Source organism: Monodon monoceros, unplaced genomic scaffold, assembly GCF_005190385.1.
Source record: "Monodon monoceros isolate NGI ecotype Baffin Bay Population unplaced genomic scaffold, NGI_Narwhal_1 Contig2359_ctg1, whole genome shotgun sequence".
Taxonomy (NCBI): domain Eukaryota; kingdom Metazoa; phylum Chordata; class Mammalia; order Artiodactyla; family Monodontidae; genus Monodon; species Monodon monoceros.
The window spans coordinates 165,479-237,567 of NW_021698259.1; the positions used below are offsets into that span (position 1 = coordinate 165,479).

Here is a 72,089-nt window from a genome sequence, read left to right on the forward strand (position 1 = left end):
TATTGAGAATGGATCATGTGCCAGATACTACCCCATCTACACCTATTCATATATTTTGTCCTTACAACTGACCCTTTGATGTAGATACTATAAGATCCCAGCCATTGAGGAAACTATGAGGATAGTGGTAATTCTAATGGACAGAAACTGGGATGGGCATAGAGGAGTATGCCTATGGGACATTGATTACCCTCCAGTTAAAAACACTCAGACCTAATTAGCTGTATATATAAGCCAAGGACTCAGGTGGCCAGGTCTAGAGCCGAGGTGTAAATAAAGAAGTAGCGTGTATATCTGAAAGAGTATGATCATTTGGGTCAGGCAAATCTGGTTTTAAGTTTTCTTTTGAAGGCTAGGAATAAAACCAATGTGTAAAAGTGGCAAATATTAGAAGCAACTTGTAGAATTGTTGCAAGAATTAGGATACGTGCCATTACTAGTTGATGCTAATTATTAGCGGAATAAGAATTTTTTAAAGTTTCTAGGAATGAAGGTATAAGGGAACATGAGGCCAAGGACTCAGTTGTGTTATGGGGCTCTCCATGTGTGGAATAGTAGGAAGAAGAAGAGATGCCGATGGGGACAAAAGAGTAAAGAGGCAGAAAGAAAAGCAGAACAGGAATTTGTTCTGGGAATCTAATTCTTTGGTCAGGATTATCAAGATTGAGGAATATGCAAACCAAGGTCATTGTGAAGAATGAAGTCACCTCTGAGAGGGAGGACCATTCTGATATAATTGGGACCACAAATACAAACTCAGAAATATTATTCTGATTTTTCCACAGACCCAATAAAATAGAGACCAGGATTCCTAGGAACCAGGGCTCAGCAAAGTTAACTGAAATATGAAGTTACATAAGGAGTAAATGGCAAAGAGAGAGCTCGGGCCTAGGTTTGTCTGGATTCACGTCCATAAGAATGGGGACTTCCAAAGCAAAAACCCACTAGTGAGAGATGTGAAAATGATGATTTTTTTCCCCCTTTTCTTTAAAAGTCATGCCCAGCCATTGAGGTCAGCAGCTATTATGGAACTAACATTTTGGTAAACCCCTAGTTAGATTCTTCTGCATCTTTAAAAAGCCATAGATTAAACAAGGAAGAGATGCTATAGATCAGTAAATTTACACGTTTTATAATTCCTGGGTCCTGCTCAGCTGCAGTGTTCAGTGAATGCAAGTGCAGTAAATACTTGGTCACAGATCCCATTTACATAACTATAGCCTGATAATGCAGGGAGTAAGAAAGTATCATTTTCTGTATCCTTTAGAATTACATGGAAATCAACAACATCTTTGTTTCCTTTTTTTATAAATTTGTTTATATATTTATTTATTTATTTTATTTTTGGCTACATTGGGTCTTCATTGCTGTGTGTGGACTCTCTCTAGCTGCATTGAGCTGGGGCTTCTCTTGTTGCGGAGCACGGGCTGAAGGCACGTGGGCTTTGGTAGTTGTAGCACGTGGACTCAGTAGTTGTGGCTCGTGGGTTCTAGAGCACAGGCTCAGTAGTTGTGGCGCACAGGCTTAGTTGCTTCACGGCATGTGGGATCTTCCCAGATGAGGGCTTGAACCCGTGTCCCCTGCATTGGCAGGCAGACTCCTAACCACTGCACCACGAGTGAAGTCCCAGCAAGCTTTTCTTTTTTCCTCAACAGTGGTTATGTAAAACAAATATTTGTGATAATTTTAAAAAGCTTGTTTCAGTGCAAATATAAAGCAATTTATAAGACAAAGGAGACAAATAGCTAAATTAAGACAGTTGAATGATTATTACAATGTACACACACATGAGCTCAAAAAGTGTGGTTAAATTGCACACTGAAATCACAATAAAAGATAATTTTATTGCCAAATAATTAAATCTCTTTTTAAGTGGACTTTTTTTTTCTATACAAGCAAATTTAAAATCTTAGTAAATCTTTTTTTTTCCTCAGAAAAATATTTGCCAGATTGTCTTTATCCTCAGCATGCAGGGTTTTCATAATTGTTTGGCTATTTTTGTTTATAAAAATGTCCAGTAGAGGCCATGCCTGATTTTGCAGATCTATCATTTATATGCTGTGGGCAGACAGGTAAAAGAGTGAAGTCATGAACTTCTGCCGCTTACTGAATAAGAGTCATAGTTAACATTTACTGAGCATGTACTAAGTGTCAGGGACTCTGTGAATGCTTTAAGTGGATTGTCTACTTCAGTTAACTCAATGAATTAAATATGAGAGAACTGAAATGTAGAGAGACTAATCTAATTTCCCAGAATCAAATAATAAGGAAGTGGGTAGGCTGAGATTCAAAGCAGCTATAGAGTCTGTACTCCTAATCAAGGGGTTACAGTCTTCATTTTCTTATCAAATTGAAGACAAATTGTCAGTCCAGGCCTTCACACCCACTGGTTGCTTGACTAATGTAAACTTAACATTGAAAAAAATCTGGTAGCTCTTAAATTTACATCTATGACATTTCTCCCTGATATATTTGGTTTTTCTAACAGTGGAAGATATTTGTTAATGAACTTATATTGTCAGTAACTGACAGCTTTGTAACAAGATGGTTTATTATTATTAACCATCATGGCAACAACAACAACATTAAAGAACGAGGTAGTAATACCTAATATGTACTGAGCATTTACAGTATGCCAAGAGTGATATTTAAAGAACATCTGTGGTTTCTGCTTTTTCTTTGGGCATTTGCTACTCCAACCAGTCCATATTTAAAATGCCGGGAGGAGCTTCAAGTGGCAGAAGAGTAAGACACAGAGATCACGTGATCTTCCTCCCCACAAATACATCAGAAATACATCTACATGTGGAACAACTCCTACAGAACACCTACTGAACGCTGGCATAAGACCTCAGACTGTGACCAGTCTGGCATAGAACCTTCTTTTCTTCCTCCTCAACGTCTTCCATTCCATGTCCTCTAACCCACTGAACAAACGTGGAGCTCTGTGGCTCCTGATGTCACCTCTAGAGATGGTCAAACAATTCCATTTCGAAAAGTCATTTCCAGAAGACATTTCTTTTCTACGGTTTTTTTAAAGAAACAAATGGGCATTTACAAGACATGTGACTTTAACTATCATACGTCGGCAACCTCTTCACATCTAGAAGGCCTATATGTAGTGAAAAGTTTTCGAAAGGTTGGGGGGAAAGTTGAGAGCAGCCTTTTCATATTATATACACAGGCCTTCTATAAACGGCCAGTAAATCTTCCCAAAGGGTGGCGGGCACTTCCTATTGGCCACATGTGGTACGTTATTCTACCATTTCTATCTTCCAACATCTAGGTCTTGGTAGAACGAAGACCAACCGCCCGATGACCCGCTAACGTTCCACCCGTCGTCGACCGCGGCTCCGCTCACCTTCCGGGCCCGTTAAGGCCTTTGTCGTTGTCCGGACGAGGTGAGGTCTTGTCCAGCTGGGACAGAGAGGTCACCTCAGGTCCCAGATCGCGCGGGCTCCAAGGACTAAGGGTGGCTGAGCTGGCGTACATGTAGACCCTCCTTCCCGGGCCCTCGAGGCTCTAATGTCCTTCCACAGCGTTCCAGTGGCCGCCATTCTTCTCGCCCTGCCACGCCCGACGCCCAAAGGTGCCAGGTTCTCGGTGGCCTGCCGGAGGCTTCGCCTAACCCCTGCAGCGTGAGGTCAAGAGACCCGGCTGTAGGTGGGATCTGGGCTCCGAGGGGCCGCCGCCATTAGGTCGCGGAGGTGGGGGTGGGGGAGCAGTTCGTTGCTGCTTCCGGGCTCGGGCACTGCCAGTGGGCAGCTGCGGCGAGGGCTCTGGGGCTCAGCAAGACACAGCCTGAGCCTGTCACGGGGGCTCCCCAGTTCACCTGACGACCGGAGGCCGGAGGGCCTGGAGGGCCCCAGACTAGAAGGCCGCGATCCCCTTCTCACCGCGTTCTCTGCCAGAACTGTGGCACAACTTTTTTGAGGGCAATTAAAACTTTATATCTAAATAGTCTTCACCCCAACAATCCCATTTCTAGATAACTATTCTATAGAAATTAATGACCAGGCTCACAAAAATGCATGTACAAGGATACTCATTGCAGCAATGCAAGTAACAAGAAAACTGGACATAATCTAAACATCCTTCAATAGGGTCATTATTAAACTGTGATACATTCATACTATGGAATATTATGCAGGAGTTTAAATGAATGGGGTAACCCTCTATGTACTGGGAAGGAAAGAAATCTAAGACATATCATGAAATGAAGGGATCAAGTTGCAAGGATGTTACTTATGTAAAAAGAAGTTAGGAAAAAGCACACAAACCTATTTGGCTATCTGTAAATATGTATGTACTCAAACGTATGGAAAAGAATCTGGAAGGATTAATACTAAACTCAAAGTAGTGGGTGGGGGATTAGGGCACAAGGAGGGTTTTCACTATACCTGTAATTTCATTGTTATATATTGAGAATATAATCATGTATTACTTGTATAATAGAAAATAAGTTTAAATGTCTCTTACTGGTTTTAAAGAGGTCTTGCCAAACTTGATTTTTAAAATAAACACAGAATTTCAATCATTAGCTTGCTTTGGGATATGGAAAGGGAAATACCTTTTCTCACAGGTATTAACCTCAAAATTCTGAACCAAGAAGGATCTTATAATGCAGTTAGCTTTTTTTTTTTTAACATCTTTATTGGAGTATAATTGCTTTACAATGGCGTGTTAGTTTCTGCTTTATAACAAAGTGAATCAGTTATACATATACATATGTTCCCATATCTTTTCCCTCTTGCGTCTCCCTCCCTCCCACCTTCCCTATCCCACCCCTCTAGGTGGTCACAAACCACCGAGCTGATCTCCCTGTGCTACGTGGCTGCTTCCCACTAGCTATCTATTTTACGTTTGGTAGTGTATATATGTTCATGCCACTCTGTCACTTTGTCACAGCTTACCCTTCCCCCTCCCCATATCCTCAAGTCCATTCTCTAGTAGGTCTGTGCCTTTATTCCCATCTTACCCCTAGGTTCTTCATGACTTTTTTTTTTTCTTGGATTCCGTATATATGTGTTAGCATACAGTATTTCTTTTTCTCTTTCTGACTTACTTCACTCTGTATGACAGACTCTAGGTCCATCCACCTCACTACAAATAGCTCAATTTCGTTTCTTTTTATGGCTGAGTAATATTCCATTGTATATATTTGCCACACCTTCTTTAGCCGTTCATCTGTCAATGGACACTTAGATTGCTTCCATGTCCTGGCTATTGTAAATAGAGCTGCAATGAATATATTGGTACATGACTCTTTTTGAATTATGGTTTGCTCAGGTTATATGCCCAGTAGTGGGATTGCTGGGTTGTATCGTAGTTCTATTTGTAGTTTTTTATTTTTTGCGGTACGCGGCCCTCTCACTGTTGTGGCCTCTCCCGTTGCGGAGCACAGGCTCCGGAGGCACAGGCTCAGCGGGACATGAACCCGTGTCCCCTGCATCGGCAGGCAGACTCTCAACCACTGCGCCACCAGGGAAGCCCCCCTATCTGTAGTTTGTGAAGGAACCTCCATACTGTTCTCCATAGTGGCTGTATCAACTTACATTCCCACCAACAATGCAAGTGTTCCCTTTTCTCCACACCCTCTCCAGCATTTATTGTTTCTAGATTTTTTGATGATGGCCATTCTGACCGGTATGAGATGATATCTCATTGTAGTTTTGATTTGCATTTCTCTAATGATTAATGATGTTGAGCATTCTTTCATGTGTTTGTTGGCAATCTGTATATCTTCTTTGGAGAAGTGTCTCTTTAGGTCTTCTGCCCATTTTTGGATTGGATTGTTTGTTTTTTTGTTATTGAGCTGCATGAACTGCTTGTAAATTTTGGAGATTCATCCTTTGTCAGTTGCTCCATTTGCAAATATTTTCTCCCATTCTGAGGGTTGTCTTTTGGTCTTGTTTATGGTTTCTTTTGCTGTGCAAAAGCTTTGAAGTTTCATGAGGTCCCATTTGTTTATTTTTGTTTTTATTTCCATTTCTCTAGGAGGTGGGTCAAAAAGGATCTTGCTGTGATTTATGTCATAGAGTGTTCTGCCTACACATTGAAGTATAAAAACCATGTGATCATCTCAATAGATGCAGAGAAAGCTTTCAACAAAATTCAACACCCATTTATGATAAAAACCTGCAGAAAGTAGGCATAGAGGGAACTATCCTCAACATAATAAAGGCCATATATGACAAACCCACAGCCAACATTGTCCTCAATGGTGAAAAACTGAAACCATTTCCTCTAAGATAAGGAACAAGACAAGGTTGCCTACTCTCACCACTGTTACATGCTAGAGTTACAGGCCCAAGAATGAAACAGCCCAAGTATCCCAGTTCTCAGGGGAATTACAAATATACGGAAATAAGTATGTAAGTATAATAAATAGATAGATATAATTTCAAGCATTGCTAAGTACTTTGGAGAGAAAGAAAGCAGGGAAAGGAGAGTAAATCAGTCCCAGAAAGGCCTATTGTTTGCATTATATATATAGTTAAATCAATAAAACAAACAAACCCTGAGCCCTCTCAATTTCCTAGAAGTTACAGAGGTTGAGAGAAGGATAATTGTCAATAATACAGAATCAAGAATGAATGTGAAATTCAGAAGATTGCCTTAGACCAGAACCCTGGTCAGAAGTTAGACATGGATCATTCTTAAATGTTCATTCACGCCTGGTTTTGATATTTTCATGGTGTGAGAAAGTTTTAGATCTGGCTTTAACTCTGATTCCCCATATTTTTAAAATTTTTTCTTCAGTCAAAATGGATATTTGGAGTTCTACAGATTAATGTATTTTATTTCAGTTATTCAGTTATTGCTTATTTGAAGCTCCTTTTTGGGTAATTTTCTGGTGACTGACTCATTCTCAGTCTAAACTTTACTTCTAGGCTGAACTTACTGTTGTTATTTTTAACATTTCTACTATCCTGTCATCCAAACAACTTCACAGAAAGAAACCCTATTAATTTGAAATACATACTGTTTGGTTATGCCCTGTCCTACCATGATATTCAAACTCCAACCAGTCTGATATGGGCATCAGCTAATCAGAGAAGACAGTGCCATATAGAGTTGAGGATCAGCCCCATCTCTTTGCTGTACTTACTGAATCCTTGTCAACGTTCAAAGTTATAGTTAGTATATATGAGTTCCACTTTTGTGTAGCTTTTTTCATATACCATCATTTCCTGTGACGTTTGTATATCATGTATGGTGTATACATACAGTTTTACGCCATATGGGGAGGTAGAGTTTTTTCCTACCTTTGAAGGTATGGAAAGGGTTACCATAAATGTCGTTGGACATATTGATTTGTTTTTTTTCTTTTTGGATCATTTCCATGAAAATATGAAACCACTACTTAGAAGTGAGAAAACAATCAATCTTAGCACCATCTGTTGACCCTGCCCCCTAGCACGTATTCTGACAATTACTGCGATTCCTTCTAAAATGGTGAGTTTCAAATTGAGATCAGGGTCTTTGAAGCATGCTCAGGGCTCCAAGAGTTCTTTGTGGGAATTGAAGTCTTTTGTGTTTTTGTTTTAGTGATCTTATACAAATGTGTGTGACTATATTCTGTATAATATGAACCACCTTAATAACTGAGTTGCAGAGTTTCCAGGTAGTAATATTTTAATTCTCATAAGCTATGAGTAAAGAATTAATTTTTGAGCTGGAATTAAGCTATGAGATGGAATTAATATAAATGTGTGACCAAGAGACACTGTGAGTGAAAAGCAGAACGTTTTAAATGCAGAACTCAGTGGAAATAGCTTCACAAGGCAACATAGCTTGTGCTCAGATCCCCAAGGCTCCTGAAGGATGTACCACTGTTAGTATTACCTGCAAGGAAGGGGATTCTTCCAGGCAAGAGAAACCTACCTTTGACATCTTACAGAGTTTCTTCTGTACTGGCTCTCTCTACCACTCCCTCACTCCACTCTTGGGATACTGGTTATGTTCCTTCCTGCTTATCAGATATAAGAAACAGGTGCAAAACACCACGCCCTCCTCCCCGCAGCATGTTACTAGACTTTATTTTGAGACCAGCAGAAGCAAAGGGCTTAACATTCTTCATGCAGACCCAGGCGTCAGGCTTGACTGTGAATCCTTCCTGCTCCCTTCATTCTGCATTCTGGAGAAGTCATTGGCTGCATCTCTCAGTTTCCTAATTTATTCTTTAACTGTCACTTCTGCTGCTCATATACTGAGTTTTTTTTTATTATTGCTAACACTTTTCATTTGTATATTCTTGATTAATGGAGGCACTATCTGCTTACATCTGTCTGAGGGTAATAATTGTGCTATCCTAAGATCCTCTTGTGCTTTGTTAACTGATTCATTGGCTATAAGCTCTTATGTTTGTTTTTGTTTTCTGTCCTTAATGGAGTTGACTTTCTCACATTGTTTGGTCATTCCTGAGTGTAATTCATCTTTGTAGTTGAGATTCTACTGCGTTTCTTTCCTAGCTTAAGGGGAGAAGTGAAATGAGCTGTTGGGGCTTATTACACCCAATGGGTTCCCCTGGTAATAAGGTAGAGGTGGAAGGTGACTTCTTGTGGCTAGTCAGGGAGTGCATACCTTTCTTTCAGGGTTCTGGGACCTTGCCCACTTTCTAACACCAATTGCTCTGCCTAGAAGAAAACACCTTTTGCTGCCTTGATCAAGGAGGGAAGATGTGGGGTTGATGTGTGCTGTCGGCTGCTCCTACCGCACTATTCCAACTGATCACCCTGTAGGCAGCTCCGGGACGTTTCTGGTAGGGGAGGTGCTCCCACACATTGAGCTAAGGTTGTGATTTTTAAGTTATATCTTTTCTATCATTCTTAAGGATTTTGGTGGAAGTTGAAGGGGTGGAGACTTGACATGCTTCAATCTGCCAACTTGAAATAGCACAACTTCTTAGGAAACAATTTTGTATCCCTATTACATCCTAGACAAACTCAGGCAAATATGTATCAGGATACAAATACAAGAAGTTTCAAAGCAGTATTGTCTTTAATAAATAAAAACTAGAAAAAATCTCAGTATACACCAACAGTTGAATGAGTAAACTATGGTATAATCATACTTAGAAGTCATACACTTCATCAGAAATATAATGCAAGCCACATAAGTAATCTTAAGTTTTCTGATAGCCACTTAAAAATAAAAGTAAAATGAAACAGATGAAATATATGTTAATATTTTTTATTTAACCCTTATATCCAAAATATTATCATTTTAACATGTAATCATTATATACATTATTAATAAGATATTCTATGCTTTTTTCATACTAAGTATTTTAAAATATCCAAGGTATTATCATATCTACATGTAATCAATATAAAAACTAATGAGAGGATCTACATTTTTTGCCCATACTAACTCTTTGAAATCCCAATTTGGTTGCTAAATTTTATTACAAATATTTGATTGGTATTTAGATTTCGTAAGATTTACAGTCGAAAATGTATCACATATGAAAATTTTGCTAACATAAACATTTTCCAATAATTACATTATCAGTTTTAATTTTAAAATAATTGAAATTAATTAAATTAAAAATTCAACTCCTTAGTCACATTAGCCACTTTCAGATACTCAGAATCCTCATGTAGTTGGACATGCAACACTACATATTACAGGCAAAACTAAAATAATTTTACAAAATAATGTTGAATGAAAAGATCCATGTGGAAAATAATACATATAATATGATTCCACTCATATAAAGTTCAAGAAGAAGCAAGACTAAACTGTGTTGTTTATGGCTGATAGCGAAAAGGCAAAACCACATTTAAAAAGCAAGGAAATTATTACTAAAGTCAGGATAGTTGTTACCTCTAGGAAGTCAGAGAGAGCGTTGTGATTGGAAAAGGGCACACGGGGGGCTTCTGGGATGCTGGCAGGATTCTTTCTTGACATGAATGGTGTTACTTGGGCATATGTTTTGTAATTATTAAATAGTTGAACAGTTGTTCAATTGAATTATTGAACAGTTATGTATATTTTATGCAGATTGTAGTTTTCAAAAAGTTTGTAATGGGGGAAAAAATCAGATGGCTTCATTTGCCCTGATGCAGTTCTGTGTGGGACTTCCCAATAAGGTTTGGGGAAAGAGAGTAAGGAAGGGAATCACTGCAACTGCAGGGTTCTAACCGAGACTTCCTGATCTAGAGAGTAGGCATTAACTATATGATTTGGTGGGAAGAGTGCGTGGTGTGTGTGTGTGTGCATGTAAGCACATGCGTGATGGAGAGAGATGGACACAAAGGAGGACGTGAAAAGAAGGTTTAAATGGAAACAGAGCAGAAATCACCATCCCTAAATTAAAAAAGAATTATGTTGTTTAGGTGGCACCATTACCCAGCTTTCCTCCACATATAGGAGTTAGTCCTATGTAGTATATAGTTGTAGTTATTTTGCATTTTGATCCAGAAATAACCTTTTCATTTTTCAGAATTCTCAGTGAAAATTATTTGACTGAATTACATAAGAACTCATTTGAAGGCTTGCTACCCCTCCAATATTTGTAAGTTAATCATATTTATTTATGAGTTCTTATCTATAAAGTAGATTATATATACAGTAATTAAGGGGTTCAAGTGAGATAATGTCTTCAATTTCTTCTAGCAATTAAATTCTACAATTCTGTGAGTCTGTGTAGGCCCCCAGCCCATCACTAGCACTAAATATTTCCTATTCATTTTTAATTTTTTAACTATATAGACAAGGTATAGATAGAAAAATACCCTTTAGTTGTAGAGGAAAAGTGGTAATGAGGTCTCAGCCATTATAGACTCCCATATGAACCTTGTTATATAAGTGTTCATATAGTCTCCATCTGTATTTACATTTTGTTTATGACCTATGGATCAAATCTGGCCCACAGTCCATTTTTATACAGCCCATAACTTAAAAGTGATTTTTAAAGGGCTGTAAATGAGAAAAAAGAAAAAAGACAAAAAATATGTGACAGAGACTGTATGTGGCCTGCAAAGCCTAAAATATTTACTTATCTGGTCTTTACAGAAAAGGATTGAAAAAGTTGGTTTAGTGAAATGAGAGGAATTAAAGTTAACCTCAAATTGTCACCTGCAGGACAAGAAAATATAGCACACTTACATTAATATGAATGCCATTAACTCATAGCTTTGATAATTTAATCTAAATTAAATTAACATTTAAGTGTTAAATATTTAAGCAGATGAATCATATAAACAGTATTGTAAAGGGACTTCCCTCGTGGCCTACTGGTTAAGACTTTGCCTTCCAATGCAGGGGGTGTGGGTTCAGTCCCTCGTCAGGGAGCTGAGATCTCACATGCCTCATGTCCAAAAAACCAAAACATGAAAAAAAAAAGAAGCAATATTGTAACAAATTCAGTATAGACTTTAAAAATGGTCCACATCAAAAAAAAATCTTAAAAAAAAAATCAGTACTGTCAGGAACACATTAAGTTACCACAAGAACAAACTGTTGTTAAGGATTTCAGTGCATAAACTGTGATACTGATAATTAAGAATGTTTAAAATGATGGTTAAGTGGTATATTTAGAAATGTTCACACTAAATAAGCATATCAGAAATGCCCCTAACAAAAATCTCTCCAGCCTTTTGTTTTCTGGTTTTTTTGTTTGTTTGTTTGTTTTGTTTTTAGGGCCATGCCACACGACTTGCAGGATCTTAGTTCCCTGACCAGGGATTGAACCCAGGTCCCCAGCAGTGGAAGCGCCGAGTCCTAACCCCTGGATCGCCAGGGAATTCCCTCTCCAGCTTCTTTATCAAAGAGGAAATGCTTGCCTAGTATTTCTTTTTATTTGGGGATAAGGAGATAACTGTGTTTTTTGCTATAAAAGCTCAGTTTTTGTCCTTTGTCCATGGCATCCAAAGCTGTATATGTCATTATTCCTTATTAGGCCAATTAATGATCCTCTTTAGCAAATAGATTCTTCTTGCAAATATAAAAGGCTTAAGGGAAATGGGTATAAAGAGCCTCACATGACCCGAAAAATAGTTCTTTTAATTATCAAACCTTCCAAGCATTAAGGGACAATCACCTTTATATTAGTCTCTTCTCTGCCATCTGGGCTCCAAACCTTACAAACACAGTTTGCAGAAAAACAAATAAGATAACTGCTCAGTGGACTAGGCCCTTCATTACTTCTACTATGAAATACTTTATAATCTGATTATTTTATGTTAGCATAAGTATTCTCATTCTTTAAAAAAAATGCCAATCAATAAAAAAGCAAAAAAAGAATATGCTAATACGCACTATGCCTAGTGTTGTAAACATGAAGATGGGTAAGACAGGATTCCTTTTAGCAACTCATGATCTCATAGGTAAAATAAACATATAATAAGCTCAAACCATAATGACAAAGTGCTATGGAGGCACCATGAAGTAATAAATCTACACTTCTTTTAAAAAACAGTCATTTCCTCCTTCTGTTCACTCCCCAGCTATTTGCTGATTTTATAAATATTTGAGTTTGCTTCATGTCCACGCGTTGGCTTTAAACATGATAGATGATGCACATAAGCAGGATCTAGTCCATACTTTGAAGGAGTTTATGCTCAGAGGAAATGGGTTGCAAAAAGAGCTATATTTAAAGAAAGAAATGAATATGGGGAAGGAGAGCTGTAAGTTGGTATTAGAGCACAAAAGAGGGAAAAAAAAACTTCAAATTGGATCAGGGAAGATGTTATTAGAGCAATGCTGTTTAAATGGGAGCACGAAGGGCCATTGGGTATCAATGACAGACATCTTGGGAAGAATAAGGTTGCAAAAGGAAAGTGGGAGAAAGGCAAAACACAGAAGAAATACTCAGTACCTGTAGAGTACAAGTGGGAAGAGTAAGAGATTAGAGCCAGATCATCTAGGGCTTTGGAGGCCAAGCCAAGGATAGCATGCCAAGCTAGCATGTTACCACAGCAGTGCTTTAGGACAAGCATTAGCCTGCAACAGAACCAACCACTTGGAGGGCTTGTGAAAACACAAGTTCCACCCCCGTAGTTACTAATTCAAGAGGTCCAGAGTAGGTTGAATATTTGTATATTCAATAAGCTCACAAGTGATGCTGGTATTTGAGAACCGCTTCCAAAGAGTTAATCTGGTGATCGCGTGGAGGATGGCTTAGAAAAGGAGAGGGTAGAGATGGAAAAACCAGTCAGAAGACAGTTATACCCATCCAGGTGAAATGAGAGACTAAGCTGGAATCAATGGAAATATGATAGCTATCGTCAAGAGTAGGTATTTTCGAATAAAAGCCAATATGGTAGAAAGTGTAATCCTGAATTAACATTACATATTAATGATAGGAGTAACCTCCTTTCAAGTTGTGTGAAACGTTATCTTTTATTTCTTCTAGTAATGAATTGGCCTAGAAAAACAGAACTATACTGGGGAGTGTGTAAATATAATATTCCTTTTAATATTAGAAATTATAATGATATATAGAGATAAAAACTTTGAGCTCATAATCTAGAATTTGATGAGACCACAAAAGGTGGAATCTAATCAATGCTTCTGCCCTCAGAAAAAGTTACCTCCAAAATCTATTGATCTATAGTTGTATATTTAATTTATGAAGATCCTGAAGGTGAGACTCTTAAGAGAGGTGAAGGCAGGGTTAGGGGCTCTGGAAGTTTCAAATAGTAATTCCTAAGGTTTGGAGATTAGACCAAAGCTTCTTATTTATTATTATCATTCCAACTTCTACTAGTTATCACTACTAATTAGATATCTAATAGCTAATTGAGGCAATATTTTCCTTTTACTTTTCCTAGAGATTTATCCTGCAATAAAATACCGTCTATCGAAAGACGTACATTTGAGCCACTACCTTTTTTGCAGTTTATGTAAGTTACAAATATAATTCATTATGTTTGCAAATTTTATAAAGCTTAATTTTTTATAAAATTAATTTGTTACTCATTTTTAAATGTAAAAATTACTACTAAAATTTTGTAGCAAATCCTTTTTGTCTCCAGCAAAGATTAATGTGAGAATTATTACACAGATCAGAGTGAATCATTATAGAGCAGTGGTTCTCACCCAGGGTGATTTTGCACACCGGTGACATTTGGTAGTGTCTGGAGATATTTTTCCTTGTCAGAACTGTATATGCTCCTGGCATCTAGTGGACAGAGGCCAGAGATGCTACAAAACATCCAACACTGTACAGGAGAGCCTCCCACAGCAAAGAATTATCCAGCCCAAAATGTCAATAGTGCTGCCTTTCTAGAGAAATAAAGATCACTTAACACGAGTATTTAATAAGCATTTACTATTTTGTATCTAATGCACCACATATATAATCATGAAAGTATAAACCATAATAACTTCCACAGTGAGATTTCTTTAGTGTATGGAGTAGTGATGTTATGTTTCATCATATATAAATTAGAATTATTGCCAAAGGATAAATGTTCTGAAAGAATATATATTTTTCTTCTTCTTTTGCTTGTGTCTTTTTTTGTAGAAATCTGGGTTGCAATTTACTCACAGAAATGAACTTTGGAACGTTTCAGGCCCAGCATGGAATGCAGTTTTTACACAAGTAGTAAGTAAAACAGAAGATGAATAAATGTAAAAAACTGTGTGTAAAAACATCATGCAGTTATTGGTTAGCTGGGTGTAAGACCAGTATGAACTCTGGAAAGTATTTCTTGAGAGCCATTTATTTTTTTTTTTTCAAATGAGGAAAGTAAGGAACAACGAGGCCAAGAGACTTGTTTAACTCATATATATGAAACGCTCTGCTTTCCATAGTACTGATCTTTGGCACGGGCAATAAAAGGCACCAAGCAAAAACACTCAAATTAGCATTGTCATGGAAACCAACTGATGCCTTTCCAATATGCAAATGGTCCACGAAGTTCCACTTTTGAATTTAACTTTGATTCCTGCTCATGTGCAAAGTTCCTAACTGCATAAAATGTATGCAACACAGAGCTGCAAAGAACTAAGTTTAGCACCGAATTCTTCAGGGAGCAAAAGGTGTGGGTGCTTCCCCAAGCATTATTAGCTCTTTTAAATGGTAAAGCAGAAAGAATTCCTGAACACCCATCGCATGGCTCTCCCCAGCCAACCAGAACATTATTTTTCAAAGAGCATGTATCTCTGAAGTGAATTATCTGTGGCCAATAGGAACCTTTGAGGTATGGAAAAAGATGTTGTTTGTGTTCAGCTGTAGTGTGAAAAATATATAGAAAATACATTGCTGTAGCCTAATTCAATATACTCTCTTTGCTGCCTACTCTTCAATAAGAAGTGTGGGTTTTACACCCCTTCAGCTCAAGAATTCTGCGATTTCTCTTGACACAAGGAAATGATAGTGGGTACGTTCAATGACCCAAAGGTGATTTCAGACTCAAGGTAAAAAGAACTCTTCTACACCTGGCTTTGGAAAAGACTCTCTTACCTGTCTTGTGGTTCAGAAATCCAGTTTCACACAGTTCACACATTTTGGGTTAATGAAGGTGTTGAGGCTGTGTCTGGAACTGGATTAGCAATTCCTGCAGATGCCTATTTTTAGCGCCCTCCATCCTTTCCCTTGTTAGTTTGCTGATGCCTACCTTGGGGAGAGAGCACCAAGGGTCAGTTGTTCTTTTGCCTGCACACCGGAGAGCAGGCTCATGAGGTCCCTTCACCAGGAGGTTTTAGTAAAGTCAATAAAACGTCTGAAACTCACCAACTTTCCTAAACATCCTATAACAGCAAGAGTTCCTTATAAGAATCAGAGTTTCACTATAGTTATGTAGGCAACACAGGACAATACATTGTGGAAATGAATAAATAAATAAATCGCAGTTTAAAAGTTAATGAATTCATTCAAAAACATTCACTGAGTGCCATGCCCACTGTGTGTCAGCACTGTACTGAGTGCTGGGGATACAGAGGCGCATAGGGCAGGGACTTTCTCCCCAAGAAACTTTCATACTGGGAGGAGAAAGATGGATGTTGATGGGAAAACATATATGAGAGCCATTCTAGCATCTATGCAGCGGGGTAACAAGGTGAGGGAGGGGGTTGATGAAGTAGAAAATGGGTGGTATTTTAGAAAAGATTTGTAATGGAAGAGGCACCAACTCATTCCTTTTGAATTTATGTTCCTCTTAAATGACAGAAAAAGTTAGTGAAAGAATCAGAACTATCTGGTGTTGGAAATAAATTAGTACTGTACTCCTAAAACTCGTTCACAGTTACTTTCAAAAGATTGTCACAGTATAGTAAGTCTTTGTTTTGGGCTAAGTCTTTCTAATAGATAAAGCTAATTTGCTTCAGGAAACATTTGCCATGGTGAGACATAAGCTTTATTGCATCTCTTTCCAAAGGCAAGCCACCAAGGGAAGACACCACCCTCAAGTTAAGTCATTTTACTACCTATTATGACATATTACTGGGGTATTTATAATTTGCCTGCATTAAATAAGTTTGGAAAAGGGCCCTAGCTTAGGTAGATTTATCATGAATTCAATGAAGCTTAGGGTTCAGGGCTCCTGACTTGCATAGGTCCCTTCCAAGGTCTTGAGAAGGGTCCTAGCGATTTTTGTATTCATAACTTTGCATGTTTTTATTAGATAGGATTTCCCAAAGTAGATGAGCTTCAGGCCCCACAAAACTTTGAGTCATCACCGGGTTTCAGGTAATTATAGGTCAGCAGATTTCTTGAATGAAGCCTCTATGTTATTGACAAATATCAGGTGAAGTAGTTAGCAGTGTGGTAGTCTATTTTAAATCCAAAATCTACTTCAAAAATGAGCCAAGAGCTTATTAATTAATAAAGTGCAACTTTTTGAATGTTGGTAGTAATCATATCTCTTTCAGATAAAATCAGGAGTGAAATATATTATGGAAAACCAGCAGTGGTTGATAATCCTAAAGGTTAAGTATACTTTTTTTTCTGACTTTAAAGTGTTTCTCCTTCATTCACCTATGCAGGTCCAGACTGATGGCTTATTTTTAAAATTCTTTTAGTCACTTCTTTGGTTCTAACAATACAAGCTCCTAGATTTTAGAAACTGAAGGACTCTACATTGTACAAAGGCTATATAACTTAAGGAGACAGAGAACATTCACATGCTGCCTTGTCTGTGGTACATCAATATTGTACCAAGAACAAAAGGACTAAGAGAGAATAAGAGGAAAATCAAAGCCTTATCCATATTGAATTATTTACCCCATTGTTGAGAATATCAATGAGGGAGGTGTGGCCACACTATGAAGGCAAATTGAGCTGTCATCACAGAGCAACCCTAATGCTCCCCCAGTCAACTATCATTGGTTTCCTTTAGATAGCTATGTACACACAAAAGCTGACACACTTCAGGGTGCTGTCATCACTTTTTGCTATGTACTAGAATCCTGGCAGCTTCTCAGAAAGGCATAAACGCTAAAAACAAAAAAAAACTTGGGTCTGCCCTTCGGGGTGATTCAGGGTGGCTGTTTTATTTGTAATAGTTCAAAATTTTGAGATTGTCACACCTAGAAACTACCATACTTTTCTTATCCCAACTGCATCTTATTTTTCCCACCTGTAGTATTGTCTCCCATTCTATATGTTTTTTCACTTTCTTGATAGTGTCCTTTGAAGCACAAACTTTTTAAATGTTATAAAATCCCATTCATGTATTTTTCCTTTGGTTCTTTGTGCTTCTGGTATAATATCTAAGAAACTGTTGTCTAAAGCAAGGTCATAAAGATTTACTCCTGTGTTTTCTTCTAAGAGTTTTATAGCTTTAGCTCTTAAGTTTGGATATTTGATCCATTTGAAGTTAATTTTCATATATGGTGTGAAGTGTAGGAGTCCAGCTTCATTATTTTGTGTGTGGATGTACAGTTGTCCCAGGATCATTTGAAAAGACTGTTCTTTCCACATGGAATTGTTTTGGCATGCTTGTTGAAACTCGATAGACCATATATATGAGGGTTTATTTCTATAATGTCTATTCTGTTCCATTGATTTACATGTCTGTTCTTATTCCAGTACCACACTGTGACTGCAGTTGCTTTGAATGGAGTTTTGAAACCAGGATGTGTGAGTCCCCCACTTTGTTCTTTACGAACATTGTTTTGGTTATTCTGTTTCCTTGAATTGCCATATGAATTTTAGAATTAGCTTGGCAATTTCTGGAAAGAAATCAGCTGGGATTTTGATAGGAATTGCAGTGGAACCATAGGTCGATTTGGGAAGTAGTGACATTTTAATAAGATTATCTTCCAGTCCATGAATCCAGCATGTCTTTATATTTATTTAGATCCTTTTCAATTTCTTTCATCAGTTTTGTACTTTTCAGTGTGAATCTTGCACTTACTTGGTTAAATTTTTCCCTAAGTATTTTATGTCTTTTGATGCTATTATACATGGAATTGTTTCCTTAATTTCATTTTTGGATTTCTCATTGCTGGTGTCTAGAAATAATATTGATCTTACATCCTACAACCTTCCTGAATTCATTTATTAATGCTAACAGTTATTTTCCTAGATTCCCAGGAATATGTCTTGTGGTCTTCCAGTTTCCCAGGAATACATTGGAACATTTAAAAGTGTCTGTGGACATCTCATTCCTCAGCTTTTCTTTTTAAGCTTTTTCGTTGGGCTGTTTTTTGCCCCAAACTGTTATCCATTGCCTCATGCAACCGCCATGTTAAAATATTTGCTTGAAAATGTTTTCCAGTAATGCCACCTGAGAAGCGGCTTTGATAGTTCTTTGGTAATGAGGCTTTGAAGGCCCTCCCAGTCCATGCTGCTCCTTTTGGTACCAGGGATGCGGGCTGTTTTTCAAGGCTACCCCTGGCATGGAGAGCAAAGGTCAAGGACAAGTTCAAGCAACACAGATCTCATTGTTCTTACAGAAATTAATTTGTTTTCCTTGAATAAATTGCTCCCCAATGTGCAGCAACCTGTTGGATAAATTTCCAGAGTTCAGAAGAAGTTGATTCTGACCATTTTTGCCAGTTTTGTTGTTGTTGTTGTTGTTGTTATTGGTATTGTTGCTTCTATGGAGGGATGAATTTTCAGATGTCCTTCCTCCATCATTTTTACTGATTTTCCTGCAATGTTTTTTAAAATATCTAAAGTCTCAATGACCATAGGCTAATTAAATATTTGTAATGGGAGATGATTAAGGAAAAAATAAATAAAAAGAGAAATAAATAAAAAAATAAAAAGAGAAAATATAATTATCATAGAGGATTTCCCAGATGGGTAGATGAAGTTTGAAAAGGTATTTATATATTTAGTGCTCTCAAAATTAAGGTTCAAGTGACAGATGTTTAAAACGCGCCCACTTCTTTTTTCATTCAGGTCAAACACAGGCTTTAGAGTCAGAACTGAGTTCAAATTCCATCTCTGCTTCTTACTAGCTTGATGAATTAGGACAAGTTATGAAGCTTCTCTGTGCCTCAGTTTCCTCATTTGTACAATGGGGTAATATATCTATCACATAAGGTTACTGTGAGGATTAACTGTTAAATGCTGATCACAGAAGCCTGGCAACCTAAAAGATATTAGTTTTGATAGTTATCTTTCTAATATTGTGCAAAAATATGCTAATAATTCTTGAGTAGAGTTAACCTAAAGTCAGATATTCTTTTCTTTTTTCCTGTTTCTTTTGGGGTATTTTTCCCCCCTTATTTGTTTTAAAGAATTAAGAAAAAAAGAAAGAAAGAAAGTACTAAGAAGAAAATCCATCCCAGCATTTTGGAATAAAATTCTGCTCCCCAAAATTAATTTGTTTATTTTATTGATATATAAAGAAAATGTTATTTATTTATTTGGGAAACAATTAGTAAATACCTAGTAAATATTAGGCACTGTGTCAGGCAGAGGAATAATAATGACAATAAAGTGTGATCCCTGCTCTCATGTTGCTGACAATCTAAGAGACTGACAAGTAAACAGGTGATTATATACACAGTAACAAAGGCTATGATAGAAGAATGCACATGGTACTATGTGATGGGAGTATGGCTTTCACCAGTTGCTGTTGGATTTATCTCTTCTTCTTTTGCTCCAGAACCAAGGAATTAGCCCTATTTTTGTCTTTAACTGGGTAGTTTAAATCACTAAATTTTAAAAAAATTGTAGAGATGAAGGAAAAACCCCTTGAATTATGGAGGACACTAGGAATAGTACTTTTTTACAGAGCAAGGGCTTCCTACCAGCATAGTCACTTTGAGGGTTTTGAACCTGAAAAGTTCTTTGGCATATTTTTTCTTTGCTAGCCACTTTTTTTTCTATTTTTTTCTTTGATTGTTTGTTTCTCTTCTCCACTTTATCATCTAGAGACCTGGGTGGTTCCCAATGAAAGAGTGTTTTAAAGATTCTAAGGGTGATTTAGAGGTAAAGACAGAAAATGATTTTTTTTAACCTTCAAGTTCCATACCAAAATAAATGAATATAAGCTTTCATGGAAGTAATTGAAAATACAGATAATTTTAATTCCATTCCATTTTTCAGAATTCTCAATCGTAATCCTTTGACAACAGTTGAAGATTCTTATCTTTTTAAATTGCCAGCATTAAAATATTTGTAAGTATTGCAACAGTTTCATGGCTCATGAAATAATTTTTGCTCTTTTTTGCTTTCGTCAAAGACTGAGTACTTTGGCTGAAATGTCATAATTTAGATTTTAACTGGGTTATTGAAAATAAGAGTTATTGGCAAAGAAAAGGATTAAGAAAGAATATATATGGGTAAGACAGCCAGCAGAGAATGAGGACAGTGTTGAAGAACACATATAGTTATGAAGATGTAGATGCATGTAGGAATATTATTTAACCCAGAAAGCCAAAAGGAATAAGGGGTACATTATTTTTTTTTAAATGAGTAAGCAAAGAGGTAGATGCAATTGAAAATGAGAAGTTAGGATAATAAAAAATGATTTTGCTGTTCAGCACCAAGGTCATTCATTTGATGATGCAAATTTAAATTTCTTGAATAAGAGCTCTTTGGAATTATCATCTATGGCAAGTGAGAAGCCAGAATTGAAGTAATCACATGTTAAGTATCTTTTTAAGTTTAGATTTTTTGTCTTTGGGTTTTATATCAAGCATGTTTGGGCTTCTCCTTCAGAGACATGGGAACAACACAAGTGTCACAACAATTGAAGGCATCCTCATGATGACCCTTGAATTGGAAAAACTGTAAGTTGATTTTTCTGACATTTATTTTCACTCAATTGTTTTTTTAGGTTTGCTTTATTATTTTCTTAAGTCAGGTTTATTTATGTATAATTTTCATTTCACAAAATTCACTATTTTTAAATATACAGTGTGATCTGTTTTGACAACCATACAGTTCTGTAGCCACCACCACATTTGAGGTAAAGAAAACTTCTGCACTCCCAAAAGACCCCTCATGTCCCTTTGTAGTCAATCCATCCTCCTCCCACTACCAGCCCCTGGCAACCACCAATCTGATTTTAGTCCGTATAATGTTGTCTTTTCCAGAATATCTTATAACTGAAAGCATGTGTTATATAGCCTTTTGTTTTTGGCTTCTTTCACTTACCAGTCTCTTTGGAGATTCATCTGTTTTGCTGCACCTGTCAGTAGTTCATTCCTTTTTATTGCTGAGTAGTATTCTAGTTGTGTGGATACACAGTTTGTTTACACATTCATCGTTTGATGAACATTTGAGTTTTTTCTAGTTTTTTGGCTATTATGAACAAAGCCAGTGAAAACACTCACATGTGTGTGTGAGCATATATTCTGTGCGATCATATGTTTTCATTTCTTTGGGGTAAAATACCTAAGGGTGGGATTACTTCATCATATGCTAAGTGCATATTTAACTTTTTAAGAAACTGCTAAACTGTTTTCTAAAGTGCCTGTGCCATTTTGCTTTCCCACTAGCAGTCTATGAGAGTTGCAGTTTCTCCACATCATCACCTGATCCTTATATATGTTTTTTTAAAAAAATTAGCATTTCTAGTATGTGCGTAGTTGCATCTCATGTTTTTTGCTACATTTTGCATTTCTGTAATAGCTGATGATGTTGAGTGTCTATTCATGTGAAGACATCTTTTTAAATGAAGTGTCTGTTCAAATCCATTTTTAATTGGATATTTATATTGAGTTTTAAGAGTGCTTTATATAAAAAGCAATGGGAAAAGTCCTTTCTCTGAGATATGTGTTTAGTAAATATCTTCTCCCAGATTGTGACTTATCTTCATTGTATTAAAGTGTCTCTGAAGACTAGAAGTTTTAAATGTCTGATGAACTCTAATTTAGCAATTTTTCTTTTTTTCATATTTATTTAATTTATTTCTTTGCATGTTCTTTGTCTTAGTTGCAGCAGATGGACTCCTTAGTTGTGGCTCATGGGCTTCTTAGTTGTGGCATTTGAACTCTTAGTTGCGGCGTGCATGTGGGATCTCGTTCCCTGATCAGGGATCAAACCCGGGTTCCTGCATTGGGAACTCGGAGTCTTAACCACCAGGGAAGTCCCTTAGCAATTTTTCTTAGATGGTTTGTGCTTTTTTGTGTCTTATCTAAGAAATCTTTGTCTGAGACCCCATTGTCTAACCCAAAATCACAACAATTTTCTCCTGTGTTTTCTTCCAGAAGTTGTATAGTTCCATTTAGGTCTATGATTCATTTTGAGTTAATTTTCATATATGTTGTGGGGGAAGGGTCAAGTTTCTTTTCTTTGCCATTTAAAAAAAACTTTCTGTAGGACCCTATTGTGACAGTTTATTACACAACTTACTGCACCTTAAATTGTGCCATCCCCCCTCCAGTATGGCAAGCTAATAGAAACTTTCTGTTATGCCAAGGCTAGTTGAGGTGATTGCATGAGATTAGTATGTGGAAAGGGTCCTGCATTTAGCACTCTATTCCAACCATCTTAGGTCAGCTGACAAATGAGTGTCTTCACCACGCCATCACACATTGGTCACTGCTCTAGCCTCATCTTCCTCAGCCCCCCACCGCATCTGCCACAATTGCGATCCCTCTCTTGTCAGGTAGATGCCCTCCTCTCTGGATATTCAAAATTATTTCCCTATGTCACTACAATACTGTTAACACACAGTATTGAAGAAATTAAATTCCTACACAATAATATTACGTAATAAAGAGTTGCTACTCAAATTTCCCCAATTGTCTCTCTCATATAATATCATTTCTTTTAACAGCTTTTTGAGGTATAATTGACATACAGTAATCTGTGTTCACACACACACATAACATACACACCATGAAGACATCAGCAAAATCAAAATGTCCATCACCTCAGAAAGTTTCTTAACGTCTCTTTAGAATTCTTCCTTCCTATTGTTTCTTGCCCTTCCCAATCGCGATGCAACCATTGATCTGCTTTCTGTTTGCATTTTCTAAAATTTTATGTAAATAGAATCATACAGTGTATACTTTTTTCTAACTGGCTTCTAACTCAGCATGATTATTTTAATCTTCATCCATATTTTTGTATATATCAGTAATTCATTTCTGTTTATTGCTGAATAGTATTCCATTATATGGATGTACCCCAATTTATCTATTCACCATGGATAGACATGTGAGTTGTTTCAGTCTTTGTCTATTACAGATAAAGTTGCTATGAATATTTGTGTACAAGTCTTTGTATGGATGTATACTTCCATTTCTCTTGGGTAAATACCTGCAAGTAGAATGGCTGGATCATTGGTAAATGTATGTTTTATTTTTAAAAAAATACCTGTTCTCCATACTGGTGTGATCATTTTACATCTCTACCAGCAGTGTATGAGAGTTGCATCTTCTTCACGTTGCGGCCAACACTTGCTATGCTCAGTATTTTTAATTTCAGGTAGTTTAATAGGTGTGTAGTTGTATTTCATTGTAGCATCCCTAATGATTAATCATGTCAAACATCTATTCATATGCTTATTTTCCTTGTGTATATCTTTGAATCTTTTATCTATATTTTTCTGGAGTTTTGAGAGTTCTTTATATATTCTGGAAATTAGTCCTTATCCAGTATATAAGTTGCTAAGTATTTTCTCCCATTCTGTGACTCATCTTTTCGTCCCCTCAGGAGTGTCTTTTGCAGGGCAGAAATTTTTAATTTTGATGGTGTCTAATTTATCTCTTTCTTTCTTTTATGCATTCTGTTTTTGGTGTTGTATGTAAGAAATTTTCCCTAACTCAAGGTCATAAAATTTTTCACCTGTTTTGTTCTAGAAGTTTTATACTTTTATGTTTTACATTTAGATCTCTGAAACAATTTGAGTTCATTTCTGTATATCGTTTGGATGGAAGTTCTTTTTTCTTTTTTGCACCTGGATATTCAATTGTTCCAGCATCATTTGGTGAAAAGACTATCGTTTCTCCACTTAAATGCCTTTGAAACTGAAAGTCAGTTGTCCACGTCTCTCTACTTTTGAACTTTCCATTCTGTTCCCTTGATTTTTTTTCTCTGTCTTTACCCTACTATCAGAATGTCTTGAAAGTGTAGCTTCATAACCCTTGAAATCAGTTACTGTTAGTTCTTCAACTTTGTTCTTTTTCAACGTTGTTTTAGTTATTCTAAATTTTATTTCCATATGAATTTTAGAATTAGCTTGTCAATTTCTATAGAAAAGCCTACTTGGATTTTGATGTATAAATCAATTTGGGGAGAATTGATGTCTTAACAATATTGAATCTTCTGATCCATGAATACATTATATCTCTCCATTTATTTAGGTCTTCCTTAATTTCCCCCAGCAATATTTTTCAGTTTTCAGTGTGCGTCTTTTACATCTTTTTTGAGATTTTTTTAAGTATTTTATATGTTTGATTCTATTATAAGTAGTATTTAAAAACTTTGATTGTTGGTTGAGATAAATTAATCTTTTTGTATGTTGATCTTGTACCCTGCAAACTTGATAAACTCATTTATTAGTTCCAGTAGCAATTTTGTAGATTCTATCAGGTTTTCTACATAATCATGTTATCTGCAAATAAAGTAGTTCTACTTCTTCCTTTCCATTCTGAATATATCTTTTTTTTGTTGTTGCCCTATTGCACTGGCTAGAACCTTCAGTGCAATGTCAAATAGAAGTAATGAGAGTAGAAATCCTTGCTTTTGTCCTGGTCCTGGAGAGAAAGTACTTTGTCCTTCACCATTAAATATGATGTTAGGTTTTTTGTAGAAGTCATTTACCAAGTTGAGGAAGTCTCCTTCCATTCCTATTCTACTGAGGGTTTTTTTTTTTCTATAATCAGGAATGGATGTTAGATTCTTTCATTCTTTTCTTGCATCTATTGCAATGATTATGTGATTTTTCCCTTCTTTTCTTTTCTTAATTTATTATTTTTGGCTGCATTGGGTCTTCATTGCTGCATGCAGGCTTTCTCTAGTTGTGGCGAGCAGGGACTAAACTTCGTTGCAGTATGCAGGCTTCTCATTGCGGTGGCTTCTCTTGTTGTAGAGCACAGGCTCTATGTGAACAGGCTTCACTAGTTGTGGCATATGGGCTCAGTATTTGTGGCTCACAGGCTCTAGAGCACAGGCTCAGTAGCTGTGGTGCACGGGCTTAGTTGCTCCGTGGCATGTGGGATCTTCCTGGACCAGGGCTGAAACCCATGTCCCCTGCACTGGCAGGTGGATTCTTAACCACTGCCCCACCAGAGATGTCCTGATTTTTCTTTTTTATAGTGTACTAAGTTGGGTAAATTGATTTTCAAATATTAAACCAACCTTTCTTTCCTGAGATAAACCCCACTTGGTCATGATGTATCATCTTTTTATATATTACTGGATTTGATACGCTAAAATTTTATTAAGAGTTTTTGTCTCTGTGTTCATGTGAGATATTGGCCTATAGTTTTCTTGTAATGTCATTGTCTAATTTTGATACGGTGAAAGTTGGCCTTATAAAAATGTTGGGAAATATTCCCTTCTCTTCAACTTTCTGGTAAAGTTTTTGTAGAATTGGCATTATTTTATTCCTTAAATATTCGGTAGAATTTATCAGTTAAGCCACGTGGACTTGAAGCTTTCTTTGTTGGAAGGTTTTAAACTGCAAATCCAATTTCTTTGATACCTTTATTCTTTAATAAACTTTAGTAGTGCATGTCTTTCAAGGAATTTTTCCATTTCATCTTGAATTTATTGGTATAAAGTATTCTATAATATTCTCTTATTATCCTTTTAATATCTATAGTATTTTTCTGTTTTCCATTTTATTTATTTCTACCTTGAACTTTATTGTGTTCTTTCTTCTCTTACTCTGTGATTAATTTGCTCTCGTTTTTCCAGATTAAGGTGGAAGTTGAGGAAGCTGAGTACAGGTTTAGCAATATCCCACATGTTGTCATATTATGTTTTCAGTTTCAGTGAGTTCAAAATAGTTTCTGATTTCCCTTTTGATTTCTTCTTTGACCACAAAGTTACTCAGAAGTGTGCTGTTTAGTTTCCAAATATTTAGAACTTTTTCAGATTTGTTAATTTCTAATTTAATTCCATTGTGTTCAGAGACATATATTGAATGACTAAAATCCTTTAAAAAATTTTTAAGTATCTTTTAAAATTTATTATTTTGCTGCATTGGGTCTTTGTTGCTTCGCCTGGGCTTTCCCTAGTTGCAGCAAGCAGGGGCTGCTCTTTGTTGCAGTGCATTGGCTTCTCATTGGATAACTTCTTTTGTTGCAGAGCACAGTCTCCAGGTGCATGGGCTTCAGTAGTTGTGGCACACAGGCTTTAGAGTGCAGGCTCAGTAGTTGTGGCATACGTACTCAGTTGCTCCACGGCATGTGGGATCTTCCCGGACCAAGGATCAAACCCGTGTCCCCTGCATTGGCAGGCAGATTCTTAACCACTGAACCACCAGGGAAGTCCCTATTCCTGTATTCTTAGTCTTCTGTGTAGATCCATATTCCAATCTGGTGTCATTTTCCTTCTGCTTAAAAATACTTATTTTAAAATTTCTTATAGTGAAATTCTACTAGTAGTGAATTCTTTCAGCTGTTGTATGTCTGAGATAGTCTTTATTTTGCTTTTGTTTTGACAGATCTGGGTATAGAATTCTAGCTTTATAGAATTCAATTCACTACTTTAAAGATGTTATTCCACTGAGATCTCATTTACATTGTTTCCAACAAAAATTCTGCTGTCATTGTTTTCTTTCTTCCTCTGCATGTATTGTGTAGTTTTTTCCTCTGGCTGCTTTTAAATTTTTCTCTTTATTGCTGGTTTTGAGCAATTTGATTATTTTTTGTGCCTTGGTGTAGTTTTGTCCATGTTTCTTATGCTTAAAGTTCATTGATCTTCTTGACTTTGAGGCTTTATAGTGTTTACCAATTTAGAAAAATTTTGGCTATTATTTCTTCAAATTTTTGCATTTCTCCTCTCCTTCATGGGCTCTAGGTACACATGTATTAAGTGACTTGAAATTGTTGCACAACTCACTGATGCTCTATTCATTTTTGTTGTTGTTTTGTTTTGTTACTTTTTTTGTTTCATTTTGGATAGTTTCTATTACTATGCCTTAATGTTCAGTGACCCTTTCTTCTGCAGTGTCTAATCAGCCATCAACCTCGTTCAATATATTTTTAATTTAGACATTGTTTTTAATCGCTAGAAGCTCAATTTTGGTATCTTTTACCTTTTCCATGCCTGTACTTAACATTTTCAGTTTTTAGTCTACGTTTTTTAACATATGAAATACAGTTATAGTAACTTTACTTCAGGTATAATAACTTTTTAAATGTTCTTTTCTGCCAATTGTAACATCTGTATAGATTATGGGTTAGTTTTGATTGATTGCCTTTTCTCCTCACTATGGGTCATATTTTCCTACTTCTTTGCATGGTTGGCAATTTTTCATATGATCCCAGATGTTGTGAGTTTTAGTTTATTATGCACTATATATATTTATATTCATGTAAAATGCCTGGGCTTTGTTTTGGGTGAAATTTAGTTACTCAAAACAATTTTATTCTTTTAGGTCTAGATTTTAAGATTCGTTGGGTAGGAGTCCAAGTACCCTTTAGTCTGGAGCTCATTATTTGCAACTACTGAGACAAGTCCTTTCTGAGTATCATGAGGTTTTCCAGTCTGACTTGTAGGAACAGCTATTATTCCTACAACCCTGTGTGATATCCAGTTATTTGTATTATTAATCCTTTCATGTGGTTCTTTTCCTGGCATCAAGCAATTCCTCACACAAATGTACTGACCAATATTTTGTTGAATTCTCAAGAGATCCCTCTGCATATCTCCAGAGTTCTTTGTTTGTGCACTTCTTTTCTCTCTGGTAGTCTGCTTTGTGAACTCTAGTTACCTTGGTATTCCCAGACTCTCAGCTCCATTTCCTCAGTCAGGGAGTCCACCAGTCTCTGCCTGGACTTCTCTTCCCTGTACGATGACCAGGACACTCTCTGAGAGAAGTAAGTTACGGCACTTATAGGGATCACTTCATTTATTTCCCATTGCCTGGGGATCACTGAACTTTATTGCCTGAGGTCCAGTTTCTTGAAAACTGTTGTTTCATATGTTCTGTCTGATGTTTTCATTGTTTCAGGTGGGAGGTTAAATTGGTCCTTGTAACTTAATCTTGACCAGAAGCTAATAACATCCTTTAAGTCTGTTTTGTTTTGATACAGGTTCCAATTAAAGACTAGGCATGGAATGTCATGTCTTTGTTTCCTTTAATATGGAATATTTCCCTACTATTTTTTTTTTGGTCTTTTATGACATTGGCGTTTTTGAAGAATCTAAGCCAGTTGTCGTGAAATTACCCCACGATCAGTATTTGTCTGTTTTGTCATTAAATTCAAAGTAAATATTTTGGGGGAGAATACTATATAGGTGATGTATTCTTCATACTTCATCACTTCAGGTGTCCCAGTGCTAAGTTTAATCACTTGATTAAGGTGGTATCTTCCATATCTCTCCATTGTAAAGTTATTTTTCCACTTGGTAATTGATAAGTCATATGTGGGGTGATACTTTGGGATCAGTGAAGATCCTACTTTCAAACAACTCTTCACCCAACTGTGCATCAATGATAATCCTAGTCTGAATCTATTATTACATTGATAGATGCAAAATGACACTTTCCTAATTCTATCTTTCCTTTTGCATTTATAAGCTGACATTGTTCTATAAAGAAGAGCTCCCCCACTTTTCATTTTGAGTATCATTATGAACTCATGTGCTTTTTTTTCAATTAACTATTCTATACCTTATTATAATGATAAAGTTATTCTTTCAAATGTTCCTTTTTTCCAGATTTGGCCAATGCGATCTCTGTTATTGTTTAACCACACGATGCTTTTTTATTACTAGAATAATTTCTAATATATTACTACTCACAAATAGGAACTGAGAAAGGGACTCCAGAAGGTGCGGTCTTATTCAGACTCTTCTTAGAAGTCTGCCTACTTCCTGTGTACTCTCAACCCAAAGTGAGGATTTCGGGTTGGAAGGAGATAATTCTGAATTAAATTACAGATCAATGTCACCCAATTCTAATCCCTATTCCCTTTTTTCTAGGCATGCAATACCTACTGCCATTCTAATCCTTCTGTTGGGCACCTCTCTTCTCCTCTATATTTATTTACAACAGTCAAGAGCAGCAATTGGCCAACCGGCCCCTATCCAGTTCTGCAGTCCATGTGTCCCAAGAACTCCTTTTTGCACTGGTCTGTGGTGGCCTTGGCCTACCTCTTCTACCTACTCAAGTATCTCTTTTACCACGAACTTAATTACCTGTGTTTCCATTTATAGGATCTTACCTAGCCGTATGGCCTGCTGCCTCTGCCAATTTAAAAATATTATTGAGGTTGTCTGAAAGACAGTCAAGCTGCGTTGTGACAGTGAATGCCTGACAGACGTCACACGTGGTGAGTCTCAATTGTGGGATAGTAAATTTTTAATTTAATATTTTAATTTTTAATCTGATGATAAATTTTAAAATTAATGATGTAATTGCATTATTTCAATTCATACATTCAGAGTTCCAGCTCCCTAAGTTTCTAAAAATTACCCCCTTGCTAAAAATCAGATTATTGTTTACATTATTAAGCTAATAATATCTCAGTTACATTGTTAGGTTAATAATGTACCTGATCCGCATACATAAAGGAACAAGAGAAAGGAATGGAAGCGGGAAGGGAATTAACATAAATGGCCTCATATCCTATGCTGTGCTCTCTGCAAATGAGAACTTATTGATATAGTGCCTCACAGTTTGTAAACTGATTTTATATACATTAGGTGTCAAGTACCCTTTGTCTTATAGGACAGGTGTAAATATATTTTTGTTTGTTTCTGCAATTTTATAAAGAGTACAATTGATGTTGTTTTATGTCCTATTTGGAGCCTGAGAGTTTCTGGTTCCATAACAAGAAGCTGCTACCTAGCCCTTCTAATGGAATGGAAAGCTAGTTTATTCTTAGAATGTCAAGCTCTGAACTTGCTCTGAATCTCAAGCTTTTCTATCCACAAAACACTCAGGGGCTTTCAACTATTTTTCTATATATTAGATTTGTTGGCACTAACTTTTTAAAAAGCGCGGGCACGCGTTCTCTGGCGCAGTCTGCTTGCGCCCTGAGCCGCGCACGCGCTGTGACGATAGGATGGTGCACTTGGTACCTTTTGCGGTTCCCATCGGGGGTGACAAAACCTTGCTGGTGTGGGAGTTGAACTCTGGATAAAACGGCCGAGGCCTTGCAAGTGAGACGAGCCGGAAGGGAGGGAGGGGTGGAGGAAGCCGCCCCGCGCCCCAGTAACTGGGCGCGCCGGGTTACTGCTTCAGTACCTCATCTGCCTGTGGTCTCCACTGAGAGGAATCTTAGTTCTAGAGATGACCTGAGCAGTCAGCTCTCTCCCGTAGATTTTTGAGAGATAGTTCCCAACAGAAGTCATTGCCTCCTAATGCTTCTCGAAGCTTAGGATTTCAGAGGGAACCTTGTTTATGAAACGGGAAGTGTTTGCAGTTCCAGACTCACCATAGTTACCTGTGGCGAAAGGCTGGGGGAATACAAGGGAATGGGCGGTTTTGTTTCCTGGGCGTGAAATTTACTGCACTTACTTAAGCGTGGGACCGCCCTACAGCATTCTTTCTTCACAGTCTTTTCCCGGTTTGGCCTTCTGTATTCTGTCTGAGTCTTCCCAAACGCATCAGTGGCCTGTCCTGCGTTCTATGCCATTATTAAGTTTTATTCAGCAATGGATGCCCACAGAGCCCAAAAGGCATGCGAGCAGAAACAGCTTTTTCACACATCTCCAGTGAAGGTGGGTCCAACTGTGGAATTCCTCGCTCTACTGGGATGATGTGCTGAATTCAAAACTAATAGGCCATCGGGAATTCCCTGGCTGTCCAGTGGATAGGACTCTGCACTTTCACTGCTGAGGGCCCAGGTTCAACCCCTGGTCTTGGAACTAAGATACCAGGGGAAAAAAAAAAAAGGCCACCGTTTCAACAGCACTGTGGTGTACAGAATGCTCTCAGATGCACTGCTCCACTGATCCCCCAGTTCCCTAGTGGTTTCTTCCTGTTTTTTAGATGAAGAAACTCAAACTCAGGATGGTTAAGTGACTTACTTAAGGTTCATGACAGTAAACGTGGAAACTAGAGGCCAAACCCAAACTTAACTGATGTTAAACCCCATGTCATTTTCTGCTGCCCCTTAATTTAAGAAATCTTCACAAGAGTCTTCCTTATATTTACTTTTATGTGGATTTTAAATGTGTGAGGTTGACAATTTTTTATTTATTTATTTATTTATTTATTTATTTATTTATTTATGGCTGCGTTGGGTCTTGTAGCTGTGCGCCGGCTTTCTCTAGTTGCGGCGAGCGGGTGTTGCTGTTCATTGCTGTGCATGGGCTTCTCATCTCGACGGTTTCTCTTGTTGCGGAGCACGGGTTCTAGGCACGCGGGCTTCAGTAGTTGTGTCTCACAGGCTCAAAGCACAGGCTCAGTAGTTGTGGCACACGGGCTTAGTTGCTCTGCGGCATGTGGGATTTTCCTGGATCAGAGATCGAACCCGTGTCCCCTGCACTGGCAGGCGGACTCTTAACAAGTGTGCCACCAGGGAAGTCCCGAGCTTGACAAACTTTTGTCAGATGTAACATAAAGGAGGCTTCATCATCATCATTACTGTCAAACTGCCTATTCAGAACTCCCTTCAGATTCCAGAAAATGGTTAAAATATTCTTTAATGCATGTAGAAACCTTATTCCATATCAACATGCCATCCAATTTTACTTCCCCAGAATTAACATTTCATTATGTACCTCCATTCAGCCACCATTCCTTTTTCAAGGACCTTTTCAATTCCTCTGAATAAGGGAGTGAGGCTTAGATTTCCCAGATCTTTCCCTTTATAATTGTGTGTCTTCTCTGATTGGCTTCTTGCTCTGGCTACTTCCTACTAACCTTGCTGCCTATTCTCACCCATATTTCTTTTCTCACTGATTTCACCTATATTGAATCTGAGAACTCTCCTCGGATGAGACTCCAGGTACACTACCTCCCACTTCTGTAACCTGTTTAACACCTACTTCAATCCTGGATGTACTCCCTGGGATTGAAATGATTTTGTGTCACACATTTTTAATTTGCGGACCCTGCTACCATTTTACATACCACTCATATATTACAGATGGTCCTGGAAAGATTATGAAACAGTTACTTTGTATCAGTTGTGAGTAATGAGTTCTTTTCTTATATTGGACATTAAGACCATTCCATAAGCGTAGGTTGTGAGATTTTCTCAGCATAAAACCCGTCACCGATAGAGTAATGAAGAAAATGTTCTCCAAGTCACTATAGAGTTGAGAGGAAAGGACATTCGTATTAGTTTTCTTTATTTAATGCAGAGCCTTAGTTTACTACCCACATCCCCGAAATTGTTTCCTTGTTTACTTATGCATTCTTTTTCAATTTTATTTATTTATTTATTTATTTGGTTGCACCGGGTCTCAGTTGCAGCAGGCGGGGTCCTTAGTTGTGGCTCAAGGGCTCCCCAGTTGCATGTGGGCTCCCCAGTTGCAGCAGGCAGGCTCCTTTAGTTATGGCTTGCAGGCTCCTTAAATGTGGCGTGCGAACTCTTAGTTGCAGCATGCATGTGAGACCTAGTTCCCTGACCAGAGTTCGAACCCGGGCCACCTGCATTGGGACCAAGGAGTCTTAACCACTGCACCAGCACGGAAGTTCCAATTATGTGTTCTTTTATTCATTGGCAGGTATACATACTTCTTAGCTTTTTTCCCCTGTGTTTTTTATAAATACAGAAAAGAGAATAACAACTTAAAATAGAATGAAGGAAAGGCCTAATGTATCTGAGTTTTTCTCAGCATGAAAGGAAATGTTTGCCAGCAAGAACTGTGGCAAGGTTATCCCAGATGTCAACTGTCTCTACTACACAGGGGCTCAGAACCCTTCTGAAGCTTCCTAATTGTCCAGGACAGCTCCATTATGACTCACTGCACAGGACCTAGCCTCCCATGTGATACTCAACATTTAAAAATTAGTCTTCATTTCTCCTTCCCAGCAGGCAGCTTCAATTGGAGAAAGTAATTTCATTTTCTTATGTACTCATTCATTCACTCAGTCAACAGACCATCACTCCTCTATTATAATACAGGATCTATGCTTGTTTCTGGTAGCAAGGAAAGAACAATATATGGTTCCTTCAAGCACTTAAGGAGCTCATAAACTAGTGACAGAGGAAGATGCACAAACAAATCAATAAAGATTAACAATGCTTTGACTTTATTTGTATTATTTGATTTTTTATGACTATATTTATATACTATACCCTGTTCAGAATGGAAATGGACATCTAAGAAGGAACTAGTGATGTAAAAAATCCACAGTAATATGGAAGTTCTTTAGAGAGTTAAGACTGGAAATATTTGCACTCTCAAAGAAGCTTGTTAATGCAGATGAACCTCTAATTCTTTTCGTTGCTTCATTTACATTTATAGAGGTATACATATTCCCTCTTCTAACAGGGGTTAGTAACTTGGGGAGGGAGTGCTACAGATTCAGGTCCTAATTCAGTGGCAGGTCCATCTTATCTCCTCTTCAGGTTATATTCTCAAGCAGGAGCTACAGGATGAGACGAGTAAAACAGTTCACTTCCTTTGCTTACCCGCAGCCCCATAATAGGCTTCTGCTGGGCTTCCTTGGTTGTTTTCACCATCACTTTCACCACCAGAGGTCAGGGAACCTTCCGGTTAATCAGGGGTCCTGGAAATGATGCAGAAAAGTACTGACTGAAAAATAATAAATAACATTTATTTAGGGCTCACTGTGAACTCATTGCTTAAAATGTCCTACTTAATCTTCACAACCACTCTATAAAATTGGTATTGATAAATCTCAGGTATATCCAATATAAGTCTCTATGTAGGGTTGTGATATTTTTAGGTCTTTTATGTCTTTAGGCTCATCTCGGCACCAGACATAAGGCGGTTCAACATAATACGCCTGCCCTAAACAGCTCCAGATGCCAAGAATGGGCAAATTACTACTTTGATTTCCATGGGTGGTCAAAAAGTATCATCAAGGTAAACTCTGTAGATTTTCTTTGACTAACCAGACTCTTTTCAACATTGAACTCCTAGACTTTAGAGAGAAGAATAGAACATGGCTATGGGGAGGAGATGTGAGAGACTTCCACATAGAAGTATCTGAGCATTGGCCTGCCACCTAGAATTAGTGATAATCTCAATAACTTGGATGGTGCTGTCCATAATTTTTTCCAGTACTTGTATGGTATATCATAAAAAAACAGTGGCCCATATCTAGTCATTCATTTGTAAGTCTCAGTTGATTTTGAAGGGGTAGCATACCTAAACTATTTCCTGGGATTGCTGGAGTTTAGTTTTTATTTCTAACAACAGTATATGTTGAAGTCTAGCCTTTAATTCAAAATCCTAACAGCTTCGGGATCTTTATAACCTTGAAGAAAGGGAAAATGAAGATATTGTGACACCACTTCAGAAGCAAAGCCTGAAGTTCTTTTGTGCTTTAGAGGTTGTGTTGACCTCCCACGAGTGCAGGAGTCCTGGAGTTGGCATGGCTGAGGAACCTTTGGATAAGTTGGAGGAAGGTCTGTTTTCCAGTATGTGTGTGGTGGGGGAGGTGAGGCAGTGGGATTTCTCTTTTTTCCTTTCTTTCTGAAACTCAAATTTTCAGATACATCATCATCTTTTCTAAGCAACTAAAGCCCTGGGCAGAAGTTTTCTGCCTGACAATATCGGTTTTTATCTTAGGCAATACGTCACAGGACCTTATACTTTAGAATTTTAATACTGAGTGCCTGCCAAGAAGCTTAGGAGGAGGGAAAATTAGTTAGTTTTTTTTGTTTTGTTTTTTGGGGGTTTTTTTTTGTTAATAATTTGTTTTGTGCTAAAATAGTCCTTCAAATGCACATGTCTTCTGGCCTTCAGTTATCCCAACAAAATCATTGTCTAAAGATTGAAATAAACTCTTGTGTAAATGTTCAGTCCTTTGCCTCTTATAGAAGGGCCTGAGCAGAAAAAGTAAATATAGATCCCTAGAAAGGGGATTCCGATTGGTACTGTTTTCCTAGAATCCGTGGCACTTGGGCTTAGGGTTTTAAGTCAGAGGCAGGGCTGTTAGCTAATGAGGTGGAGGAGGCTCCACCATCCACCTGAGTGGGTGATGGTTGAGTAGAGGCAGGATCATCTGCACTGCAACCAAATCTATCTCACTGTATGATTCCAGCCCTTTACGCAGAGGAGAGCAGGGTCTGTAGCAGTGCAGCCTCAGCTTGTGCATTTGAAATCTGTGAGTAATATGAGATTTGTGCCACGTTTTTGGTTTGCATTTCCCGTCTAGTATTTTAGGAACTTCCAGAATAGATCCGAGCAGTAAACATGTGCCATGCCAGGGTATACCTGCAACGGAGACATTCACCTGTACCCCAGTGTTGTGCCTGCCCTTAATCACTAAGGTAATGATCTAAGAATCACAGATGCATTTTTAGTTTTAAACATATAATCTAGAAATCAGTTATTCATATAGGCATTTTAAATTCATCTGTTTTGGTGGGATTTAGGGTCATTATCATTACTTATGAAAAGGAAGGTAACCCAGAAGCTTGCTATTCAGAAAGCTATGACAGATGCATTTCAGAAATTGCTGATTGTGGTTTTAGGTAAGACCTTTTTGATTGTCGTTGAAGTGCTTCAGTTTCAGTGAGCAAATAAATTTTTTTGAGAAGTGAATTGGATGAAAATAATGGTTATCTAAAACATTACATATTCTTTCATTCACCAGATGCTTTCACAGCAGGAGTCTTACATTTGTTCTTTGTGGCATTTATGAGAAAAACGACAGCAAATATTATTGTCCCCAGTGTTTAGATGTAGAATCACTTGCCTCAGTTTATACAGAAAGTGTTTGATCCACTTCTTCCTCAGTTGCTTGCTTCTCGTACAGAGTAGTGTAGTGATTATAAGCCTTGGACACCTGTGTTTGAGTCCTAACATTGTCTCTTAGATTTTGTTGTTGTTGTTGTAGTTTTAGGTTTTTCCAACCAGAGACATTTGAAGGTATTTAATATCTCTAAGCTGCAATTTCTTTATCTGCAAATAGGGTTAGTAATTCAGCTTACCACCAAATGGGGGATATTGTAAGAGTAAATGGGATGATGAACCTAACAAGCTTAGAGCTATGCCTGAAACATAGTAAGCAGACAAAGTATATTGACTATTATTATTAACGTTGTTTTCTTGTTGAAGAGTTTATTAGACTATCTTTTTGGAATCAGTTGAATTTCAGTTTTCATTTCTGATATATTGGGTGAATATGATTCTTATATAATAATCGGTAAGTTTTTGTGAGCCTTGAAACTGGTCATGCTATTGAATAGCGTTGATTGTGTTCCCTATCGAGTTATACAGCGGTGAGAATGTCACAGGCTGTGCCCAAAGGAAACTTTATGATTAGTAGATTCCCGGAACAGAATTGCTCCCCTGCTTCACAGCCCTGTAGGCTGAGAAATCCAAGCTAAGTTGTCAGAGAGCTTATTTGCTTGTAAGAGTTGACCCTGGATTGGTCTTAGCCTTCCAACCTGGGCAGTCGTTCCAGTGAAGTTTGACTTCTCTGGTCATCAGACAGAATCTCCATCAGCTGTCAACTCTGGGTAACAACCTTTAAGAACCAAATTAAATGCCAGGGTTGTTTGTGCCTAATATGCCAAGGTACTCCTTGTATGTACCCAACACTCCTTAGACCAAAAAGCCTGGTGGCTCTAGCTTGCCTCGAGGAAAGCTGTATTGTCCAAAGGGTACATGGGCCAGTTTTTGCCAGTAGAATGTTCAAATGCTCCCTCTCTCTGTCTCTGTCTCCAAAGCTTTGTTCATTTTATCTGGTAGAATTTTTGTCCCAAGAAGTAGGCACTTGCCTTGCTTCTAATAGGAAGTATCTATTACAGTCCAGTGGTATCTCTCCCAGGTTTGAACTCACGTTGACCCCCACCTAATGCCTTACTATTTAATTGTATTGTGATTGAACATTTTTGTTTCCACAGCTTTTAATTTCTATGTCCTTATTCCTTAGTTCTTATTTCTAAGATCATAAAGTTTTTGAACCCAAGTTGATACTTCTTATATATGCTTTCACAAATAATTATGATAAAAACTGAAGTGTCAGATGAGGGAACTAGGAAAATGCTACTATTTTCTGCTTTTAGAAGTCAAAAGAATGTCTAATTATTCGGTGCTACCATTGTGTACAGGAAGTTTTAGAACAAGAAAACCTCTGAATTGATCCTTGTTAACTTTATTTCAGAAAGTGGTAAAACAGCTGTGGCATATAGACCCTGTGAACAGGTGACAGATGCTAGAATCGAAGAAGAACTACAGGATTTAATTCAAGTATGTGGAAATAAAAGCTCAAGGGGTACACAGCCAATGTAGCCATAATTCAGAACAACCAGCAGGATTTGGAAGATTTAGGCATGTCTACTTAGCTACGTCTTCCTTAGGGAAATGTGAAACTCTGAAAGTGCTTTTGAGGCAGGGAATTTCTAGGACTTTTCCAAGTCCCGAGCCTTGTCTCTGGCCCCTTATTTGAAGTTTGGAGAGCAGGATTGAGGACCACCTGTGTACGTATATGGTTGTGGACACCGAGAAGACACAGGCCTTTTAGAACTCCCCTCAAATAGAATTTCAGGGACTTGGGAACAAAGTAACTATAGTCTTAAGTGTGATTATGCTACGCTGTTTAAAAAGTATTCGTGCCTTTCAAGTAAGGTATATTACCCAGATCTGAACATCTCATATATATCTTGTGTAATATTTTGCCAAAGAACCTTACTGTAACCAGTTATATGGATACCTCGAATTAGGGATTAAGTTGCCAACGTAATTTCTAAAAGAAAACGTTAATGTACTGCATATAGGATTTTTATTAAAAAGGAGCAAAAAATGTGTTTCATGTCATTGAGAGCTTAATTTGGGGCTAGATTTCATATTATTTAACTCACCCCAATGTTGCAAAGTTTGTTTTGAAGGGAAGAAAGTAGAGAAAGAAAAGGTGGTTATGTTCTGAAAAATGAAAAAAAATTGAAAGTTTTTCCTATACAAAATTATTATTTTAATTTTAATTCAATTTAAATCAGTCAAGGAAACTTCAAACATATCCATATTTGGGCTATAAGAAGTCTATCTTCCTGTGAAATGTGAGAGGAAAGGATTCCGTATTGATACTAAGGATTTTGGAAACCTGATTATAACAAGAGATGCACTCCTAAATGAGGCCAATCTTGGAATCAGTTCCATTTAGAAACCATTATGTGCTAGGCAGTGGAGATAAGATGAAGATCCTTCTCTCTTGGAATTTAGGTGTTAAAGGTGTAACAGACAATTAAAAAGGACTAAAATTAAATAGATTATGAAAAGGCCTGTGAAGAAAGTAAACTGGGTGCTAGTTACAGTATTTCAAGAAAATTACTTAACATGCTGACTTTAACATTCTAAGTATCTTCTCCATGTGTGCACACAGGGTAGACCTCTGAAAAGTGACACTGTAGTTTTTTCTAGATTAATGGGTCTGTTGAGACAAGTTGGGATGTGGGACGTTTTCCCATGCTAATATAAAGGGCCATTCACTTGGTTTTAAACTCTCTTTCCCAGAATGAATTGCTCACCTGCCCCAAACCCCTCCTACAGAAATTCTGGAGTCATCACTTATTCAGTGGTAACCCCTAATAACACAGTTGTGCATGAATAATGAGACGTGAATACTGAGAGTTTGGAGGAAATGGCAACATTTTAGCATAATTGTAAGGAGTGTCCCCCTCCCGCCACCCGAACTGGTGCTCATTTTGCAGGTCAGCTACTTTTCTTGTCAGCCATGTGGCCAAAGGGAGCAGGAATGTCTCTCAGACTTCAGCTTTCAGGAGGAAGTGTTCAGGTTGCCAGAACTTGACTAGCACTTATGAATTTCCCAGAATGCCAGGTCCTGTGGTTTCCTCCGGAAGTTCTGCATCCTTCCCAACCCCCCTCCACCACTGGGCTGCTGGAGACACCCATTAGAACGGCTCAAATGTGAACAATGACAAGAACAAATTCTGTAGGGGATGGTGGAATAACTTGTTCATAACATAGGCCTGGTCCTGTTGGTATTAGGATTCTTTAATTTGGCGTCCTGGGATAGCAGCTCTTTTTGGGCCTGAGAAGGAACAGCTCAGGGGTGTACAACAATTTCAGATGAAACTAACTAATATTCAATGACTATCTCTAACTACTCGGTTGTTGATTTCTATTAGTTATTATTCTCCTGGTTTTAGCTCTGATGTGGGGATTACAGAGGAGTCAACATTTAAATCTTCATAATCTGTGTATTTGTAGCTTCAGTATCATTACTGACCCATAGTCTTTTATGGTTTGGGAAGAGTTATTGATTTCATGTATCATGTAAAGGATTTACAATGATGATAGAGCAGCTAAGATTACAATAATGGCTGGTAAATTGTTCATATTTTCTCTACCTGTGCATCTATTGTACATATATGAGTTAGTTTAGTTGTCAATATTAGTGAAATAATATAGAGGACTAGAGAACTTATTTTAAAAATCACTATTGTGAGATGACAAAAATGTAAAAGTTCTTCCATAATCGGTGATGTTGTGTCTTGAGAGCCTAGATGAAATTGATATGCCTTAGTGATATACAGGATTTTAGCCTATGATTTAACTTTGACAAAGCTACATCACTTTTTACTTTTACCTCATTTATTGAGAAAGACGTAATTGTTATGGTGTTGGCTTAAAACTGGTTGAAAAGGACTTGAGTCCTTCCTTATTTTACATTTACATAGGTAGGATCTTGAAACATAGGATATGATGTAGGGCATTCGTGTAACCATTCTAGGTTAGGAGTAGCAGTTTCCACTGCTAAGACTTCTTGTTTAGACGCAAATGCTTTTCAAAGTATGAAGATTATTAACATTACCGCTGCTACTGAGATGAATGAGCCTAAAGACAAAATACTTCATGTTGTGTGTGCCTCAGGGTACTCAGACTAACGTAGTGACATCCCTGAGAGGCCAAGAAAGTGCTGCAGGAAGTCATATTTACTGCTACAAATATACTTGTTAAGTGAATTTTTGCTCATGCTGAGTTAACTGTATAACCTGAGAATAGTGGGAATCAGTGTAGGAACCCTCCTATAATAGTGAAGACTGCTCCCATGGACATTAGGTCATGGAAGTGTGCTACTACATTGTATGTATCCTAGAGGACAATGTCTGGGGATGAGTTGGCTAAGATAATTCCTGTCAAACCACCTACTGTAAAAAGAAAAACTAAAGCCTAAAACTCATAATATAGTGGGAGGTCATACAGTATTACCTCCGTGAACATTTGTTAACCAGGGACTTCCCTGGTGACGCAGTGGTTACGAATTCGCCTGCCAATGCAGGGGACACGGGTTCGAGCCTTCATCTGGGAAGATTCCACATGCCGCGGAGTAAAAAGCCCGTGCGATGCAACTACTGAGCCTCCCCTCTAGAGCCCGCAAGCCACAACTACTGAAGCCCACGCACCTAGAGGCCGTGCTCTGCAACAAGAGAAGCCACTGCAATGAAAAGGCCGCACACCGCAACGAAGAGTAGCTGCCGCTCATCGCAATCAGAGAAAGCCCATGTGCAGCAACGAAGACCCAACGCAGCCAAAAAAAAACAAAACTTAAAGAAAGAGTTGCTAATCAGCTAGATACTTTTACTCCTGTAGGGATAGAAGTAATTACGGTAGCTGATGCAAAGTGTGCTCCTGAGTTGACAGCTATCCCTATGGTAAACATATGATGGGCCCACAAGAGAAATCCTTAAAAGCCAGTAGACATGACTCATTCTATTCCCAAATAGCTGAAAGACACTTTTTGTCCTAAATAGTATGTAATGATATGTAAGTTTATAACAAACCCTGGTAGGCCATGAGTGCAGACTTCAGGGTGACCAAAGAATCAAAACAGGTGTTGGTATAGGATTCGGTCTCCTCCTGCAGGGTCAAAGAAAGTAGTGTTGAGATTTCTATCTCTTAACAGTATAGCAATTCTGGCTACTCAGACTGACACTGGTAATTATAGTAATATGGCTATAGTTGGGGAAGATTAAACTAATAGTGGTGTTTGGTATTGGGATATGACTGCTGGTTTTGTATGAAAGACTATAGTAATAAAAGTAATAATACCAAGAGTTACAGAGACACGGGCTAAATGTAAGAAGAAAATGGTTAGGTCGACAGAGGCTCCTGCGTGGGCCAGATTGCAGGCTAGAGCTGAATATGGGATTCCACTGGTACCAGAACCTGCTTCTACTATTGGTGATATGCGTAGGAGCAAGAGTGATGGGGGAAGTAGTCAAAAGTTTACGTGATTTTTTTGGGAAATGCTACCTCAGGTGTTCGAGTTGTTAGTGGCCCAAGTCAGTTTTCAAACCCTACAATATAATGAATATAATGGGTACAACTATAAAGAAAATTATTACAAGTGCAGGGACTGTTATGACTACCTTACAGATTTGGGCGTCTCCAAGTAGCGCTCCAGGTTAGCATAGCTCAGCCTGGATTAATATACTTAAGGTGCTGCCTGCTACTCCAGCTCAAGCACCAAATAGTAAATATAAAATATCTTTGTGATTTGTTGAAAATAATCAGCAGTGTATGAACAGAGGTAAAAAGACTGAGCTAGCATTCGACTGTAAATCTAAAGACAGAGATTGAGCCCTCTTTCTCAAAAACCCTGTGGTGAATCAACAAATTCAGAGAAGCAGCTTAAACTTCTGCCGGTGATTTTCCTGCCTTTTTTTTCTTTCTCAAATGAAGCAGAAGTAGACTGAAGCCAGTTGACTAGAGGATTTGCCTGTTAACTAAACTTTCCTGAGGTTAAAACTCATCAATATTGTAAAGATTTGGCTTAATTACAATGTTTGCTTTACATCCAGTTGATGTAGGATGAAGTCTTGCAATCCTTATTTTTAGGAATTAAGTAAAATTTACTTCTTTAGGGTTATGAAAGCTCTTGGTCTGAACTAACCTAAATTCCTAGTCCAGCACTGATAGAATGGGTGTTATGTGTAGTAATTGTGTGGATATTATGATTGATAATGATAGGAAGGTTATTTCTTTGTATGTTCAAATTGTTTTATTTTTGTGCTGTTTAATGAAGGGAACATAGTTAGTGATGTGGAGTATGTTAGCTGCAAGTAGAAATATATGTTGAGGACTGCTATGATGGCTATTAGTGTTGGTAGAATGATGTTATCATTTTTGGTATCTCTTGGATAATTACTCATTTGGGTAAAAACCCTGATAGTGATGGGTGATGTCCTAATGGTACTATAATGGTGAGGAAAAGGATTGTGATGGGAGGTGTTTTATCTCATGTGTGTGATAATGATACTCTTGTAGTACATGATCTGGGCATAAATAAGAAGAAAGTGTTGTTATGATATAAATTAGTATGTTTAGGATTGTTATAATTGGAATATACTTTATAATAGCTGTCATTCATCCTATATGGGAATTGATGAGGGTGTAATTTTTTCCAGGTGAGTATGGCTAAGTCTGCCTCATCCTCCAGCTATGATTTATAATATCACTATGATTCATAGTATATTTAGGTTGATGGATGGTGACATGTGATATAAAACTGATAAGGGGTGCAATTTTGTCAGGCTGATAGCATCAGGCCTGCTGTTCATGGGATACCTTGTGTGACTTCAGGCACTCAGAAGTGAAATGGGGAAAGTCCTACTTTTGTGACAAGGGCGATTGTCATGAGGGTGGATGCTGCTGGATTAAAGATTTTTGTTATTCATTGTGTTCTTTGACCAGAGTATATTAGATTAATGATAATAGCCATTATAAGTAGTACTGATGTGGTGGATCATTTTAGAAAATATTTGTTGGATGCTTCTGTAGCTTATGGGTTCGTGTTTTTTATTAGAATGGGGATACCATTAACCAGTGTGACCTTGTTATACAATTATGTTTCCTGAGAAAATGGTCAGTAAAATGATAGTAAAAACAATGAGAGTTTATTAGTACAGGAAGGGCATACGACAACATTTTGGGGGTATGGGCCTGAAGCTTACTTAGAGAACCTTACTATATAGCATGTGGTGTAATGTGGTAGCATGGAGAATGTAAAATTCTTAGGAAGAATTCAATTCCAGGAATAAGAGCATTGAAACCTCTATGATTTACTCTATCAAAGTAACTCTTTTGTCAGACATATTTCTTAAGTTTGTGTTGGGTTGCCTGGTATGATGACAGGTAGTGAAAACTCTCATATATATAGGGCTAACGATAGTAGTAAAAAAACTTTTTATAAGAGATGTATACGTTGATCATATCAAAATTCTGGGTAGGATGCTCAAATTCATAGAAAGGAAATTGTTAGATGTGTTTTAATGATGACTTGGGCTGTATATAATTCTGGCACCTAGGGATTGTCCAATGCTCCTAAAAATAGATTGTTGTGGAAATGTTTATTATAAGGAAATTGACATATTCTTTAGGAAGGGCGGTCTGAATGGGCCTGCTACATTTTCTACATTGAAGACATATACAGGTTTTGATTCTACTTCTGTTAAATCAAGTGGGGCTTCATTGGATTTCTGCTACTGCGGAGATAATCAAATTCTGGGTAGGGGTCAGGAGAAAATTAGTCATAGGTGTTCTCGTGTAATAATTACTGTTGAAATTGTAAATGATCCATTTATCAATAAGACTGAGAATGGAATAACTGCTACATTACTTCATATGAGATTGTGTGTGCTACTGTCCCTAGAGCTCCAGTGAGTGAGTATTTTGAATGTGAAGCTCATCCAGATCTGAGGATGGAATAAATGGCTAGGTGTGATATGGCTAATATAAATAATATGCCTACATTTATATTAATTAATGGATAAGATATGGGAAGAGGAATTCATGTTGTGAGAGCCAGGGTTAAGGTTAGCATTGGGGCAATAATATATAAATTGATGATGTTGATGGACATAGTGGTTCTTTAATAAGTAATTTGAATGCCTCAGCAATGGGTTGTAATATTCCATGGGGGCTGATAATTTTTGGCCCTTTCTGCATTTGTATATAGCCTAGTATTTTCCATTTAGTTAATATGAGCAATGCTGTGGTGAATTAAATTGGTTCATTTGTGAAAGAATGTTGATTATAAACATATTCTTAGGAAGAGAACTTGAACCAGTGCAGATAAAGGTTTAAGTTTTACATAATTACTGGGCTCTGCCACCGTAACAAACCCAGTTCTACAGTAGGGTATGTATAAATTAATTGAATGTAGATTATATCATCATTTAGTTTGCAGACATTTTGTAAAGTAAGCCGTATTGCTCTTGTCCTTTCATACTGGAAGAAATCTGCAATAGACAGAAAGCAACCAGGATGACTCCCGTCTGAACTCAGATCATGTGAGACTTTAATCGTTGAACAAACAGACAATTAATAGCAGTTATACCATTGAAATGTCGTCATCCAGCATCAAGGTCATAAACCATATTGCCGATATGAACTCCAGAATACAATTACACTGCTATCCCTAGTAAAACTCATTCCGTTGATCAGTGTTTTTAAGAACAGGTGATAAAGCATTTTGACTAGCTGGTCTAAATTTTAATCACTCAGAGGTGGTTTTATTCTCCAAAACATAAATGGCGCACAGACTCAAGGCCCACCGGCTTCAGTAGTTGTGGTGCACAGGCTCAGTAGTTGTGGCCCACTGACTTAGTTGCTCCGTGGCACGTGGTATCTTCCCGGACTAGGGATGGAACCCGTGTCCCCTGCATTGGCAGGCGAATTCTTAAGGACTGCATCACCAGGGAAGTCCCAGAATCGCTGTCTCCCTTTTAATATACCGTAAGCCTAAAGAATCCATGGAAAATTGTTACAGAAAATAAGACAATAAAATATTGTAAGGACTATAACAGAAGCATATAGTACACAGTTCATATAGACACATCCCAAGCAGTTACAAAGTATATTAAAAGGGAGGCTGCAATTTTATTTTGTTTTTTATTATTTTTTTAACATCTTTATTGGAGTATAATTGCTTTACAATGATGTGTTATTTTCTGCTTTATAACAAAGGGTATCAGTTATACATATGCATATGTTCTCATATTTCTTCCCTCTTGCATCTCCCTCCCTCCCACCATCCTTTTCCAAACCCTCTAGGTGGTCACAAAACACCCAGCTGCTCTCCCTGTGCTATGCCGCTGAGGGAGGCTGCAATTTTAAAAGAATAAGATAAATTATACCCACAAACTCCCAATATTTCCTGAAACATTGCAATCTGAAACCCTATTGTAGGAAGCAGAAGATTCCAGGAGACATTCTACAAATGAAGGACTCTAAACGCTGTGATTGGATAAGGAATTCTAGAAGGAAGGTATCCTCACCCAAGGAGAGCAGGTTCCTATACTTCTCTAACATCACATCCCTGTACAATTTCCACTGATGTTGGTCCAGGCACTCTCACTCCTCTTGAGAGAAATCTATAGCCATATCCTGGAATGTCAGCAGTCCCTGAAATTAAAGGTACACATGCCATGTGGCCACGGGAAGAGTTCATAAGGTGACCCAAGAAGAACACAGCAAGTTAAGAGAACTGGTTTTAATTTAGAAGAGTGTCTTCAGTTATCACGAATATATATATATTACAAAGTAACTTTCTCTACCTTATTTCTAACTACAAGAAGAGTATGGCATGTGATTCACAAAACCAGTATAGAGACTATACTTATCTGGAAAAGAAATGAGAAAATGATGGTTTCAACACAGGCATATACATTTTTGAATGTTTTATTTATATCAAATTGGATAAAATGTATTTCTGAGACACAAAAGACATGTCGAGGTAGAAATGTACCTTTCAACTATTCATGGGTACACAAGTACACTGGGGAGATTGTAAAAGTGTAGATTGTGATTCAGTAGGTCCGGTGGGCCTGAGTTCTATTTTTTTAACAAGCTCATTTTTAACTAGTGATGCCACAGTCTCTGATCCATTAACGACAATTGTGAACAGCAGAGACATCATTAGAAAGGTAAAAATTCATATTTAATTTTGAACTTAAAGTGTTTTATGGATTTTACACCTTAAATAGGATAGAAAGCACAGCAGCAACAATCATTTGTGAATATTTACTATAGACCGTATATCTTTCTAACTTTTTTGTGTAGGATTCCAGGAAAAAGGCATGGGCTGCGGCTACAATGGGCGGGGCCCCCAGGCCGGGCCGCCCCTCCAGGACCCCCGACGGGGCCCTGCGCTCCTGGCGGCTCCCTCCCCCGGCGCCCCCTCCCTCCCGGAAGGCCTCGGGTCAGAGCGGTCCCACCCCCTACGCCCAGAACGGAGCCCGCGTTTTCGCAGAGCTGGAAGTGCCGCAGCTCGGGGTCTGTGCCGCAGCTCGGGGTCTCTTCCCTCCGCCGTCACGGAAGTCCCCGGAGGCCGAGGGGAGGGCGGCCTCACTGAGGCTGCCGGTTCTGGACGGGCCCCGGCGGCCGAAGCTGGGAGAGTCGTGCGGACCGCGGGCCGGGTAAGTGGGCGCCGGCCCTCCGCCTGGTCCGCTGCCCGGGCGGCAGCGCAAGACCAGCTTCTGAGGGGCAGGGGTTCGCTGCCACCCGCCACTGCTGTGCAGAAAGAGCGGCCCCCAGCGTCTGGTCCGGGGAACTTCGGTCCCTCTTCTCCCCCCTGCCCTCGGCCTGGCTCGCGGGGCCTGTGGGGCGTGTGGAGGGGGTCGGCCTGAGCGTTCGGAGGGGAAACGGGGCAAGGGACGAGCAGGGTCCGGCTGCAGCGTCAGCGCCCCTCCTCCCGACTGCGGGGAAAGCGAATGAAAACTCCTCCCGAGGCTCGCAGGCCCCTTATTCAGCCGAGACCCTCTGAGCTCCTTCCTTCCAGAGCTAAAGTATCGGGGGGAGGGGACAGGGCAGGGCCCTGGCGCAGGTAATGGGGAACATTAAAAGGTGATTGTTAACTAAGGAAAACCAGCTCTCCCAACGTGAGGAATGTAGCGCTTTTCTTTGTATAAGAACATGCCAGAGTCTGGGCTCCCTGAAATCCTTCCTTTCATATGCACCTCAGCTCTCTGGGGCCTGCATTCTGTATTTGCATATCCTGAGTTTCTCAGGGCCCGCGGCTCACACTGGAGGGCTGCAAGTGCTGATGACTGTGACACCCTTTGTTTACTGAGATGGCAAGAAATATTCCATTTCTCACAGGCTTGAGGGGCAGACAGTGAAGAGTCAGAGAATCTCATTCAGCATGTAGTTTGATTTACATATAGATAATATTTATACGTAACTGTGCTAATAGAGGTTCTCAAGTCCAATCAACTTGTACTACTGCCCTCTATGTATTCATTTCATCAATGTTCATAAGATAAATGCCTATAGATTTGACTTAATCCATTTAAATAGGATAATGATTTTTAAAGGAAACATAATAGAAATATAACAACAAAACCTTTTCCACTAAAGGCTGGGTCTGCAACAGCCTACATAAATGTTCCATTGTTAAAATATTGAAAGGTGTATTCAATAGAAATATCAACAAAAATGACAAATAATAAGGTCAGCAGAATGTTGAAATGTTCTATTTTTATCATTAAAGTGGCAGAAAATCATTTATTAGTAGGCACTGGGGGCAGAAGATGCCTGATTTTATATCTTTGTCATATTTGTACAGTTGTTTCAACAAGTTACTTACAGACAAAATGGAAAAACAAGGAGGTTTGTGCCTGAGATCACGTTGATGTGAAACCGGGGATGGCCACCTTGTGCCAGGTGAGTTAAGTTTACCTGGCAGGTAGACCTCAGAGCTCCTGAGAAGCAAGGGTTGGAATTTTTCTGCTGGGTGCCCCTTAGGTTCTGTGACTTGACTGATTGTGAGTCATGTTTCGGTAAAAACCTGGTCACAGGAAAAGGGTGGGAATAGAGTGATTTGGGGAGCAGCTAACAATATTCATCACGGCTCATGGCCTGAATGAATTTTAAAGAAACAGGAAAACAAATGCTTCTTATGGAATCAGAGAATGTGAAGGCTGGACAATCCCACAAAATGAGGAACACCCGTCCCATTTTCCAGATGAGAAAACAGAGGCCCAGCAAGGTGAAATCCCTCACCCAAGTTGCACCCGTCTCTCCTCCCCACTACATGGTCCATGAAAGCAGGACTCTTCCTGTCGTGATCACTGCTGAACCCCAAAAAGGGCCAGGCATCTAGCAGCTGCTCCAAAAATTTTGGTTGACTGTAGGAACAATGCTATTTCTTTCTTTCTCACTCTTAATTCAGGATTGTGCCAAGAACTCCCCAGTCTTCAATGTAATTCGATAAATGTAAATATTAATTGAGTTTTGTTGTGATTAGGACTTAGGCTTTGAAGGTAACAGACTTGGTTCAGATCCTGGTTCTGCCACTCAATAGCTATTTGACTTTGGGAAAATTACTAAAGCTCTCTGAGCTTATTTCCTCCTTTGTAAAGTGGGGATAAATGTATCTGAGCCAGCAGAGCACTTGCATGAGAGATGTGCACTAAATATTGGTCTTTCTCACTCTCCCATGCCATCACTCTGTTCTTCCCAGAGAAGTTGTACAGAAGGATATAGTACTTTAAAAAAATTAATTAATTAATTTTTGGCTGCGTTGGGTCTTCTTTGCTATGCGCGGGCATCTCTAGTTGTGGCTAGCGGGGGCTACTCTTTGTTGTGGTGCGCGGGCTTCTCATTGCGGTGGCTTCTCTTGCTGCGCTTGCTGTGGAGCACCAGCTCTAGGCATGGGAGCTTCAATAGTTGTGGGCTGCAGCCTCAGTAGTTGTGGCGCATGGGCATAGCTGCTCCGCGGCATGTCGGAACTTCCCTGACCAGGGCTCGAACCCATGTCTCTTGCGTTGGTAGGCAGATTCTTAACCATTGTGCCACCAGGGAAGTCCGATATAGTACTTTATAAAGAGGGGTTTTAATTTATGTCAGATAGTGTACATGTTTCTTGTAGAAAAGATTATTCCACTATAGAAACATTAACACGCGATACCAGTACAAATGCAGTATTCTATGGGCTAGATCTTATCAGTAAATTTTATAAGTATTTGGGCAAAGGCCAAAGCACTAGGTACTGGGGAGTAAGAAGACTCAAATCTTGGGTGCCCCCCCACGCCAATTTCAAGAGCAGGGTGTGTTTTTCAAATCCATATTTCATCTGGTCTTTGTTTCTCATCCATCCTCTGTGTCTGCCTTTCTCAAGAAGGCTCAGATCCTCTGCTTCCACACCCTCCCGGCTGGCTGTGCCCCAGCTCCCGTCCTGGACCCTCTGCATGCATGGGTGTGCCTGCTCTCCCTGTGCATCACCAGCTTTGCCAGGGAGCTGCTGTATCGTGCGCTGCTTGCTGTACCCCAGAGTACCTAGACCGTTCTGGTACATGAAGTACACTCTCATCACCATGAGTGCACGCCCATCCCCTTACCTTATATCTTGCCTCTAAGCCAGGCTTGGGTGTGACTACAGTGTGTGTTCAGCTCGGTGAGCTGCTGGGATCAAAGTGAAGTTCCCAACTTTTGAAGTTGCAGGCTTGAGGGGCACAGAGTGATTTAAAGTCGGGTCACTTGACTTAAAGCGGGGGCTGATTGATTTAAAGCCAGGGCAGCTGACTTAAACTCCGATTCTCTCAGCTGCAGGACAAGACCAACTTTGGCGGTGCACGGGTTCGCTCCAAGCCAGCACTGCTGTTCAGGAAGAGTTTCCAGTAGCACCTTAGTGCAGGGAGACTTGGTGTGTTGTCTTGTCGCTGCCCTCAGAGGGGGGCCACCTGCTCTTCTGGAGAAGAATCAGGGAGGGGGAAGTGCAGAGTCCCGGCTGGAGTTGCGGCACCCCTTGTCTGATGACAGGGAAGGTGGGGCGGGGCTGTGTGGCGTCCTGGGGCTGTACTCACCAGGTCGACTCAGCCTCTCAGCCTCCTAACCTACCCACACACACCCCACAAGAGTTTCCAATAATATGTAATTGCGCCTTAGGTTCTCGGTCTTCAAACTCATACCCAGGCTCCCAGGTCCCTTGATTCAGCCAATTCCTCTGTGCTCTTTCTTCTATTAGGGACAGTCCCAGCGGGAGGGGCTGGGGGATGGGACTGGAGGGACCCCGGCAGCACTTGGCTCAGCTGACTGAATAGATCTGTGGCCTGTGCTCTCACACATGTGTGAGGACCCTCAAGGCGGAATTGAGGGGGCCAGTTAGAGGCAGTCCTTGCTGCCTCAAGTGAGTATGGATCACTGCCCGGTAGGGAGTACGCTGAGCCCTGAGAAGTACTGTTAGGAGGATGTGTGGCTTCAAGGACGTGGGTGGACTTCAGGGCTCCAGTTCCCCTCCAGGCCTCCAGGTCCAACTTCATCCCAGTGGCCTTGCAGACCTGGCTTCCTGTTCCAGAACTTTCCAGGCTCCAGGAAGAATCCAGACTGCAGAGATGGTGCCTGAGGCCTCCCGCTTAAGAAGTGCTGCCCCTTGGGACCCTACAGTGGAGGGAGGAAGGGTGAAGGGAGTAGGGGGGTGGGGTAGGGAGGGGTGGCTGCCCTGGGAGTTGTTGAGAGAGAAATATCGTCTCCCACACCCCATGCCCCCTGCAAGTGACGCATTGATGCCATAGGATCTCAGGTCCTTTTAGTCAGAGATGCCTCTGCTTCTTTACTCCTGTGTTCAAAACTATGCAAAACAAACTCTTCATCCTGTTGCTGCCTTGCCAGGACTTTTAAAGCACTGTTCTTTTGAAACACTCGTTCCCTAAACTGCAGTTTGGAGCTGTCCTAGCTATTTAAAAGTGTTCTCCTTAAACTGAGACTAAATCCTACTCTTTTGGAAAAACGACCTTCACTTCAGAGGAGATCGTCTTTTCTGCCCATTCCTTCTTTCTACTGCCCTCTTAAGCACCCCTGTGCTCAAAGAGCTTGGTGATTTATTTTTTGCTTGATGTCAAAAAGAAACCTTCCCCATACACTCCAAAAAGCTTTCCTGGAACATAGGTGTTTCAAAACCAAGACAGTGTTTTGCAGTTAGTAAACACTGGGTAGACTGCCTAGCAATCCCTCCAAGAGCCAGAGGTGAGCGACACCTTTACTTATTTGATTGGATGCCCTTCAAGCTTAGGAAGGTCCCATTCTTATGCCCCAGCGGATAAGACAGAGCCCTGGATGGCTGTGGCTGTGATTAGATAGCTTCTGATGATTTTATTTCCCTTACTGAGCTGCTGCTTCTAGGTTAAATTCATTTTATTACCTGTCCTTTTTTATTTATTTTTTTGCAGTACGCGGGCCTCTCACTGTCGTGGTCTCTCCCGTTGCGGAGCACAGGATCCGGACGCACAGGCTCAGCGGCCATAGCTCACGGACCTAGCCGCTCCACGGCATGTGGCATCATCCCGGACCGGGGCACAAACCCGTGTCCCCTGCATTGGCAGGCGGACTCTCAACCACTGCACCACCTGGGAAGCCCTACCTGTCCATTTTTAAAGAAAGGCTGACAGAGTCACTGTAATAGGTCAGGAGTCTGAGCTCAGGGTTGGTCAAAGGTACTCACAAGGAAGAAGGTGGATAAAAATAGGTGGGTAAAATAGGAGGGTTGGCAAGTACAGCTAGGACAACCGTGTTCACCGTGCATAGTAATAATGGACAGAATCTCCTCATTTATCTCTGGTGGGAATTTCTGATGGTTTCACAGGATCAAACTGAAATCTGTTTTCAACTAGGGGGCTTCCCTCGTGGCACAGTGGTTGGGAATCCACCTGCCAATGGAGGGGATGCGGGTTCGTGCCCCGGTCCGGGAAGATCCCACATGCCGCGGAGCGGCTGGGCGCGTGAGCCATGGCCACTGAACCTGCGCGTCCGGAGCCTGTGCTCCACAGGGGGAGAGGTCACAACAGTGAGAAGCCCGCGTACTGCAAAAAAAAAAAAAAAAAAATACAAACTAGGGGATTTCTCTTGAGCATAAAAGTAAGTATCCACCCCGCAGGAGTCGCTGCTGAGGAATAAAGAAGCAGATGTAGAGAAGTGACTTGAGGACACATAGAGGGGGAAGGGTAAGCTGGGATGAAGTGAGAGAGTGGCATAGACATGTATACACTACCAAAGGTGAAATAGATAGCTAGTGGGAAGCAGCTGCATATAGCACAGGGAGATCAGCTCAGTGCTTTGTGACCACCTAGAGGTGGGATAGGGAGGATGGGAGGGAGACACAAGAGGGCGGGGATATGGGGATGTATGTATACGAATAGCTGATTCACTTTGTTATACAGCAGAAGCTAACACAACATGGTAAAACAATTATACTCCAATAAAGATGTTAACAACAGCAACAACCCCAAAAAGCTAAGTCAGTCAAGCCAACGGAGACATTGTATGTGTTTACAGTTCAAGAAATCCCGAAGAGAATCCTTTACTCTGTATGCAATGAATGGTCCATTTGAAAAGAAAAGAACTTTCTAAAATGTTGTTTTTCCATTTGTTGTTCAGAACATTTTTATACCTCTGCATTTCTTACTATTCAAAGCCAAGTCACATGAGTTATAGGGAAGCAGCAGATTGACTTAAAGTTGGGTCATGTGATTTAAAAACCAATGGCAGTTGATTGATTTAAATCCTGGTCATATGACATGAGGAGGGGGTGCTAAAAACTGCTTTTTCATCTCTGGCTCAGAATATCATATTTACCTTGGTTTTTCTTATGATTTAGAAAACTTGAGCTGTCTCTCCTTGGAATCATCAGGAGAAAAATACAGTATTTCAGGTTCATTCTTGAAACCAACTTCTCACGGTAAAGGTGTATTGACTAAAAGACCTTCCTTCAAGAGGTTCCAGACCTCTGTAGGACACTTCAGTGTAATTGGAGAAAAAAGCAGAATGAAGTCAGGTCAACAGCTGCAGAGGGCAAGGCAGCCCCCAGGACTAGGGAAGGAGGAGGAGGAAGGGCTGAGAGTTGCCATTAGAGCAGACAACCGCCAGAGTGCGCTGAAGCACCGGCAGAGCCCACCTGCACTCCCACTTTGGCACTCCAGGATCAGAGTTGGGTTTGGAGGTGGGGTTGTTGTAACCCCAAGGAGGTGAGCAGAGAGGAGGGGTTGATTACCGGTCTCCTCTGACTCTCTGGCCCAAATTGCCTGGCTTCACAGCGGGGACAGAGTTTTGCTTTCAGCAACTGATGGGGCACTTCCAGGCTGGTGTGGTTGCCCAGTGGCCCGACAGCCTGACAGGCTGACTGTGGTGTGACCGCCCTTTGTTTCTCCAGAATCTGTACATCAGGAGGTGCATGGCTGTGGGAGCCCATTCACTGACCCTCCCCCCAAGGGGGATGGCACCTTTCCTGGCTGTACCCTATGATCACCAGGTACTTGAAATGAATGCAAGTTTTTTTTACTTCAAGGAAGAGCTCACATAACCCCTTCTGCCTCAGAATGTGTGGGATTTACTATAATGGAAGGACATTACAAAGAACAGGTAGAAAACTCACCTGTTGGTCTCCATGTAGGAGTTTATTTTGCACGAATCCCTCCTACATGAGTAGATAGCAGAGGTTTATTTTTGTTCCTGTGTGTGTAGTTGTGGCGGAGGATGTAGGTATGGTGATTTGAAGCCCTGAAAGAAATATTCTCAGAATTCTCAAGACTTCTCTTGATTGGAATCGAAAGAGACCTGGAAAAGGAGGAGAGAGAACGAACGAGTGTTTCTCAGTAAATTCACCTTCTTGGTTGATTGTTTGTCTTCTCATTTCTTTTAACTTCTATGTATGTCTAATGGAATAATGTAGAAAGGCTGATTTTTATGCTTTAAAAGATTTTACATCACAAAGAAACTAGAAGTGGCTAACAGAACTTATTCAAATCAACGTTACATAGAGACTTTGATATTAAATTTGTATACTAAAATGGGTTAATCCAAATTTTGTCTTTCTTTTTGAGTGAATATTTGTAACATATTTTTCTAGCTAATAATTTATGCTAGATATACAAAATTGTGAGAATGGGTACCATTTTTCACCACTTAAATGATTTCTTTTAAATGAATAATCGTACACTTTAAATGCCAATGTTGTGTCTTACATGTTGTTTTTTAATTCCTTGATTTCCAAAATTTGTGTTTATTTAATTGATTTCTATCTAATAATCTCCTCTTTATTGTTTCTTACTTTATATTTTATTGATCTATAGTTAATTTACATTATTATATTAGTTTCAGAGGTACAACATAGTGATTCATAAATGTTTAGGTTGTTCTCCGTTTATACTTATTATAAAAGAGTGGCTCTATTCCCCATGCTATACTGTATGTCACTGTAGATTATTGATTTTATACATAGTGGATTCTTCCTCAGAATCTCCTACTACTATTTTGCTCCTCCACCCTGTCTCTCCCTGCTGGTAACCACTAGTCTGTTCTTTAATCTGTGAGTCTGTTTTGTTGTTGTTGTTGTTGTATTCAATTTTTTAGATGCCACGTGTAACTGATAACCTACCAGGCTTGTTTTCTCTGCGGCTTATTTTACTAAGCATAATACCCTCCAAGTCTATCCATGTTCTTGCAAATGGCAAAATTTCATCTTTTGCTGAAGTCATCATAGAAAATCTTTTTTATCCCCTTATTGATGAACACTTAGTTTGACTCTGTATGTTGGCTATGGCAGATAACACTGTTATGAACATTGGTGTGCAGTTATTTTTTTGAAATAGTGGTTTTGTTTTCTTCTGATATACCCAAGAGTGAAATTGCTGGATATTATGGTAGTTCTATTTTTAGTTTTTTGTGGAACCTCCATTCTGCTTTCCACAGTAGCTGCACTACTTCACATTCACATCAAGCGTGTACAAGAGTTTCCCTTTCTCCACATCCTCACTAACCTTTGTTATTTGTGACCTTTTTGATGACAGCCATTCTGACAAGACCGAGGTGATATATCTCATTGTTTTGATTTGCATTTTATTGCCGGATTAGCTATGTTTAGCATCTTTGTGAGTTCTGGCTGTCTATCTGTACTTTTTCCTTGGAAGAATGACTATTTAGGTCTTCTCATATTTTTAAAAATGATTTTGGGTGTTGTTCTGATATTGAGTTTTATGTGCTGTTTCTGTAGTTTAGATATGAACCCTTGCGTGGTCATCTTTTTGGTGTTAACCTCTTATGTGCAAATATTTTCTCTACTTCAGCAGGTTGTCTTTTCATTTTGTCTTTGGTTTACTTTGCTGTGCAAAATCTTTTAAGTGTAGTGAAGTCCCATTTGTTTATTTTTGCTTTTGTTTCATTTGCCTTTGTAGACTGAACCTAAAACTGTTGCTATCATTTATGTTGAAGAATGTTCTGTATTTTCCTCTAGGGGTTTTATGGTCCTATATTTAAGTATTTATTCAGTTTTGCATTGGTTTTATATATGGTGTGCTAAAATACTCTAATTTTATTCTTTTCCACGTAGCTGACCAGTTTTCCGAGTACCACTTATTGAAGAGACAGTTTTTTCTCCATATTGCCTGCTTTGTCATAAATCAATTAAATATATGTGTGTGGGCTTCTTTCTGGGATCCGTATTCTATTCCAGTGATCTTTGTGTCTGTTTTTGCTCCGGTCCAATTCTCTTTGATTACTGTCGCTTTGCAGTATAATCTGAAGTCAAGGTGCGTGATGCTTCCAGCTGTGTTCTTTCTCCACGTTGTTTGGCTATTTGGGGTCTTTGTGTTTCTATACAAATTTTAAAATTATTTTTTCAAGTTCTGTGAAAATGCTTTGGTATTCTGGTAGGGATTGCATTAAATCTGTAGATTGTCTTTGGTAGTATGGTTATTTTAATAGTATTAATTCTTTAAGTCCATGCACCTGCTATATTTTCCCATCTATTTCTGTTGCCTTCAACTTCTTTCACCAGTGGCTGATAGATTTCTGAGTACATGTCTTTTACCTGCCTAGGGGTGTTTGTTCCTAAGTATCTTATTCTTTTTGGTGTGATTACATATGGTATTGTTTTCTTAATTTTTTTCTTTCTGGCAGATTTGAGTTTTGTTTTTTCTTCCTTTTCTCATTCCTTCAGGTGTAATGTTAGGTTGTCTATTTGATATTTTTCTTGTTTCCTAAGAATAAGCTTGTATCAGTATAACTTTTTCTTGTTTCCTAAGAATAAGCTTGTATCACTATAACTTCCCCCTATAACTTCCCACACTGCGTTGGCTGTGTCCCGTAGATTTTGGATCATTGTGTGTTCATTTTCATTTGTCTTGGGTATTTTTAGAATCCCTCTTTAATTTCTTCAGTGTTCCTTTCTTCCCCTTTTATTCCCTTCATCTGTGATGTGAGGACTATCTTTAATATTATGTTTGGATTTCTTGCAGTTGTGTGTGTGTGTGTGATTATTTAAGCTGCTGAGCTCTTAATTTCACATGGACACTAACAACCCTGCACTGTTACTCTGCTCCCCCACAGTTACTGAATTTTACCTTATATTTTACATCTGCTTGTTTTGTGTGTCCCTGAACTTCTTATTGTGAATATAGATGACTTTATTACTGTTTTCTTTCATCCTTTCCATTAGCTATGTACATGGTTGATTTACTGCCTTTGTTGAATGTTTGTCTTATCCAATGAGGTTTTTCCTTTAGTAAGTTTCCTTTCCTAATTTTTATGTTTCAGTCGTGGCCTTTCCTTTTTCACTGAGAAAAGCCCCTTTAAGATTTCTCATAAACCTGGTTTGGCGTTGCTGAGCTCTTTAAGTTTTGCTTCTCTGTAAAACTTTAGATCTCACCATCAAATCTGAAGGAGAGCCTTGCTGGGTAGAGTATTTTTGGTTATAGGCTTTTCCTTTTCATGACTTTAAATATACCATGCCACTCCTTTCTGGCATGCAGAGGTTATCCTGAAAAGTCAGCTGATAACTTTATGCAAGTTCCCATGTTTGTAACTTGTTGCTTTTCCTTTGCTCCTTTTAATAGTGTCTTTTTATCTTTATTTTTTTTGCCATTTTAATTACAATGAGTCTTGGTGTGGTCTTCTTTGGGTTGATCGTGTTTTGCCCTTACTGTGTTTACTGGACATGGATGTCTGTTTTCTTTCCCAGGTTATGGAAGTTTTCAGCTCTTATGTCTTCAGGTATGTTCTACACTGCTTTCTCTTTCCTTTTTTGGTTCTGGGACAAGTATAATGCAAATATTAGTACACTTGGTGTTGTTTCACAAGTCTGTTCAACTTTCCTCATTTCACTTTAATCTATTGTTTTACCGTTCATCTTTAGTGATTGCCAGTACTCTGTCCTTCAGTTTTCTGATTCATTCCTCTGTATCATTTAGTCTACAGTAGTTTCCTTTTAGTGTATTTTTCATTTCAGTTCTTGTATTCCTCATCTCTGTTTTGTTTTTCATTAATGGTCTAACTCTTTTTAAAAAAATTCTAACTTCTTGCTCTGGTCGTCCATTCTTCTCCTGAGTTTTTTGATCATCTTTATAGTCATTACCTTGAACTGTTTGTTGAGGATATTGGCTGTCTCCACTTCACTTAGATCTTCTTCTGAGTTCTTATCTCGTTCCTTCATTTGGATCATGTTTCTGTGTCACCTCATTTTACTTAACTTGCTGTTTTTATTGCTATGTATATAGTAGGCTCATTACATTTCCTGACCTTGGAGAAGTGGCCTTTTGTAAGAGAGGTCCTATGTGTCCCAGCAGCCCACTGTCCCCTGGTCACTAGAACTATATATTCAAGGTGTACCCCCTGTGTGGGCTGCTTGGGCTCTTCTTTTGTGGTGGGCTGACTACTGTGGGTGGTCTGGTAGCCTTGGCTGCCCCCAGAGTGCATGTTTGCCAGACTCTGCCTAGTATGGAAGCTGTCTGTGCTGCTTGGTGAGGCTAAATCATAAGGCAGCTGGCTGTACAACTCTGGGGGACACCAAATCTAGTGCTGGATCACTTATGGGTTGAACTGCAGTCCAGGTGATTTCAGGGCTAGTGCCCAGTCACTGGTCCTGGGGCTATGCTGGCTACTGGGAGGAAGACACAGGTCCTGAGTTCTGGCTGCAGGGCCCAGGAGTCGCAGAGTTGGCGTTGGATCACTGTCCCTGACACAGCTATCTGCAGGGTCTGGGGTATCCCTAATCTTGTGTTGGCATTCTGATGGGCAGGGTCAGGACCAGCTGAGTCCATGGCTGCTTCTGGCCTGCAGGTGAGTGTTCTGGTCACACACGCTGCTGGAATGTGGTATTCCTGGAGCTGGTGTGTGCCTGTTGGTGTATGAGGCTGATCCCACTGATAGAGCAGGTTTGCTGTTGGGTAGGTCCAAGCTCCGTGCAGTCCCTGTTCAGTAATCACCTGCTGACGGTGAGGCTGATTCCACGGCCAGAGCAGTTAACCTGGTGATCCTGTGGAGCATGTTTTAGAAAGGGAGAGGGTAGAGATGGAAACAGCAGTCAGAAGACAGTTATACCGATCTAGGTGAAATGAGAGACTAAGCTGGAATCAATGGAAATAAGATAGTCAGCTATCGTCAAGAGTAGGTATTTTCGAATAAAAGTCAATATGATAGAAAGTGTAATCCTGAATTAACATTACATATTAATCATAGGAGTAACTTCCTTTCAAGTTGTGTGAAAGGGTATCTTTTATTTCTTCTGGTAATGAATTGGCGTAGAAAAACAGAACTATACTGGGAAATGTGTAAATATAAGAATATTCCTTCTAATATTAGAAATTATAATGATATATAGAGATAAAACCTTTGAGCTCATAATCTAGAATTTGATAAGACCACAAAAGTTGGAATCTAATCAATGCCTCTGCTCTCAGGAAAGATTACCTCCAAAATCTATAAAGATCTATAGTTGTATATTTAACTTATGAAGATCCTGAAGGTGAGACTCTTAAGAGAGGTGAAGGCAGGGTTAGGGGCTCTGGAAGGTTCAAATAGTAATTCGTAAGGTTTGGAGATTAGAACAAAGCTGCTTATTTATTATAATCATTCTAACTTCTACTAGTTATTCCTACTAATTAGATATCTAATAGCTAATTGAGGCAATATTTTCCTTTTACATTTCCTAGAGATTTATCCTACAATAAAATACAGACTATCGAAAGACGTACATGTGAACCACTACCTTTTTTGCAGTTTATGTAAGTTACAAATATAACTTCATTATATTTGGAATTTTTATAAAGCTTAATTTTTTATAAGATTAGTTTGTTACTCAATTTGAAATAAGAATAAATTACTACTAAAATTATGTAGCAAATCCTTTTTGTCTCTAGCAAAGATTAGTGTGAGAATTATTACACAGATCAGAGGAATCTTTATGGAGCAATGGTTCTCAACTAGGGTGATTTTTGCACTCAGGTGACATTTGGTAGTAGTGTCTGGAGATATTTTTCCTTGTCAGAACTGTATATGGTACTGGCATCTAGTGAACAGAGGTCAGAGATGCTACTAAACATCCAACTGTTCAAGGAAGCCTCCCACAGCAAAGAATTATCCAGCCAAAAATGCCAAGAGTGCTGCCTTTCTAGAGAAATAAAGATCACTTAACACAAATATTTAATGAACATTTACTATTTTCTATCTAATGCACCACATATATAATCATGAAAGTATAAATCATAATATCTTCCACAGTGAGATTTCTTTACTGTATGGAGGGAGTAGTGATGTTATGTTTCATCATATATAAATTAGAATTATTGCCGAAGGATAAATGTTCTGAAAGAATATATATTTTTATTCTTCTTTTGCTTCTGTCTTCTTTTGTAGAAATCTTGGTTGCAATTTACTCACAGAACTGAGCTTTGGAACATCCAGGCCTGGCATGGAATGCAGTTTTTCCACAAGTAGTAAGTGAAATAGAAGATGAATACTTGTAAAAAACTGTGTATAAAAACATCATGCAGTTATTGGTTAGCTGGGTGTAAGACCAGTATGAATTCTGGAAAACATGTCTTGAGAGCCATTTATTTTATTTTTTCAAATGAGGAAAGTAAGGAACAACGAGGCCAAGAGACTTGTTTAACTCATATATATGAAACGCTCTGCTTTCCATAGTACTGATCTTTGGCACGGGCAATAAAAGGCACCAAGCAAAAACACTCAAATTAGCATTGTCATGGAATCCAACTGATGCCTCTCCAATATGCGAATAGTCCATGAAGTTCCACTTTTGAATTTAACTTTGAATCCTCCTCATGTGCAATGTTCCAAACTGCTTAAAATGTATGCAACACAGAGCTGCAAAGAACTAAGTTTAGCACCGAATTCTTCAGAGAGAAAAAGCTGTGGGTGCTTCCCCAACCATTATTAGCTCTTTTAAATGGTAAAGCAGAAAGAATTCCTGAACACCCATCGCATGGCTCTCCCCAGCCAACCAGAACATTATTTTTCAAAAAGCATATATCTCTGAAGTGAATTATCTGTGGCCAATAGGAACCTTTGAGGTATGGAAAAAGATGTTGTTTGTGTTCAGCTGTAGTGTGAAAAATATAAAGAAAATACATTGCTGTAGCCTAATACAATATACTTTCTTTGCTGACTACTCTTCAATAGGAAGTGTGGGTTGTACACCCCTTCAGCTCAAAAATTCTGTGATTTCTCATGACACAAGGAAATGATAGAGGGTACGTTCAATGGCCCGAAGGTGACTTCAGACTCAAGGTAAAAAAGAGCTCTTCTACACCTGACTTTGGAAAAGACTCTTACTTGTCTTGTGGTTCAGAAATCCAGTTTCACACAGTTCACACATTTTGGGTTAATGAAGGTGTTGAGGCTGTGTCTGGAGCTGGATTAGCAATTCCTGCAGATGCCTATCTTTAGCGCCCTCCTTCCTTTCCCTTGTTAGTTTGCTGATGCCTACCTTGGGGAGATAGCACCAAGGGTCAGTTTTTCTTTTCCAGCGCACTGGAGAGCAGGCTCATGAGGTCCCTTCACCAGGAGGTTTTAGTAAAGTCAATAAAACGTCTGAAACTCACCAACTTTCCTAAACATCCTATAACAGCAAGAGTTCCTTGTAAGAATCAGAGTTTCGCTGTAGTTATGTAGGCAACACGGGAAAATACATTGTGGTAATAAATAAATAAATCACAGTTTAAAAATTAATGAATTCATTCAAAAATGTTCACTGAGTGCCATGCCCACTGTGTGTCAGCACTGTACTAAGTGCTGGGGATACAAAGACGCATAGGACAGGGACTTTCTCCCCAAGAAACTTTCATACTGGAAGCAGAAAGATGGATGTTGATGGCAAAACATATATGAGAGCTATTCGAGCATCTGTGCAGCAGGGTAACAAGGTGTGGGACGGGGGTGATGAAGTAGAAAATGCGTGGTAGGTTAGAAAATATTTGTAATGGAAGAGGCGCCAACTTGTTCCTTTTGAATTTGTGTTCCTCTTAAATGACAGAAAGAGGTAGTGAAAGAATCAGATCTATCTGATGTTGTAAATAAATTAGTACTGTACTCCTAAAACTCGTTCACAGTTACTTTCAAAAGATTTTCACAGGGCTTCCCTGGTGGCGCAGTGGTTGGGAGTCCGCCTGCCGTCGCAGGGGACACGGGTTCATGCCCCGGTCCGGGAAGATCCCACAGGCTGTGGAGCAGCTAGGCCCGTGAGCCATGGCTGCTGAGCCTCTGCGTCCGGAGCCTGTGCTCCGCAACGGTAGAGGCCACAATGGTGAGAGGCCCGCGTACAGCAAAAGAAAAAAAAAAAAAGATTGTCATAGTATAGTAAGTCTTTGTTTTGGGATAAGTCTTTCTAATAGACATAGCTAATTTGCTTCAGGAAGCATTTGCCATGGTGAGATATAAACTTTATTGCATCTCTTTCCAAAGGCTAGCCACCAAGGGAAGACGCCACCCTCGAGTTAAGTCATTTTACTACCTATAATGACATATTACTGGGGTGTTTATAAGTTGCCTACATTAAATAAGTTTGGAAAAGGGCCCCAGCTGAGGTGGATTTATCATGAATTCAATGAAGCTTAGGCTTCAGGGCTCCTCACTTGCAGAGGTCCCTTCCAAGGTCTTGAGAGGGGTCCTAGCGATTTTTGTATTCATAATTTTGCATGTTTTTATTAGATAGGATTTTCCAAAGTAGGTGAGCTTCAGGCCCCACAAAACCTTGATTCATCAGCGGGTTTCAGGTAATTATAAGTCAGTAGGTTTCTTGACTGAAGCCTCTATGTTATTGACAAACATCAGGTGAAGTAGTTAGCAGTGTGGTAGTCTATTTTATATCTGAAATCAACCTCAAAAATGAGCCAAGAGCCTATTAATTAATAAAGTACCACTTTTTGAATGCTGGTAGTAATCATATCTCTTTCAGATAAAATCAGGAATGAAATATATTATGGAAAACCAATAGTGGTTGATAATCCTAAATGTTAAGTATACTTTTTTTTCTGACTTCAAAGTGTTTCTGCTTCATTCACCTATGAAGGTCCAGACTGATGGCTTATTTTTAAAAAGTCTTTTAGTCACTTCATTGGTTCTAACAATACAAGCTCCGTGATTTTAGAAACTGTGGGACTGTACAATGTAGAAAGGCTATATAACTTAACCAGACAGAGCACATTCACATGCTGCCTTCTCTGTGGTACATTAATATGGTACCAAGGGCTTCCCTGGTGGTGCAGTGGTTGAGAGTCTGCCTGCTGATGCGGGGAACGCGGGTTCGTGCCCCGGTCGGGAGGATCCCGCATGCCGCAGAGCGGCTGGGCCCGTGGGCCATGGTCGCTGGGCCTGCGTGTCCGGAGCCTGTGCTCTGCAGCAGGAGAGGCCGCAATAGTGAGAGGCCCGTGTACCGCAAAAAAAAGTAAAAATAATATGGTACCAGGAACATAAGCACTAAGAGAGAATAAGGGGAAAAGCAAAGCCTTATCCCTATTGAATTATTTATCTCATTGTTGAGAATGTCAGTAAGGGAGGTGTGGCCACACTGTGAAGGCAAATTGAGCCCTAATGCTCCCCCAGTCAGCTAGCGCTGGTTTCCTTTAGATAGCTATGTACACACAAAAGTTTACACACTTCAGGGTGCTGTCATCACTTTTTGCTATGTACTAGAATCCTAGCACCTTCTCAGATTTAGAAAAGCATTAACGCTAAAAACAAAAATAACTTGGGTCTGCCCTTTGGGGTGATTCAGGGTGGCTGTTTTATTTGTAGTAGTTCAAAATTTTGAGATTGTCACACCTAGCAACTACTATGCTTTTCTTCTCCCAACTGCCTCTTATTCTTCCCACCTGTAGTATTTTCTCCCATTCTATATGTTTTTTCACTTGCCTGATAGTGTTTTTTGAAGCACAAACTTTTTAATTTTTATAAAATCCAATTCATCTATTTTTTCTTTGGTTGTTTGTACTTCTGGTATCATATCTAAGAAACTATTGTGTAATGCAAGGTCATAAAGATTTAGCCCTCTGTTTTCTTCTAAGAGTTTTATAGCTTTACCTCTTACATTTGGATATTTGATCCATTGGGAGTTTATTTTCATACATGGTGTGAAGTGTAGGAGTCCAGCTTCATTATATTGTGTGGGGATGTACAGTTGTCCCAGTATCATTTGAAAAGACTGTTCTTTCCACATTGAATTGTTTTGGCACGCTTGTTGAAAATCGATAGACCATAAATATGAGGGTTTATTTCTATAATGTCTATTCTGTTCCATTGATTTACATGTCTGTTCTTATTCCAGTACCACACTGTGATTGCAGTAGCTTTGAACTGAGTATTGAAACCAGGATGTGTGAGTCCCTCACTTTGTTCTTTACCAACATTGTTTTGGTTATTCTGTTTCCTTGAATTGCCATATGAATTTTAGAATTAGCTTGGCAATATCTGGAAAGATATCAGCTGAGATTTTGATAGGAATTTCAATGGAACCAGAAGTCAATTTGGGAAATAGTGACATTTTAATGAGATTATCTTCCAGTCCATGAATCCGGCATGTCTTTATATTTATTTAGATCTTCTTCAGTTTCTTTCAACAGCTTTGTACGTTTCAGTGTGAATCTTGCACTTACTTGGTTAAATTTTTCCCTATTTTATTTCTTTTGGTGCTGTTACACATGGAATTGTTTTCTTAATTTCATTTTTGGATTACTCATTGCTGGTGTGTAGAAATAATATTTATCTTATATCCTACAACCTTGATGAATTCTTTTATTAATGCTAACAGTTATTTTCCTAGATTCCCAGGAATATGTCTTGTGGTCTTCCAGTTTCCCAGGAATACATTGGCACATTTCAAAGTCTCTGTGGACATCTCATTCCTCAGCTTTTCTTTTTAAGCTTTTTGTTTGGGCTGTTTATTGCCCCAAACTGTTATCCATCGCCTCATGCAACCGCCATGTTAAAATATTTCTTGAAATTGTTTTCCAGAAATGCAACCTGAGTAATGGCTTTTCTCACTAGACAGCTCTCAGTCAGGTCAAAGGGCAAGCCTTTCAAGTGATGTCTTCCAGGGGACCACCAGACATGTAAAACAGTGACAGTTCTTTGGGAATGAGGCTTTGAAGGACCTCCCAGTCCCAGTCCATGCTGCTCCTTCTGGTACCAGGGATGTGGGCTGTTTTTCAAGGCTACCACTGGCATGGAGAGCAAAGGTCAAGGACAAGTTCAAGCAACACAGATCTCATTGTTCTTACAGAAATTAATTTGTTTTCCTTGAATAACTTGCTCCCCAATGTGTTGCAAGCCTGTTGGTTAAATTTCCAGAGTTCAGAAGAAGTTGATTCTGACCATTTTTGCCAGTTTCGTTGTTGTTGTTATTGTTATTGTTGCTTCTATGGAGGGATGAATTTTCAGATGCCCTTCCTCCATCATTTTATTACTGATTTTCCTGCAATGTTTTTTAAAATCTCTAAAGTCTCAATGACCATAGGCTAATTAAATATTTATCATGGGAGATGATTAAGGAAAAAATAAATAAAAAGAAAAATAAATAAATAAATAAAAAGAGAAAATAAATTCTCATAGAGGCTTTCCCAGATGGGTAGATGAAGTTTGAAAAGGTATTTCTATACTTAGTGCTCTCCAAATTAAGGTTAAAGTGACAGATATTTTAAACCCCCCCTTTTTTTTTCATTCATGTTAAACACAGGCTTTAGAGTCAGAACTGAGTTCAAATTCTAGCTCTGCTTCTTACTAGCTTGATGACTTAGGACAAGTTATATAACTTCTCTGTGCCTCTGTTTCCTCATTTGTACAATGGGGTACTATATCTATCACATAGGTTACTGTGAGGATTAAATGTTAAATGCTGATCACAGAAGCCTGGGAACCCAAAAGATATTAGTTTTGATGATTATCTTTATAATATTCTGCAAAAGTACACTAATAATTCTTGAGTAGAGTTAAGCTAAAGTCAGATATTTTCTTTCTTCCTGTTTCTTTTGGGTTTTTTTTATCCCTTATTTGTTTTACAGAGCAAAGGAAAAAAAAAAAGAAGAAAGAAGAACTAAGAAGAAAATCTATTCCAGCACTTTGGAATAAAATTTTGTTCCCCAAAATTAATTTGTTTATTTTATTGATATATAAAGAAAATGTTATTTATTTATTCAGCAAACATTTATTAAATACCTAGTAAATATATAGCCACTATGTCAGGCACAGGAATAATAATGAGAATAAAGTGTGGTCCCTGCTCTGAAGTTGCTTACAATCTAGGAGACTGACAAGTAAACCGGTGATTACATACACAGTAACAAAGGCTATAATACTAGAATACACATGGGACTATGTGATGGTAGTATGGGTTTCACCAGTTCCTCTTGGATTTATCTCTTCTTCTTTGGCTCCAGAACCAAGGAATTAGACCTATTTTTGTCTTTAACTGGGTAGTTTAAATCATGAAATTTTCAAAAATATTGTAGAGATGTAAGAAATCACCTTGAATTATGGAGGACACTAGAAATAGTAATTTTTTACAGAGAAAGGGCCTCCTACCAGTATAGTCGCTTTGAGGGTTTTGAACCTGTAAAGTTCTTTGGCATATTTTTTCTATGCTAGCCACTTTTTTTCTATTTTTTTCTTTGTTTCTCTTCTCCACTTTATCATCTAGAGACCTGCCTTCTTCCCAATGAAAGGGTGTTTTGCAAATTCTAATGATGATTTATAGGTAAAGAGAGAAAATGATTTTTTTTTAACCTTCAAGTTACATACCAAGAAAAATGAATATAAGCTTTCATGGAAGTAATTGAAAATGCAGATAATTTTAATTCCATTCCATTTTTCAGAATTCTCAATCGTAATCCTTTGACAACAGTTGAAGATTCTTATCTTTTTAGATTGCCAGCATTAAAATATTTGTAAGTATTGCAACAGTTTCATGGCTCTTGAGATAATTTCTGCTCCTTCTTTCTTTCGTCAAAGACTGAGTACTTTGGCTGAAATGTCATAATTTAGATTTTAACTGGGTTATTGAAAATAAGAGTTATTGGCAAAGAAAAGGATTAAGAAAGAATATATATGGGTAAGACAGCCAGCAGAGAATGAGGACAGTGTTGAAGAACACATATAGTTATGAAGATGTAGATGCATGTAGGAATATTATTTATCCCAGAAAGCCAAAAGGAATAAGGGGTACATTATTTTTTTAAAAAAACAGTGATCAAAGAGGTAGATGCAATTGAAAATGAGAAGCTAGGATAAGAAAAAATGATTGTGCTGTTCAGCACCAAGGTCATTCATTTGATGATGCAAATTTAAATTTCTTCAATAAGATCTCTTTGGAATTATCATCTATGGCAAGTAAGAAGCCAGAATTGAAGTAATCACATGTTAAGTATCTTTTTATGTTTAGAATTTTTGTCTTTGGGTTTTATATCATGCATGTTTGGGCTTCTCCTTCAGAGACATGGGAACAACGCAAGTGTCACTTACAACAATTGAAGGCATCCTCATGATGACCCTGGAATTGGAAAAACTGTAAGTTGATTTCTCTGACATTTATTTTCACTCATTTCTTTTTTTTAGGTTTGTTTTATTATTTTCTTAAGTCAGGTTTACTTATGTATAATTTTCATTTAACAAAATTCACTATTTTTAAATATACAGTGTGATCTGTTTTGACAACCATACAGTTCTGTAGCCACCACCACATTTGAGGTAAAGAACATTTCTGCACTCCCAGAAGACCCCTCATGTCCCTTTGTAGTCAATCCATCCTCCTCCCACTATCAGCCCCTGGCAACAACCATTCTGATTTTTGTCCATGTAATGTTGCCTTTTCCAGAATGTCTTATAAATGAAATAATGTGGAACGTAGCCTTTTGTTTTTGGCTTCTTTCACTTAGCCAGTCTCTTTGGAGATTTATCTGTTTTGTTGCACCTGTCAGTATTTCATTCCTTTTTATTGCTGAGCAATATTCTAGTTGTGTAGATACACAGTTTTTTTACACATTCAGTGATTGATGAACATTTGAGTTTTTTCTAGTTTTTTGGCAGTTTTGAACAAAGCCTCTGAAAACATTCGCACGTGTGTGTGAACATATGTTTTGTGCGAGCATATGTTTTCATTTTTGGGGGGTAAGATACTTAAGGGTGGGATTGCTTCATCATATGCTCAGTGCATATTTAACTTTTTAAAAAACTGCTAAACTGTTTTCTAAAGTGACTGTGCCTTTTTGCTTTCCCAGTAGCAGTTTATGCGCGTTTCAGTTGCTCCACATCGTCACCTGATCCTTATATTTGTTTTTTAAAAAAATTTAGCCTTTCTCGTAGGTGTGTAGTTGCATCTCGTGGTTTTTGCCACATTTTGCATTTCTGTAATAGCTGATGATGTTGAGTGTCTATTATGTGCAAACATCTTTTTAAATGAAGTGTCTGTTCAAATCCATTTTTAAATTGGATATTTATATTGAGTTTTAAGAGTGCCTTATATAAAAAGCAATGGAAAAAGTCATTTCTCTCAGATATGTGTTTAGTAAATATCTTCTCCCAGATTGTGACTTATCTTCATTGTATTACAGTGTCTCTGAAGACTAGAAGTTTTAAATATTTGATGAACTCTAATTTAGCAATTTTTCTTTTTTTTCATATTTATTTAATTTAATTATTTGGCTGTTCTGGGTCTTAGTTGCGGCAGATGGACTCCTTAGTTGCGGCTCATGGGCTTCTTAGTTGTGGCATGCATGTGGGAACTATTTCTCTGACCAGGGATCGAACCCGGGTCCCTGCATTGGGAACTCAGAGTCTTAACCACCAGGGAAGTCCCTTAGCCATTTTTCTTAGATGGTTTGTGCTTTTTTGTGTCTTATCTAAGAAATCTTTGTCTGAGACCCCATTGTCTAACCCAAAATCACAACGATTTTCTCCTGTGTTTTCTTCCAGAAGTTGTATAGTTCCATTTAGGTCTGTGATTCATTTTGAGTTAATTTTTATATATGATGTGAGGGAAGGGTCAAGTTTCATTTCTTTGCATTTTAAAAACTATTTCTGTAGGATCCTATTGTGACAGTTTATTTCACAACTTACTGCACCTGAAACTGTGCCATCCCCCCTCCAATATGGCAAGCTATTAGCAACTTTCTGTTATGCCAAGGCTAGGTGAGGGGATTGCATGAGATTAGTATGCAGAAAGGGCCCTGCGTTTATCAGTCTGTTCCAACTGTCTTTGTCAGGTCAGCTGACAAATCAGTGTCTTCACCACGCCATCACACATTGGTCACTGCTGTAGCCTCGTCTTCCTCAGCCTCCAACAGCATCTGCCACAATTGCGATCCCTCTCTTGTCAGCTACATGCCTTCCTCTCTGGATATTAAAAATTATTTCCCTATGTAGCTACAATACTGTTAACACACAGTATTGAAGAAATTAAATTCCTACACAATGACATTACCTTATAAAGAGTTGCTATTCAAATTTCCCCAGTTGTCTCTCTCATATAATATTTCTTTTAACAGCTTTTTGAGGTATAATTGACATACAATAATATGTGTTCACACACACACATATATAAACACCATGAAGACATCACCAAAATCAAAATGTCCATCTCCTCAGAAAGTTTCTTAACGTCTCTTTGTAATTCTTCCTTCCCATTGTTCCTTGAACTTCCCAATCACCATGCAACCATTGGTCTGCTTTCTGTTTGCATTTTCTAGAATTTTATGTAGATGGAATCATACAGTGTATACTTTTTTGTAACTGGTTTCTAACTCAGCATGATTATTTTAATCTTCATCCATATTGTTGTATATATCAGTAATTCATTTCTGTTTATTGCTGAATAGTATTGCATTATATTGATGAACCACAATTTATCTATTCACCATTGATGAACATTTGAGTTGTTTCAGTCTTTGTCTATTACAGATAAAGTTGCTATGAATATTGGTGTACAAGTCTTTGTATGGATGTATACTTCCATTTCTCTTGGGTAAATACCTGCAAGTAGAATGGCTGGATCATTGGTAAGTGTATGTTGAAGTTTTTAAAAATACCTATTTTCCATAGTGGTTTGATCATTTTACATCTCTAACAGCAGTGTATGAGAGTTGCATTTTCTTCACGTTGCGGCCAACACTTGCTATGCTCAGTATTTTTAATTTCAGATAGTTTAATAGGTGTGTAGTTGTGTCTCACTGTAGCATCCCTAATGATTAATCATGTCAAAAGTCTTTTCATATGCTTATTTTCCATCTGTGTATGTTTGTATCTTTTATCTATATTTTTCTGGAGTTTTGAGAGTTCTTTATATATTCTGGAAATTAGTCCTTTATCCAATATGTAAGTTGCTAAGTATTTTATCCCATTCTATGCCTCATCTTTCCGTTCTCTCAGGAGTGTCTTTTGCAGGGCAGAAATTCTGAATTTTGATAGTGTCTAATTTATCTATTTTTTTCTTTCATGGATTATGCTTTTGGTGTTGTATCTAAGAAATCTTGCCTAACTCAAGGTCATAAAATTTTTCACCTGTTTTGTTCTAGAAGTTTTATACTTTTATGTTTTACATTTAGATCTTTGAACTAATTTGAGTTCATTTCTGTATATGGTTTGGATGGAAGTTTTTTTTCTGGTTTTTGCACCTGGATATTCAATTGTTCCAGCATCATTTGGTGAAAAGACTATCGTCTCTCCACTTAAATGCCTTTGAACCTGAAAGTCATTTGTCCACATCTCTCTACTTCTGAACTTTCTATTCTCTTCCTTTGATCTTTTTGTCAATCTTTACACTACTATCACAATGTCTTGAAAGTGTTACTTCATAAGCCTAGAAATCAGTTACTATTAGTTCTTCAACTTTGTTCTTTTTCAACATTGTTTTAGTTACTCTAAATTTTATTTCCACATGAATTTTAGAATTAGCTTGTCAATTTCTATAGAAAATCCTACTGGTATTTTGATCTATAAATCAGTTTGGGGAGCAATGATGTGTTAACAATATTGAATCTTCTGATCCATGCATACATTTTATCTCTTCATTTATTTAGGTCTTCCTTAATTTCCCCCAGCAATATTTTACAGTTTTCACTGTGCAAGTCTTTTACATGTTTTGTCAGATTTATTCTAAATATTTTATATGTTTGATTCTATTATAAGTAGTATTTTAAAACTTTGATCTCTGATTGTTGACATAAATTAATCTTTTTGTATGTTCATCTTGTACCCTGCAAGCTTGATAACCTCACTTATTAGTTCCAGTAGCAATTTTGTAGATTCTATCAGGTTTTCTACATAATCGTGTTATCTGGAAATAAACATAGGTTTAGTTCTTCTTTTCCTTTCTGAATATCTCTTTTATTTTTGTTGCCCTATTGCACTGGCTAGAACGTTCAGTGCAATGTCAAATAGAAATAATGAGAGCAGACATCCTTGCCTTTGTCCTGATACTAGCGAGCAAGTTCTTTGTCCTTCACCATTAAATATGATGTTAAGTTTTTTGTAGAAGTCATTTATCAAGTTGAGGAAGTCTCCTTCCATTCCTCGTCTACTGAGGGCTGTTTTTTTTTCTTTAATCAGGGATGGATGTTAGATTTTTTTCATTCTTTTCCTGCATCTATTGCAATGATTATGTGGCTTTTCCCTTCTTTTGTTTTCTTAATTTGTTTATTTATTTTTGGGCTGTATTGGGTCTCCATTCCTGCACACAGGCTTTCTCTAGTTGTGGCGAGCAGGGACTACTCTTCATTGCAGTATGCAGGCTTCTCATTGCGGTGGCTTCTCTTGTTGCAGAGAACGGGCTCTTGGTGCACGGGCTTTACTAGTTGTGGCACGTGGGCTCAGTAGTTGTGACGCATGGGCTCTAGAGCTCAGGCTCAGTAGTTCTGGTGCACGGGCTTAGTTGCTCCGTGGCACGTGGGATCTTCGCTGACCAGGGGTCAAACTCATGTCCCGTGCAGTGGGACGTGGATTCTTAACCACTGCCCCACCAGAGATGTCCTGATTTTTCTTTTTTAGTGTACTAAGTTGGTAAATTGATTTTCTAATATTAAACCAACCTTTCATTCTTGAGATAAACCCCACTTGGTCATGATGTATCATCTTTTTATATATTATTGGATTTGATATGCTAGAATTTTAAGATTTTTTGCCTCTGTGTTCATGAGAGATATTGGTCTATAGTTTTCTTGTAATGTCATTGTCTAATCTTGATACGGTGAATGTTGGCCTTATAAATAAGTTGGGAAGTATT

The 72,089-nt window shown here is 38.6% G+C and overlaps 1 long non-coding RNA gene and 1 pseudogene across 1 annotated transcript; both read left to right on the top strand.

The window, feature by feature from the left end:
- The first annotated feature begins 10,450 nt into the window (after positions 1-10,450).
- On the top strand, positions 10,451-29,811 carry LOC114895809. The gene is made up of 6 exons (XR_003793656.1): positions 10,451-10,522; positions 13,782-13,853; positions 14,477-14,557; positions 20,459-20,530; positions 21,074-21,144; positions 29,699-29,811. It is a non-coding gene; the product is annotated as an uncharacterized LOC114895809 (long non-coding RNA).
- A 738-nt stretch (positions 29,812-30,549) lies between these two features.
- Positions 30,550-39,390, top strand: LOC114895915 (annotated as a pseudogene).
- Positions 39,391-72,089: the final 32,699 nt, after the last annotated feature.